This window comes from Parasteatoda tepidariorum, chromosome 5, assembly GCF_982258835.1.
Source record: "Parasteatoda tepidariorum strain Cologne lab strain chromosome 5, Ptep-v5.0, whole genome shotgun sequence".
NCBI lineage: Eukaryota > Metazoa > Arthropoda > Arachnida > Araneae > Theridiidae > Parasteatoda > Parasteatoda tepidariorum.
In genome coordinates, this window is record NC_141759.1 from 31,963,849 (window position 1) to 32,035,937 (window position 72,089).

At 29.2% G+C, this 72,089-nt stretch overlaps 1 protein-coding gene and 3 non-coding genes across 4 annotated transcripts; all 4 read right to left on the minus strand.

The window, feature by feature from the left end:
• Nucleotides 1-7,904: 7,904 nt before the first annotated feature.
• On the minus strand, nt 7,905-48,217 carry LOC107440959 (putative RNA-binding protein 46). Its single transcript, XM_087162728.1, has 9 exons — nt 47,489-48,217; nt 27,989-28,163; nt 25,286-25,391; nt 24,095-24,164; nt 18,554-18,658; nt 14,328-14,454; nt 11,737-11,877; nt 9,771-9,882; nt 7,905-8,852 (listed from the first exon to the last, which is right to left on the minus strand). Exons 1-8 carry the CDS (start codon nt 48,098-48,100, stop codon nt 9,788-9,790), a joined length of 1,431 nt encoding a protein of 476 aa, XP_087018854.1. The 5' UTR covers nt 48,101-48,217; the 3' UTR covers nt 7,905-8,852; nt 9,771-9,787.
• Nucleotides 22,723-23,020, minus strand: LOC147808903 (signal recognition particle RNA). The gene has a single exon (XR_015434443.1).
• TRNAH-GUG (transfer RNA histidin (anticodon GUG)) lies at nt 33,029-33,100 on the minus strand. The gene has a single exon. It is a non-coding gene; the product is annotated as a tRNA-His (tRNA).
• On the minus strand, nt 34,482-34,553 carry TRNAH-GUG (transfer RNA histidin (anticodon GUG)). The gene has a single exon. It is a non-coding gene; the product is annotated as a tRNA-His (tRNA).
• Nucleotides 48,218-72,089: the final 23,872 nt, after the last annotated feature.

The following is a 72,089-nucleotide window of genomic DNA, read 5'->3' on the forward strand; positions in this document are numbered from 1 at the left end:
AGTGTTTACCAAACGTGTTTCAGAATCGTCTTGTTTTAACACCTGCCTGGAATTATGGAAAATGGGCTCAGAATAATTTTTCTCCACCCCCATGGAAAAAGAAAAACCACCTGTGTTTGGTGGTAGACATCTGAATTGCATCTGCATCAGCACCTATGATAACACAGATGATAAATTCAGTTTGTCAAACTTGATGCTATGCATACTTTCATTGATCATCTAATTCTATATAATCGGACTTCTATTTAACGAACTTCCATTTTGCGATTGAATTCGAACATTTTGAAAATTTCTTCGTAAAATAACTTCCAAATAGCGAAATGAATTTTCTATTTAACGAACTTTTCTTTAAGATCCACTTACCCTATTTCCTAAAATACTTCAGAACATTTCGAACTTGTTAACGCATTTTATTGGAGAAATGACCATGAATTGACTTTTGCAGCCACTTTTAGACAAAGCAGTAAAATCCCTTTCCCTTTTTGTTTGCATTTCAAACGAAAAACTCATATAAAATTAACGGATTTTTTCAGCAGCAATTAAACTTAAGAACGCATGTGGTAATGTATGTTTAAAATTACTTCGATAATAAATTTGGTTAAAATTTTTATACATAAAATTAGCTTTTTTTTAGATGAAAATGTATATAGCATGATAGTGTAACACTGGATAATGTTTTGCTCTATTCTTGCTTTCCATGCAAATTTCTTTTATGGTTAAGATTTATAAAATAAATAATAGATACTAGTTTACAAGATGAATGTGTATTAATTTCTATTTTAATTGTGTCTAGTGTTTATGAATTTAAAACCAGTTTGCGTTGTTTAAGTATTTCAAAAGGTGATTTTCTATTTAAGGAATTTTCCATACAACGAACTTATTATCGGGATTTAGCTACTTCGTTAAATAGAGGTTCGGCTGTATGTATATATATATATATATATACATACATTAAATTTTGAGTATTTAAGCTAGGAAATATCACCAAAAATTTCAAGTCAATTAGAAGCTGACACTGTTGTCAGTTATTTACAAAAGAAAAATAAAAAATCGTAGTCATATTGAAAAATATTTAGGTCTCCCGGATCTTATATTTTAAAATTGCATTAAAAATATATAAAGTAAAAGTTTCTTTTCTTCATCTTCAAATTGAACTTAGTATATTAATTAGTTTTTTTAAAAATATATACATATTTTCAAAAAATAAAATACAATTTTAAATAATTATTTAATTGCATTAAATTCTAGTTTAACGGTCTGGTTTAAAGGAAAGTATTACTTAATGAGGTGCTTTTAATCCATTGCTTTTTTACCGTAACTTTAGAAGATATAATTATAATAATAGTAAAAAAAATATCTATGTGATTAAGCAAGAATTTCAATCAAAAACATTATTCCTTTTCTGACATATTTCAACCAACATATAATTGAATTTAAACATACATATTAAAAGAAATTGGGGTTTTTTCATTATAGTTAATGTTGAAGGTAAATGGAAAATTGTTTTGGTACAAGTTTTATAAATATATATTAACAACAAAATGACAATTTTGTGAAAATACAAAAAAATCAAAATTGCATTGGATTTATTAAAGCTTTCGTTCGAAAGTGAATTTTTATACTTGAAGAAGCTTCCTTTAACTATAAGAAATGTAACAGATATTGGAAGAAAGCTGTGATTCAATGATATTTCTTCACTAACAAATGTGACGAGAGTTCCTGAGTTTTTCTCCAAGACTCCAAATTCCCTCCCCTCCAAAAAAAAAATAATAATAATAATTCCTTAAAAGCAAGATTCCTAAAATTTCAATGACATCAAAATCCTGCCTACAATACTGGTCACAATGATCTACGAATTTTATAAGTCAACAAATAATTTAAATAATATTGTAGGGTTAGATCAGGTTAATATCTTAGAAAAACTTTACCTTTTCTAGAGATTTTTTTTTGTTTTGAAGTAACTTTATTTTAAAAAATATAAGGTAACAAAACAGAGTTTGCAGCCTCTATTTATGTAAAACAAACTTGTAAAATTGCATCTACTTATGTAAAACAAAATTGTTATCTAACAAAGTTCTAGATGAAATTATACCGATGCTTTAGGTTTTCGAGATTTTCATAATAAAATATCCAAATTTACTTTTCTCAGTTGATAAACAGTTTAAAATCAAATACAGCAATTTAAACTAAACTTTAAGACGTATGTTTTAGCAATAGTAAGACTTTTTCTTCCACTTACACTTAAAAATAAATAAAATATAAACTAATAATTCACATTTGAAGAAAAAAGTAATCATGTTTAAAGAATCTATGATTAAATAAATTAAGAAAATTATATAATGAATCTTTCAGTGAAGTTATAGACTGTTATGATTTTGATAGAGTTTTTCTATTAAATATTCTTATCATGCACATTTGTCAACATATAATACAGAAATTTTTACTAAATATGTACAAATTTGTCTTATTGTGTTTTTCTTATTTTATTTTCACTCGAAATCTGGACTCTGCGGAAGAGAGCTAACTATAATGAATTAAGAAGAGAATTTCTACGGAAGAAAAAAAAAATACAGAAATTTTCTTAATCTATTAAGTTAAATATAAGGAGATTACAAGGGCACATTGCGACAACTACAGTCCACAACCACGTAAGATATTCGAATACAAATCAATTGGTAGTAGATCTGCAAGACATCAAAAACTTCGGAATTATTTAATACTGAATTTAAAACCATAAGAGTATTGAACTGGCATCAAGGAGAACAATATGGAAAAACGTTCTAGAGAAGTCCAAGGCGCCCACCGAGCTGTCGTGCCAATGATGATCATGTTTTTCTTATTACACAACAAATTAGAAAATACGTCATCGACAACATGGAAAGATGATTAGAGTGAAAAAAATAGTGGCAAAAGATAATGAAACTCATTTTTTTTCCAGATATTAAAAAGTTTAAGATTGTAAATTGCGTTTTAAAAATATTTTAAGTTATGCTCAGGAATACTTGAACTTGGAAATTAAACATTTCCCTGATTTTTTTTTCCACTCAGAAAATGGACTTTTTTTAAACTTTTTCAGGAGCCTGAAATTTTTTTTTAATTAATCGAATTAAAAATGGTGTTTTAAATCGCTTTTAAGGTTACGAGATTTATATAATATTTGTATATTATATAAATCTCGTAACCTTAAAAGCGATTTAAAACACCATTTTTTATTTGATTTAATAAAAAAAAATTTCAGGCTCCTGAAAAAGTTTAAAAAAAGTCCACTTTTGCCACAGCTTGATAATGGCTAAAATTGGAAAAAATTGCAATAAAATTTTTTTTTATTTTCCCCTTCCTCCAAAAAAAAAAAAAAAATGATTCAACAGTAAACGATTGTTAAGTTAGGGTGAGTAGCCAAATTTTTCAACAAAAAATAAGCACCTTTTAAGCACTCGAAAAATATTTTTAAGCACTTTGAAAAATATCATAATTAGACAGGGTTGGCAATTGATGGTTTTATTTACAGTGGCGAAGACGATGGCACGTTACAATCGATGAAATTAACAAGAGAAATGAAATTTTCTATCACTAATAGAGAAAAAAAATTTTTTCTCTATTATGTTTAGTTGGTCCCCGTAATCGGCAAAAATTCGAGAGATTTTTCGATTCTATTACAGAGGGCGAAAATGAAGTCTGAAATTGAGAATCTCTTGTAAAATGCAGCAGGGTTGCACACGAGAGTCAAAAATCCTTACCACAGAATCCAGCTTAGTACACGCAAGTGCGGACCCGCAAGTATTTCATCAAACATGTAAAACAAATGGTACTTTCAGTCACTGCAGACCGGTTGTACGCTGAAATAGATTAGGGTTGAATTAATTGTAAAAACGTTGAATAGGACAATGTCTTTTTGCATAATTTGTGGCGAAAATCAACACGGTAAAGAAAAGTTCAAAAGCACATTTTTATTTTTGGTAGAAAAAATGAAGGCAGTGTTTTCACAGGCATTAACATTAGAAGGCAACAATAGATTTTTGAAATAAAAATGAGAAAGAAAAAAAAACGTAACTGTGGAAGTAAAAACATTCTCTCTTCTTCCTTAAAAAATCGTTTGGTTTTTGTTGTTTTCATTATCTGAATAAATCATTCCGAATAACTTCTGGAAAACAATTTCGGTTTTCCCAAATTTTTTAAAGGTGAAGTCACCAAGACCTCACCCACACTTTTGTTTAAGTTGTATATCTAAAATGTTCGCAGTGTAGTTGATGCCACTCAAATTAAGTCAAGTAGTTGAAAAGATTGACAGGTGGCAACAACAAGGGGCGTTTTCAAAACCCTTGATGTCTCTTTTTAAAAGTAGCAAAATATAAGAAAAACAGGCGAGTTCCATTCTTAAGACTAATATCGAAATCGTTTGCGAAACACCCAAATTCAGTTTGAAACTATATTACTGCATAACATCATTGGTTGCTTGAGGCATCTTCATAAAAATGATGTTCATAATGGGTCCTTAGGAGTTGAAGATTTAATTGTTATCATTATTTTATAAGAAGTAAATGCTGCAAAAATCATCTAAAAATCCGATTTGCAATCTCTCTAATGGTAAATTCCGAATTCCATTTTCAAAAAAAATCTAAAATTTTAATGGAATTTTTTTTACGCAAGTCCCTTTTTAAAACCCCTGATATGCTGTAGCATTTATATTGTGATATTCAGTTTCACGGAAAATTCTGATCATTTGGTAAAACTATATTATTGAAGAAAAGCGGTCCAAGTTGTAAAAAATAATAATTAAATCAGAATTAAATTATGCCGATCAGCCACCTATCTAATGGTGCATTCCGAATTTTATTAAAAAGGGCTAAATTTTCGAATTTTAATTGAATTTTTTCTGACCAAATTTTGAAACCATTTAATGTTAGTCCATCTTTAAAAGCAGTGAAAAGGTATTACAGGGTGCGTAGCCGAATTATTCAAAAAAATATAAGCATCTTTTAAGCACTCAAAAAACATTTTTGAGCACTTTAAAAAATATCATAATTAAGCAGGGTTGGAAAGTTTTTGACAATTAACGGTTTTATCTTGTTTTAACCGTCATGCAGAAAAACAAAACAAATACCTTTTAGCCTTGTTTTCGACAATTGTCAAAAATCATGAAATTTTGAATCATGCAAAACGAATGTTGTTTTCATACGCTACGGACTGACAATACGCCGAAATAAGATTGGGGTTGAATTAATTGTGAAAGCGTTGAATAGAACAATTTGAACTGTATCTTTTAGCATAATTCGACGCGAAAATCAACATAGTAAAGGAAAAATCTCACTTTGAAATTATGGTATTCAGTTAAACGAAAAATTCTGATCATTTGGTAAAATATTTCTATTGTAAAGCGGCCTCAATAATAAAAAATAATAATTCTAGAAGCATTCGTCTTTTCATGATTTTATTTAAACAAGCAACCGAAAACTTAATGACTAGCAAATATAGCTATTAAAATAGCATGTGATATTGGCGATCATTTAATACATAAAATATTATTTCGTTCTAAAATAGAGCAACTATGAGAGTACTGTACCACAAATACAAATATCGTATGAAATATTTGTACTAATCATTGTAAAATTTACAACAAAAATAATTATATGTATTTAAGCTTTTTGTATTGATGCATTAAAATACCATTTGTTGAAATTTATATATTGTTTTCTTCTTATAACTAAGTTATACTGCATTTGAAACAATAGCAAGTATGACTTATTTTTTCATATTTTATTCGATTTACTTACTAGAAATTTAAACATTAGACTAATGTAAGTTCGATTGTACGCATCCTATTCGAATGTTCTTTTTTAAAATAATAAAAAAATTAGCTTTTGAGGAAATCTAATATTACCTCAAATAAAGTCTTAACTTTTTTATTTAATTTAATTAAATGTACATTAATTGCTACTTTATTTTTAAGGAAACCTGATTAAAATTAAACAGTTATCTTATCTGCATGTGCGAAAATATTCGAAAATAAATAAAACAAAAAATGAAATTTCATAGTTTTTTTTTTAAATATTCTGAATTGAAATTTAAATCGTTTTCAATTCAGCAAAACTTTATTATTTAATATTGATGTAAAATACTACGTAAAATTAGAAGTAATTGCTTACTAAAATCCTTTTTAATAACAATTTGAAAATTAGTTTCAAAAATGATAAAAGAAAAGAAAGGAAAAAAAAGGTTTAAAAAAAAAAAAAAAAAAAAAAAAGAGAAAGTAAAGGTAATAAAATAAAAGTTATAAGAAAAAAAGGTAAAAATTTTCATTACTGAAGAAAATTTTTTTTCAAACGTTGCTAGTGCTGTCCTCTGGTATGTGATATTTGAAGAATATCTTTGAAAACATAAAATGCATCTTATCAGTTGAAGATACAAATATTTAAAGAAATATTAAAAGATTTTTAAAAAAAACTTAAAAGTTAGTGATGAAGTAAATTAAAATTAATCATGTCAGTTTTTGGATCAGTATAATAATTTAAAAATTTTACATTATTACCATTAATCAAGAATAAATATTCATGTTCCTCATGCAATAAATTTTTTTTTATATACACATTTAAAAAAAAAATTAATCAAATGGATAATATAAAATATTAAATTAATAATTTATATAAGCTCATTGTTTTATAAATAGATATATAGAGATATAAAAAATGCATACAAATACCAACTTCTTTTCAATAATAAATTTTATTTCAAAAAACATTTTTACAAATTTTTGTTGAAGGTTAACAATTAAGATCCAAGTAGAACTACAATATTAAATACAATAATAAATTCAAATTAAATAATTATTTAATTCCAGAAAGGAAATCAATATTATACTAATAACAATAGAAGATAAATAATTATGAAAAAAAGAATCAAACACAATACATTTTAGACAGTACATGTTAAAAAGTTTTTCATTAAGATTTTTTGCTGAATCATGTAAATTTTAACAATATAAATACTTGTTATTTACTTTCTAAAATATTGGTGAAAATCAACAAGCTTATATTCCATATAAATGAATACAATTAATAGGATAATTGTTTTTTACCATAGTAAAAAAAAATTGATAATAATAATAATAAAAGTAATTAAAGACACACAAGAAATGAGAAACATCAATTAATTGCAATAAAAATATGTAATTAAAATAATCACTAAATTGGTACAAAATACATTTAAAAAAATTTAATGTATTTAATAAATAAAAATTGTTTTATAATATTTGATAATTATTTAATAACATTTTTAGTAATTGTTAGAATGTTTGCCAGATAATAATTTTTAAATTTAAATCCATAAAGTATATCTAGTTTTTAAAATGTAAAAGATAGTGTAAAAACATGAATGCACAAAATCATGTAATGAATAAAATGTTTATAACATTTAGATTTAGATATTAATTTTTATACAGATGTTTATCATCTAAATATTCATTTTTTTTTACCAACAACTTCTAATGAATAATCATCACTTAATTACAGGATTTTTGTTATGTTTATTTTAGTGATTTAATAAAGACATATTAGCCTTTAAAAATAGCTATGTAAAATTATTCGAAATAAGAAAATAGGCAGAATAAAGCACATTAAAATAACTTAATAAAATACTTAAAAATTTTGATGAAATTGATTTGGTATAACTACATTTTGTATTTACTGAAACATCAATTTTCTTTATTTTATTTATAAAGAGTAAAAATATACAATATATTTTTAAATAAGTTACAATTATACTGATTAATTTAATATATTTTTGGAATTTATTATTAAAATATTCTAACGTCTAATAAATAATAAAAAAGTTATACTAAAATGTATTAATACAAAATTTTAGTGATTTTTAATCTTAAAATAAGTTTTAGGATATATTTTTATGGAATATTTTAATTATCACTTTGCAATCAATAAATTATTAAATGGACAATTCTGGTATCAAGAATTAAATTGATTGATTACTGCTTTAAATTAAGAAATTGCCAAAAATTGTAAATGATATTTGAAAATTATTAATGAAATAATAAAACAGACCAATATTAAAACCATGAGAAATCATAATATCATGTGATTAATTTCATGATTTAATTTAATTACAAATAATTTATTGTACTTGAAACATCTAATATGAGCTTCTAATTCATTTAAGTTACATAGTTATCAAATATATTTTTAGTAATTTAAAAAACGATTTAAATTTTACATATGATAAAAATTATTCTAATTTTATGTAATAATAATAATAATTTCATTAAGCAATAGTGATATAACAGATATATCAACTATTAGTAACACTTCAATATAAATAAAGAACAAGATAATTAAATGACACATAAAAATATTTATCAAACAATTCAACAGATTTCTTGTAATTAACAATAAGCAATAAAGAATACATTTTTTTATTTAAGTATTAAATGGGAGTAATAATATTAAAAAATTAAGTGATTCAAGAAAGATTTTAGATTAACAATTAAAAAAAAAAGAAATTCCCTTAAAAAGATTTTTATGTTTACTTACATTAAATTTAAGTTAATTCAATGCATATAAACAAAATTGCCCAAGTTATTGAAATACATAATGATTTACTGATAGTAGCAAATGTTCATCTTAATTCACCCAAATTTGATTCTATTGAAATAGTTTTTTAAACACATAATTTCATTAAATATAATTTGGAATCATAAAATATTTTAGATTAAAAGTTTTACAAAATTTTGCTTAGAGCATGTAAAAATTTGATTTTATGTCACACGAAAATCATTGTTCATAATTCACAAAAACTGTTCTCATCCGGATCTTCATATTATTTTCTGCAGCATTAATCAGTGCAATCTAGATGATTTATATAAGAAAAAAACATTTTCATAAATATTATTATAAACTGAGTACTAGAAAAAAGTTTGTAAATAGCCGATACTTTTTAAAATTATCGATGATATTTTGAAATGTTTATCTCATAATATATATATTTATAATACAAACCATGTGTTATGATAAATGTTGAATGTTTAATATTCATACCCGTATAATATATACGAAAGCGTGAAAGCCTTTTCAGGAAAATTTGTCTGCGCGGATTTTTTTCTGCTATTGCTAAAAATGAAAAAAAAAATTCATTTGTATGTAGTTTTTTCTACCAATGCAAAAGCAATTTAAAATTACCTATCGCGATTCCTATTACAAAGTATTTCGTATTTTTACGATTTATATCAAATATTTCATGAATAATTTAACACTATATAATGCAAAATTTAACATGAATATTTAACAATATATAATATAAAATTTAACACGAATATTTAACAACACATATAATACAAATATTCAATATTTTAATAAATATAAACAAATTAAGGGCAAAAAAGTATATAAGTTTTTTTTTCAACATATAAAATTAGGAAAACTTACAAGGACAAAGTAAAAGGGAGAAAAATAGCAGTATAAGACAAAATATGCTTTTTTTCTAACATTAAAAAATTTAAGAAATTATTTAGTTATGCAAAAATTTAATCTTTTATACACGGATTAAAAATAGTTTCGACTTTAAAATTAAACATATATCTTTTTTCCAGAATTTCCAGTTATCTGAAAAATTTTCCTCACATTATGAGACATTTTTTTCATTTTTCAAGAAGTCTGAAAATTTTTCCCAACTATTTTATGCTATCCAGATTGCTAGACATATATACAACGCTTTTTTAGAATGTTTAATCAATAAACAAATGGTAATAATATTATGACTACTATTACCTTTCCTATGACCCATTTCAATAAAAAATACTGTTATCATTTTTGGATTGAATATTTTCATTCACCAATGAAGCAGCTACAGCAAGTAAATTTAAAGGATCTGCATTAAGTCCTGAAACAAAATGAAGTTATAAAATGGAGAGAAATAAATGTGAAAATAGATTTGCAAAAATTGCTCAGAAATTCATTAAAATATTCGATTAATATTAAACTTATGTGTCTTGGTATATTCAGTCTCTTTAGAAATTGAATTTAAATTATACAGTGTGTGTAGCCAAATCTTTCAACAAAAAATAAGCACCTTTTAAGTACTTTTTAAGCACTCAAAAAATACTTTTAAGCACTATTTACATTAACAAAATGCAAAAAAAAATTTCATACGTGGCGAAAATCGACATGGTAACGGAAAAAAAATCTCATTTTAGAAAAGGGGGAAAAAAACACTGTTTAAAAACATCCAATGAAAAAAGCACCTTTAAAGGCTTTTTAAAAAACGAAAATCGAAAATAAGCACCTTTAAGTACTTTTAAAAAGGCTATGCACCATGTTATGGATTAAAATTTTACTATTTTATTTTACATTTAATTACTATTGATATTAAACATTGAATTTTGACCTCTGGAATAAAATGAAGTCTCTTTAGTCTTTCTGCTCCAACTGCTAAAATAAAATAAAAAATTGAGAAATTCACTAAAAAATTAAATTGATATTACAGAATGAATTTAAACTTATTAAAGTCTCTTTAGTCAAGAAAGACTACAAGTCAAACTGTGAAGAGAAAAAGGAAAAAATCGTTAATAATTTCACTTAACTGATTGATATTGATATCAAATATGGAAATTTAAGATCTTGAACAAAATAAAGTGGAGCCAAAAACACTAAACAAGCTGTAAATAGAAAATATTGGGTTTTGGGACAAAATTAAGTATCTATAACCGAAAATACTACAAGTCAAACAGTAGAAGAAAAAACTAATCATAAATTCACTATAATATTTCCATGATTTAAATATTAAATACATAAAAAAGAAGAAAAAAAAGTTTAGAAATTCACTAAAACTTTTAATATATATATCAATCTTCTTTGAGCCTTGGAATTAACAGTGACATTTTTAATTAATTTTATTTTTAAATCTCGTACTAATTTGCAATGAACATCAAATTTTGAGCCCTAGAAAAAAATAAGCCAAGCACTATCATTTGAAATGTAAAAAAAAAAAAAAAAAAAAATCTCTCGCAGGGTGCATAGGCAAATTATTCAGCTTTCTTTTACACATTGGGACTGAAGAATTTAAATACGAAAAAGAAGATGAAAAATGCTTATTTAACGTTTTGTGAGATTACGCAACTTTAATATCGTTTGCATTAATTAATTAGCATGACGCCTATTCCCTGAATCATAGCATTTCCAGTGTCTGTAAGCACGATAATTGGGCTTTAATAATTCAATTTAATAATTAATTCTTAAGTAATTAGACTTTCTTTATTTTATTTCGAACCTTATACATTAACTCAGGGAAATTTTAATATATGAACGCAATTTATTAACTTGGCATTTCTTTTCCAAACTGTATTCTTTCGACAATTAGTATGAATTCAGCCGGGGTGCCTCAGGGGATAAAGGTGACGCAGCGTGACCCGCGGTGCCAAAGGTGACCTTAGTTGAGGCCAATTCTGTTACCGACTCGCACTGACCATAGTGCTGATGTAAAATATCTTCAGTGCCAGACAAATCATGCGTTAGAATTCCCTTGCTGTCGTGCTAACCGAGAAAGGTTTTCATGTAACGCTTCCTTTTAACGTAATTCGGGTTTGTTTCATGAATAAAGTCCTCCACGACAGCTAGTTTGTCTCAATGCTCGATACAGGAATTTTCTTGTTTTCTGCGTTGCGTTCAAAGTTACGAGGTCACATAGTTTAACATCGATTGTCGTATAATCAGAATGAATTTTAAAAGAAAAACTTACTAAGATTAGAAGTTGATAAAGGTCCTGGGCTCTGCATAAGCGGTAGTGCAGCCTTAACTTTAGCCTCAAAATCATCCTGCGACCATATAGATCGTTTTCTGTCCATTTGTTCAAGAGAATTGTATTTCAGAGCATTACATCCTGTGAAAAATAATAAGTCATAACAAATCAGATAAATATTAGTAAAGATCTGTATACAGACGTTTTGCAAATATTCTTCACATAATTTTATAAATTTCTGAATATAAGAATCTGAATCCTTTTTGAGATGTCGTGTAAAATCAAAATAACTAGAAATCTGTTTTTCTGAAAGATCCCTTTTTGTGAAAAATCTATTCATAATCGTTTGAATCTAAAATTAGCGTCGAATCGGGGTTTTCTTCCATGATTCTGTTTTTACATAAGTTTAGAAAAAAGAGAAATAACCATATCTTACAAAGAATCATAAACTTAAGAACAATAAATACTAGTTGGTAGGGCGTTGGGCTAATGTCCAATAGGTAGTGAGTTTGATCCCCACTGGCCGAAGACACCCCGTGTAGTAAATGGTAACTGGTGTACGTTAAATCTATCGTGTCACGAAGTCCTCTATGTTTCCACAACAAATCATACCTCTGGGGGTACTGAATTGGAGATTGATCGCTCTTTGGTACAGGTCAAAACTACGATTTGAGGCGGAATGAATGGGTCTGCTTCATAAACGGGCGGTGACGTGTGTGTGGCAGAAATCATATTCTTGGCCAGAGATGGCACCAAGGGAAAACAAGAATAGCACCGTCTGCCTTAAGTACGCTTAATTTCACCAAGCAGGCTGCTGAATTGGCAAAGTTGCATTAGAAACAACAATAACAATGAACGTTATAATTACGTTACTTTTTTAAATTACTGAATTTTATTAAGGGTCCATTTGACGAAATGAAAATACCGTGTAAAGTATATTACTCCGATTTTGAGACTTAATAGTAATTTTTTCTAATTCTTAATTAATGAAAATTAAATTAAGTTTCTTGAGACATTTTTACCCCCTTAAACACTTAAAGACATTTACGCCCTTTCATCAAACAAAAGTTAAATTCGATAAATCATAATTTTTATAATAAAATTTGTGAAGGTTAATTCATTACTACGATTACAAATTTGGAGAGAAAGTAGGGCATATCAAAAAGGTTAAGAATTGCACAGCAACCCTAGGCTGAAAATGTTATCATACACCGCAAATGGAGCTTTTATTTTTGGACTGGCTCCTCGTGCGCATTCGAACATGTACTTTTATTTTACTAAATTATCCAAATTTTTAGGTGATTTTATTTTCTAGTTACTATCGTCAAAAATTGTATTTAAAGAAGCACATAAATAGCTTTTCTATCCTTATTTTAATACTTGGCGACGTGACAAGTTAATCGCCAAATCAAATAATGATATAATTAAATATCTGTTTTTGGGATTTTTTTGAATGCTAGCAAAAATGCTTTACTCTTTTCTCCAAGTTTGTAACTGACTTACTTAATCATTCTCTACAGATTATAATAGTACGGAGGAAACATTAAATATTCTGGGACAAAAACGTTGCAATTAATAATGGAGAAGACGCATTTACGTTTAATGGAGAAGAAAACCACGAAAAACCTCCCACGATTAGCCCGATGACTAGGAGATTCCAACCCTCAAACTTCTGTCTACTACTGAGGAGTTTTAGGTCACTACTGTGGTTGATTGAGCCGGAAGCAAAATTCGTATCGACCGACTAACGCTGAGATTTGAACCTGGGTCACTTCATTCCAAACTTAGAATTACTATTTCTAACATTTGTAAAATCTTATTCAGTACCTCACTTACAAACGTGAAAGAAAGGTTGAGTACGTCATACGAATTCTGAATTTCATAGCTACCCATGATCAGATATGTTATACTACGCCGCTAGGGGCGCATCGCTTTGGCTGTCCAAGAAAATTTGTTTCTGGTCATATTTGATAGCAATTTTTTATAATAATTAGTGAAAAGCATAAAATTACGACAGTGTCAACAGTAAAATACTGGTTAAAATGCGCACGAACAACCTCACTTACAAACTTGAAAGAGAGGTTGGGTACGTCATAAGAATTGAGAACTTAATAGCTTCCCATGATCAGATATGTTATCCTACGCCACTAGGGGCGCATCGCCTTTATAACTGGCTGTCCAAGAAAAAAAATTTCTGGTCATATTTGATATTAATTTTTTTTATAATAATTACTGAATAACATAAAATTACGACAATGTCAACAGTAAAATACTGGTTAAAATGCGTACGATAAATGCGTCTAGCGGCGTATGACCTTTCCGACTATGGGTTGCTATGCAACTCTCGATTCGCAACCCTCCCTCAGTTGGCCTCACGGCAAGGGGACTTAAACCTATGACCCGACTTCCAGTAAGGATATTTTACATTAGCACTGTGGTCGGTGCAAGCCAGGTGCAGAATTCGTATCGATCAGTAAAAGCTGGGTTTCGAATCTGGGACAGCTGATTTGGAGGCAAGCGCTCTATCCCCTGCGCCACCGCGACTCTGTAAAGGAGTTTGTATGTAACGTAAGTTAAACATCTTTGCTTACCACTATCGATGAATCCTAATTTCGTCAGAACAAATAAAGCAGAGCAACACTGAGCTTCGCTTGGTGAAAAGAAATATCCAGGAGGTGTAAATTGCTTCTCCACATATGGTATATTTGGTATATACACCTTTTAAAACAAGAACAAATATAAATAATAACAATATAATAGAAGATGTGGGTGAATAAATGATCCAAGTGACATCATCGTGAATTTGAGTTAATTTGCATTAAAATATGTATGATTACAGAGAATGAAAACTAAGCATAGTCATTATTTCTTGATCGCTATTTTCCAATAGCGAAATCTATAAATCATTTATTTAACACGTGTCCCTCACTTTCTTGGTCAGGGGTCTGTCTAGACATTTTGTGAAAGGTGCTGATTTTGTAAAATTGTGAAAAAACTATTCACAATTTGTGAATATAATATAAGCGTTAAGTCACATTCTTTCAACCAAGGTTCTGCTTTTGTGAATTTGTGCAAATAGGGTCCTGTTATTGCAAAGATTGCTAAAAAAAACCTTTTCAAATTGTAAATAGATACGAGATTCTGCTCAATAATTTCTGTTACTAAATTACAGATGCAACATACAAATATTTGATATTTAGCCTATACTGATCAACGCAGAATATTCATTTCGGACGAATAATGGAAACAAAAACACACATTTTTAATAATTTTAATTGACATATTTTAAATAACACAAGTTAGTTATGTATCACTTTTAATGTGTTACGCATTAAGTAAACGTAAACAATTCTTAAATTTATAATATTTCATTTAAAAAATTGCCGGAAATTAATTTTTATTTACATAATATTCTATTAATTAATTTTTTGAATAAATATAAATTGATCAATCATTAATTCACAAAACAAACTATGATTTAATATTAATAAGAACGCGTTTACGATGTTTGTAAAAGTAGAAATATTTTCTTAGAATACTACATTTGGAATTTAAACTTAGGTGTGTTTGGAATTTAAACTTAGGAATTTAAAATTTGTGAAGGGTCCGATAAAAAGATAATTTATTTCGTGAAAGGTCCGTTTTTAAGTTAAAATATTTTGTGAAGGGTCCGTTTTTAAGAAAAGATATTTTGTGAAGGGTTCTTCCCAAATTTCTTCTAAACAGACCCCTGTTGGCGTTTTAATTTGCTGCTAAAAGACAGGTTGTTTTTAATGTAATTCGTCAGCTGCTTCTTGTCAAGTGCACTTGAATCGTTCTTTCACTCAGGGAATGTCACTTAGATCCGTCATCTATTGAGGTCCACGAAACTAAGAGATTTTGCAAATAAAGGGATGTTGTATAGTCTAGTAAAGAAAACTAAAATAAGGACTTTCATGATAAATCTTTATTATTTCAAAAAATGTCACTTTAAACAACTGAGCTCGTTAATTCTTATATCATATTTCAAATATCTATAAACAGTAGTAGAGAAGAAAAAAACTCAAGCGTAGCAGAAAAAAATATACTTTAGTTCTTTAAGTTAGCCATCTAGGAAAATGAATCTATAGTGCCAGTTTAGGAAAATGAATCTATTATATCAGTTTGAAAATTTCACGTAATCCGGAGGTCATAATAGAACATCGAAATAACAGAAAGCTTACTACTTCTAATTATTATCGAACATGCAATATTTGTTGGGTGTATTTTCAGAATCCTAGTGAAAAAATAAACACAAGGGTCGTAAAATAATACAGGGTGCGTAGCCGAATTATTCAATAAGAAATAAGCACTTTCAGGTTGCGTAGCCAAATTATTCAACAAAAAATAAGCACTTTCAGGGTGCGTAACTAAATTATTCAACAAAAAATAAGCACCTTTTGAGCACTTTTCAAGCACTCAAAAAATATTTTTAAGCACTTCAAAAAAATCTAATTAGGCAGAGTTGGAAATTTTTTGACAATCGATGGCTTTATTTTGTTTTAACCGTCATGCAAAAAAAAAAAAATCTTTTGGCATTGTTTTTGACAATTGTCAAAAATCATGAAATTTTGAATCATGTAAAACGAATGGCGTTTTCATACGCTGCGGACTGACTATACGCCGAAATAACATAGTTATAGACAAACTTTCTTACACATCTCTAAAGTAAACAACAATTGAATATTTTTTAAATGAAAGTGCAAAAAGTGTCTATAGAATAAATATGGAATAGTATATAAGGTACGTAAAGAGCATTTTTCTTTATTCTATTATCGATAACATGCGATTTTCGATAATTCGAATTTTCGGTATCTCGAATTTTTTCACCTCTCCCATCAAGTTCGAGATATCGAGGTTTGACTGTAAAAGAAAAATCGCATTTGAAAAAGGGAAAATTAAGCACTTTTTAAAAACACCTAATGAAAAAAAAAGCACCTTTAAGGGCTTTTAAAAAAACGAAAATAAGCACCTTTAAGCACTTTTTAAAAACGCTACGCACCCTGGAATATTTAAGGTTGTTTTTCGAAGGCTCCGTCGTAATATGAAATGGCTTTTTCGCGCGAATAATATGCTATTTTTATTATGCTATTTTTATAACTACTGTGAGTTTGCAACTCTTATTAATGAGACTGTCAGGTCAAGTTTAGCCTATCTAAGGCCAGCTCTGTCAACGCTTATTTTGAAAGTGACGCAAAACGTCAATATAGAGGAAAGGGATATTAATGGTCTTTCCTTAAGGTTATTTTCGACTAAGTCTACGGAAAAAAGTGGTCATAAATAGGGTGGTCGCTACACAGAGGTGGTCTTTCTTGGAGGTTTCACTTCACTACTAAGCAAGAGTCTCAAAACACAATGATCAGGTGTGAGCCAAACGGATTCAAAATACACCGGAAAAAGTAACCCGGAAGTATAGGCAATAAAGAGCTTGCAGTACACCCTAGTGTAGAAAACACCATCTATAAACGAAAAAATATATCGTTCGTCCTGTATTTTTGCAGTCAATCCTAATTCTATAAGAAAACGAATGCTAATTTATGGTATTAATTGGTTATTTTGTGCCAATTCAAAACAACATTGTAAAATTATTTAGGAGTAATTTGTATACATATAAAAATCAACAACAGTTTTATTTTATTTGAAAATGCAATTAGAATTCAATTAAATAAAAAAAAATTCGAATTAGTATTATTAATAATTTAACTAGTTCAAAACAGAAAGAGAAGCCTTCAACAACGGTTTTAAGGACAAAGAAATTGTACTTTGAAAATAGTACTTATTGATAAAAATAAGAATATTATATTTTGTCTAAAGTAAGAACTCCCCTAACCATTAGTCTGGACTTAGCGGTGCCCAGTAACTTTTTTTTTTTTCTTTCCTCCAAGTCCTGGGCATGTACCTAGGTTATGAAATACCCTTAACCATATAGCCCAAGACTTGGCCACTAATCCAGCTCCACTCCAGCCTATATAACATGATATTTAATTTTTTTTTTTTTTTTTACTGAAAGTGTGGAATTTAAAAAGAAATAAGACGAACAAAAAAATATACATGTGAAATAGGAAATTATTGAAAAGAAATGAATCAAATAAATTAATAAGAAGGAAAGAAAAAAAAATAGCGTTAAAAAAAAAAACTAATAGAGATGAAAGTATTACTAGATATAGAGAAATCTTAATAAACAAATGTATATATATCTTTTTAGTAGGGATGTGTATAGACTTGATTGGATTGACGTAGCTCTTTTAGTTCGTGCAAGTAAGTTGTAACTATTTTAACTAGTAAGTACAGTAAACAGTAACTATTTTAAGTAGGGATGTCACTGTTTAGGGCAGCTTTTGGCTCGGATAAACGAGAGGGTGATTTAGGTTTGAAACCACTAGATGGCGCCACGAGATATCAACAAAACTTAAGAATTGAATAAAAAAGAATCTTTCTTCTGTTTAGCTCGGAGTAGAATGTTTTAGAAAGGAACGAAGCTTTTTTTGACGATGCGATTTACTATTATTTCTTTACACTTCATTTTATGTTTATGTTGAGGCATAATTATGTGTTCAAATAAATTTGTTTTATGCCAAGAAAAGTTTAGTGTGAAAATTATTTCACGTTATGGAAATTAAAAGAAAAAAGAACTTGCAAGTTTTACTGGATAGGTATCTTTTTTTCCCGATCTATTGTGTTAGCCCTAGAGTGAATAGAAGCTACCCTATCTGAAATGCGCTATTCTTGTTCCCATAGCAACAGACGGCCTCAGACTTTGTGGCGAGGGGAGTTCTAACCCTAGACAAACTATACTTACTTTCACACTGTGTGTGGCAAATGGATTACTCACAGAAGCTTCGGTAACATGATGATTGTAAACTGGCATTCCCCAGCCGTTAGATAAACAGATATCTGACAACATCTAAATAATAATGAGTAACAGCAACCATAATTATTATTCATATTTCTTTTGCAGAATTAATACTTTTTATTTCGGAATTTGCAGCAATTAGAAATAAGAGCAGTAAATGTTTCTTTTTTTTTTTTAGTTACCTCATTAAAATGCTTCAACCCTTCGCCATTTTGGAATTTATGGTAAATTTTTAATTTACGTTTTCTTGAACTTTTAAAGATGCATTATTAATAGACAGCACATGCTATTTTTTGTACTTAAACTTTTGATGATGCATTATTAATCGACAGCACATATTTCGTGTACTTAAACTGATGCATTATTAATAGACAGCACATGATATTTTCTGTACTTAAACTTTTAATGATGCATTAATAGACAGCACATGATATTTTTTGTACTTAAACTTTTAATGATGCATTATTAATAAACAGCACATGATATTTTTTGTACTTAAACTTTTGATGATGCATTATTAATCGACAGCACATATTTCGTGTACTTAAACTGATGCATTATTAATAGACAGCACATGATATTTTCTGTACTTAAACTTTTAATGATGCATTAATAGACAGCACATGATATTTTTTGTACTTAAACTTTTAATGATGCATTATTAATAAACAGCACATGATATTTTTTGTACTTAAACTTTTAATGATGCATTATTAATAGACAGCACAAACACCTTTTTCAACAGGTAGAAAATAAGGAGGTTAGACGAGGAGAAATAACGTTATATAAATTTCAGAACTTCAATAAAATTTCTTCAAAGCTTAAAAGAAACAAATTAAAGCGATTTGTGGCTTTGGGTAATTTAAAACTAACGTTCCTCAATTTATTTTAAAACCTAATTTTATTGTAGTTTACCGATTTGGATAATCCTGAAAAATTCCTTTTATGTTAATTGCATAAAAACAAAGATAATTATTCAAAATCTAATAGGCAACTGCATACCTCTCAAAATCTGTTAATTGCAGAATTGTTTTGGTATAATTTTGCAAGAAAAAATGAATAGAGAATTTAAAATACCGCATGCTTTCTATCTCTAATTTTTATTGGGTTGTGACAGGGAGCATAGCTAAATCTCTCAACAAAAAATAAGCACCTTTAAAATACTTCTTAAGCACTCAAAAAAATATTTAAGCACTATGTACATTAAGAAAATGCAAAATAATTTTTACATGATCATGATGAAATAACGAGTTTCTGACCAAGAACTCTTTTCTTGATTATATTAGCCACCATGAAAAGATCGACAGATTTTTCGATTTCAGAGGGTGGAAAATGAAGCCTAAAATTGAGAATATTTTGCAAAATGCAGCAGAGGTGCACATGAGAATGCAAGAATCTCACCGAACTGAGCTCAGTATACGCACATGCGGACCCGCAAGTATTTCATTGAACATGTAAAATGATTGGGACACGTACTTTCACATGTACGGACCGACAGTAAGCCGAAATAGATTGATTGTGGTTGAATGAATTGTTAAAACGTTGAATAGAACAATGTGAAAAGCACGCTTTTGCATAATACGTGGCGAAACTCGACATTGTAAAGAAAAGAACTCATTTTCGAAAAGGGAAAATTAAACACTTAAAAACACACTCCCCCTCCCCCAAAAAAAGCGCCTTTAAAGGTTTTTAAAAAACGAAAATAAGCACCTTTAAGCACTTTTTAAAAACGCTATGCTCCATGTGTGACCTTGTGTTCAGCGTGCGAAAAATAGTGTCAAATAGAGTAAATATCCATCAGTTTATTTGTGAAAATTAAATTAAGAAGATTAAAAAAATATTTTGACAGTTGAAATCGGAGAAAAAGGATTATTAAAAACCAAGAATTTCATCTTTTAAATATGCTTATTGAATTAAGCAGGATTTAGTGTGTCTGTATTTCCAATTAAAGCTTTAAAACTGAATAAGTAACAGATTCCAAAACACATAATTGCAGAGATGAAAACCTGGTAACAATAATTTCCAGTTTTTTTTCCCCTCAATTTAGTTGTTATTTTCTTATACATGGAGATTAAAATAACTAGCAGCACTAAAACAAAAAATAAATCATTTTACGCGATTTCATAATTTATTGACAGTTACGAGTTCATTTTCATAAAAGTATAGAAATTAGCTAACATCTGTTTTCTTTTCTTCCTCCCCCCCCTCAATGATAGCTGGTCGAGTAATTTAAACTGGTCGTTTTATGGCTTTACAAAAATCACTCAACTCTGACGTATACCTTATAAAGATATGAAATTCCCCAAATATTGTTTTCCAACTACAGCACTCATTAGAAGACAGTACAGAATCTGTATTGGTACATGAGTTACCTCTCCAAAATATCAAATTTTAATTACTGGAATAATAATGCACAGAATGTATTTATTCAAATGTAAGCCACAAAATAAAATCCCAATGGACTTGTTTTTTTTCCTTCTTTTTTTTCAAATTAACATTTACATAATAGATTACTGTTACTTCACTGTTACTGACACTGTTACTTCTCTGGTTTTCTTTACTCATAAGAGTAATGAGAAGTCTTAAATAGCGACACAAGAATAATTTTGGGAATTATAGACTAGTAGGTTCCAAAAGATGGAGCCATTAAATAAAACTGTTTGACAAATATAAAACTAAGAAGCGCCCATAGATGGCGCCATAAAAATACTTTCAAATTATTTTTTTTATTCTCAAACTAAGCTTTCGTTAACTAAAATTAGAATTTTTCTTATGAAAGTTTACCCGTGTTAAGTCAAATAAAGAAGATATATTCGAGCATTTTTAGCTAGAAATTATTGAAAAAAAGTGTTTTTAAGAAATTTCTAAGAAATATGACGTGCTGCCATCTATTATGTGCTGCCATAATGAATCAAACTCTCTTTAAAAATTTATAATGCACTTGAAATAAATTTGCATTCAAATATGCAGAAATTAAAAGAACAATTAAACAAAACAAAAAAAATATTAACTAAATATTAAACTTACTTAAAACAAAACAAATAGTTAAATCATTTTTCTTTTTAGGTATATGATTTATATTTTAATAGCATATTTTAAAAAAATTAGTAATATCATTTATTTAATATCCAATGCATACTTTTGTTTGAAATATTAATGTATGAACAATAATTTTGTCACTAAAACAATATTTATTGGAGTGTTTGAGAACAACATATTTTTTTTAAAATTAGAAACGATTTATTTTTACACAAATTATTAATTAGTTTTTGTTATTACAATCGAAATTCACAATATAAGATAAAAAAAAAAGAATGAGGAAATTCGTAATGAAAAAATATTGTTAACGATTCCTTTAAAAAACAGAAGAAGTTAAATTTATAAACAATATTTATTATATGAAATTAAAGGGTCTATCCATGTATGCAACATTAATTAATAAAAAAAGGAGTTATAAAATATGGGAGTACATAAGAAAGATAATTTAAGTATGAAATTCGTAACGTATTGTTTGCTATTTCTTTAAAAAATTATGAAATTAAATTAATAAAAAATATTTATCACATGAAATTAAAGTGCCCGACTATAAAAGTTAAATAATAAAAAAAAATAATCTAGTTTGACTGTAATAAAATACAGGAATTTATTCTGATAAGTCTTAATACACCAAATGTCTGAACGAATTTAAGATTAAAGAATACATTTTGGAACTAGTTGTTAAAACATAAGCATAAGGCTAAAGCTTATTGATGTATTCAGAAACATAGAGTTTTCTTTGCAGCGCGATAAAAATACTCTTTAAAATAACTCTCCAGATAAATTGTTAATCAGTACCATCGTACTTGCAATAATATCGCAAGTATTAACGATATTATCGTGTGAATAAATTTATTCTATTTAGGTAATGGAAATATCGGCAAATATAAAAATTATATTAGTCAATTGAAAACATCGATATTTCCTGACAATACAGCGTGATATTAAAATCTTGAATTATAAGAGTGTATCAACTTATTCTAATTTAAATTTTAGAAATGAGAATTTAAATTAATTCAAATAAATAAAACTTTTAAAATAATCAATTAAAAAATAAAGTGGATTTTAAAGAAATTAAAAAAAGACTGTGTCCGACTGTATTGGATGGGCTGCCAACCATTCTCTATTCACAAGCGCTATCCCATTACTGCACGGTGCGGGAGCTTTTGCCTGCTCCGTTTCCGACCTGGGCCGGTTCGCTCCGCCTTAGACGACCTGGTAATTCCGGACTCCTCCGGTTCCACCATATCGACATCGTGCTTAATGCGGACGCCTGATCAACATAGGCGAGCGGAGGACAGAACTCCCAACCTCAAGCCGTCCAACAGCCTAGACCTCCAAGTAGCTGGATTACAAGACCACGCCACCGGTCCCGGTCGACAGTTGAACATTTCGGAAGCTTTAAAAGCTTTGCATCTGAATTTTTGTTCAAGTACTGCCATCTGCTGGTTAGAAATGGAGTTATTATGAAACTATTATATATCTAGAAATTATTACATATAGTAGTGTTCGTGTGCTTCTGGTTTCTTTTCTCTTTATTTGAAATACTGATAGGATCTCATTTTTCGACAAAATTCAATTTTTATTGGAAACTTATAAGTCATATATAATTTTTTTTAGCTTATTACTTAAAGTACAATTTTGATAGACTAACTAATAAAACTTATTTTTTACATCTTTACCTAATTTCAAAAATTATAATTAATAAGGTTAAAATATATACCTCAAGCAATGAAAAAAATATAATAATAATAAGGAAGTATAGGCTAGATATAAAAAAAATTTAATAATGAATACAATTTAAAATAATACTCATCTTGAGACTTAATAGTCATTAATTTTACAACATTAGCTTGGTTTATAAAAACAGTATTTTTTTAAATAATTTTAGGGGAAGGGGAGGAATGCATTCGTCATCTCGCGAAATATGATAAAATCCTAAATTCTGGATATGAAAAAATCCTAAATCCTGAAAAGTACGTCAAAATGATTTTTTTTTTTGTGAACAAATCTTGTTTTCTTTTATAATAAAAAAATAAGCTTGATGTAAAATTTAAAAACTAAAATGATTGCTAAAATAGGGAAATTTAATTTTAATTTTATCTTCATAGATAACCACTTTCTAATGATAGATATAGTATAACCACCTGCACTCGGCAGGCAGTGAACGTAGTACCCCCCGCCCCAAATTTCAATTTAAAAAAAAAACAAAAAAAAAACAATGCAAGTAGTACAAAAACCCATGAAAGAGTCCGTACTGAAATCAATACAAATAACGGAAAAGCTCCAGTTCTGGACATTCTATATTATATTTTTTAACAGATTAATTTAAATCATCTATCAAAATAATAATAAAGTTACAATAACGATTTCAATATTAATTGATTAGTTAAATTAATGATAGTTTTATTATTGTTGTTAATTGTTAATAGTTATTTTTCTTCAACAAACCTGCACAGGATTACTGGTTAACGGGCGAGTTTGTTGAGCTGGAAATTGAAAATCGAACGGTCCAGTGTTCCTAAAAAAAGTAAAATAATATTTCGGTTCAGGAAAAAAATTTATGTATTTAAATTATATCAACAAATGAAAACAAATTCAAAACCGTATTTTAAAAAGAATACATTTTTTTTCCTATTAATTTTGCTTCCAAAATATTTTTAAAAGTGAAAAAAATCTTATTCTGATTATAAGTTGTAAAAAAATTATAACAGAAAATTCTGTTTTTTAAGAGATTAATTGAAATTCGATTTTAACGGAAAAACAGCCAGAATTAACCTGAGCCAAATAACCAATAATTAGCGAACTTTAAAAAATGAAAATAATCGAGATGTGATTCAAATCGCATTAATACAAATCATCATATGTAATTCATTGACATCTTTAAAAATCACCAACAATTCGATTAATAATTCTCATAGAATTAAAGTTCGCTATAATAAGAAGAACAATCACAATATTAGTTTAATAAAAAAAGAAAACAATTTTTCTTTGACAGAAATGTAAAAAGATTGATTTTAAAATTAAAAGCGTTAATTAAATAAAATTTATAAAAAATTTTTTTTAAAAAAAACGGCATTAATTCCGTTATATTGTGAGAACTACGAGTCCTAGAACATAGGACATTCAACCTTCAGTCCTCTTTTTTTATTACAAAAAGTGAATTCCTATTTTTAAAAAAATAAAAATCTCTAATTTATATTTTCAGTCTTCTGCACTCTTACCTAATACCTCCTCAAAAGTGACAGCAATCTCAACTGACATCATCATAATTCTTTAAAATTTACCCTCGCATAGTGTGTTTCTTGCAAAAGAATTTTTCAATTTTTGTTTGATTTCTTTTTGTTTTTCACATTTTATTTATTTTTTCTGTTTAAAGATTAGTTTATTTTTGCCTATTAAAATCTATAGCCCACCCTTTTTTTTATTATCGAAAATTAAGTGTCCCAGAGGACGAAGTTATGGCGGCCTCTGGGACGCGAAATAACTGTTTTTTTTTTTTTTTTTTTTTCCGCGTCTCCTCAACGATTTCTGGCGTAATTCTCGCGCTGCAGCACGTAAGCGAGAGAGAACTAAGTAAGTTTCAGAGCTTAATTAATAATTTTATTAATTTCAGGGTAATATTTTTTGAACTTTTCCTACCTGGTATCATTCGCATTATTTCTATCATACGCTGTTGTTGTTCGCTTATTAAATGGATAAAGCTTGGCCCAAGTAACTTCTACAATCCATCCATTCCACACAAGACCTAAAAAATAATAAAATAAAAATGAAAATTTTATACAAGAATTTATAGTCGACAATTAAGAAAAGGTTTTTACTTCAACTAGTTTTTTTTTAAACATTTGTATTGTTTAATTATGCTTTTGTAATGAAACCTTAAAGGCATATTTTTTGGTACATTATAAAAAATTGTAAGTAAAAATATACGGGGGCAATAAAGTTTGAAATTAATATCAGGGGGCTGTCCAGACATTTTGTGAAAGGTCCGTTTTTGTAAAATTGTGAAAAACTTACTCGTAATTTGTGAATATAAAATAAACGCTAAGTCACATTCTTTCAACCAGGGTCCTGCTTTTGTGAATTTGTGTAAATAGGGTCCTGTTATTGCGAAAAGCTTTTTCAAGTAGTTTTTAATTTGCAAGGATAATCAAGATTATGCTCAACGCTGCAAAATTAATCATTTCGGACGAATAAAGGAAGAAGCGTCTGCGAAGACAAAACTTAGTTCGTTTACATCTGTCTTTCTCTCCCCCCCCCCTGGGAAGGGTTTATTCGATTAACAAAACAATAATTAAAATAAACAAATTTGTAAAGGGTCCGATTAAAAGATAAATTATTTTGTGAAGGGTCCGTTTTTAAGTTAAAATATTTTGTGAAGGGTCCGTTTTTATGAAAAGATATATTGCGAAGGGTCCGTTAACGTACCCAAATTTCTTCTAAACAGACCCCTGGTGCCCGTGATGTGTATTTTTTACCCTTATATTCCCGGCCAAGAATAGAAATATTTAGCGATATCGTCGTAAGAGGTTTTAGATGTCCGACGCACCCCCCCCCCCCCCGACCGTTAAAAAGTACAAAAGTTCGACCGTTGAAAATTTTAAAAAATCATTATATAAAAATAGATCTCTTCGTTTCTCAAGAGGGAGATTGCAACGCATTATTTTGTTGTTGTTGTTGTTGATATAGGCATATTTGTTTAGCTTTAAAAATACTCAGTAATAAATCAAGTTTTTGTTTCAAATATTTGTGGTAATCATTCTTTGACTACAAACGTATTATTTATTTATTTTATTAATATAGGCATATTTGTTTAGCTTTAAAAATACTCAGTAATAAATCAAGTTTTTGTTTCAAATATTTGTGGTAATCATTCTTTGACTACAAACGTATTATTTATTTATTTTATTAATATAGGCATATTTGTTTCGCTTTAAAAATACTCAGTAATAAATCAAGTTTTTGTTTCAAATATTTGTGGTAATCATTCTTTGACTACAAACATATTATTTATTTATTTTATTAATATAGGCATATTTGTTTTGCTTTAAAAATACTCAGTAATAAATCAAGTTTTTGTTTCAAATATTTGTAGTAATTATTCTTTGACTACAAACGTATTGTTTATTTATTTTGTTGATATAGGCATATTTGTTTAGCTTTAAAAATACTCAGTAATAAATCAAGTTTTTGTTTCAAATATTTGTGGTAATCATTCTTTGACTACAAACGTATTATTTATTTATTTTATTGATATAGGCATATTTGTTCAGCTTTAAAAATACTCAGTAATAAATCAAGTTTTTGTTTCAAATATTTGCAGTAATTATTCTTTGACTACAAAAGTATTATTTATTTATTTTGTTGATACAGGCATATTTATTTGTTTAGCTTTAAAAATACTCAGTAATAAATCAAGTTTTTGTTTCAAATATTTGTGTTAATCATTCTTTGACTACAAACGTATTATTTATTTATTTTATTGATATAGGCATATTTGTTTCGCTTTAAAAATACTCAGTAATAAATCAAGTTTTTGTTTCAAATATTTGTGTTAATCATTCTTTGACTACAAACGTATTATTTATTTATTTTGTTGATATAGGCATCTTTGTTTAGCTTTAAAAATACTCACTAATAAATCAAGTTTTTGTTTCAAATATTTGCAGTAATTATTCTTTGACTACAAAAGTATTATTTATTTATTTTGTTGATACAGGCATATTTATTTGTTTAGCTTTAAAAATACTCAGTAATAAATCAAGTTTTTGTTTCAAATATTTGTGTTAATCATTCTTTGACTACAAACGTATTATTTATTTATTTTATTGATATAGGCATATTTGTTTAGCTTTAAAAATACTCAGTAATAAATCAAGTTTTTGTTTCAAATATTTGTGTTAATCATTCTTTGACTACAAACGTATTATTTATTTATTTTGTTGATATAGGCATCTTTGTTTAGCTTTAAAAATACTCACTAATAAATCAAGTTTTTGTTTCAAATATTTGTAGTAATAATTTTTTGACAACAAACGTATTATTTATTTATTTTGTTGATATCGGCATATATGTTTAGCTTTTAAAATATTCAGTAATAAATCAAGTTTTTGTTTCATATATTTTCAGTAATCATTCTATGACTGCAAACGCTAATGTACTAGGAATTTACAAAACTACTACAATCAATGCCTCCATAAAACTTGGAAACCTTGCTTCTTCTATAAAACTGGTACCGTGACCAGCATGCGAACCAGGGTTATTGTGAACACAACGCAATGTACTAACCACAGCTATTATTTAATATGAAAATTAATTAACTGAAGTTGACGCCAGTAGACTTACCGTTTACTTTTGCTAAAACACATTCGGCATCCCTACGAATGAAATAATGAATGAAGGCGGAATTTTTTATCCTTCTGATTCGTTCAATACCAAAGACACCATTTGCCGAAAATATTTCAAACAAAACTTCATTTTTAACCTTAGCAGGGATGCTTTTAACATACAGAATCTGAAAGCAAAACACAATTATCAGACATACAGTATTAATAAGTTTCACATTATTAATGCAGAAAAAACATAAGTTTATAGAAGTATTTCAGTTCACGTGATCTACCCATATATTTTATCCCAGAAGCCATCCCTTCTAAATTTTTTTTTCGACGTCAGAACGTAGCCTTAAAGAAAAATTAAACGGACTTTTCACAAAATACTTTACCTTAAAAACCAGGGTTGGCAGGTTTTTGACATGTGACAGTTTTTGACGGTTTAAACCGTCACGTCAAAAACCTCAGTGTCAAAAATGTCAAAAACCTATATTCATATGCGAAATTTAATTAATACATAAAATTTATATATTTTTTATAAAGGATAGTGTTTCTAAATATGTTCTAGAAAAAATAAATTTAAAATTTGAAGAAACACTTATATTTTGAATAGTAACCAAAATCTTGTACTTTTGAAAGCTCACATCTTTTGCAATATTATGTATTCATTTTCATGTGTTATTGAAAATCTGCAGTGATATTATTAAGAAATTTATTTATAACCAAATTTAGTGTATAGTATAGATTATACTAAAAATTAGACATTTTTAAAGATAAACATTAGCAGTTTTGTACATTAGACATCTTTTTAACATAAGACAATACAAATTTAGGTGCTTTCTGTTAAATACACAGAGTAGTTAGTGTCGATTTACAGTATATTCAGCCTATTCATTTACTATGCTGAAAATTTAGTTTATCCAAATACTTGTGAATTTCATTTTGCTGAATACTATATAGTTTTGTTGAATATCTAAATATTCAGCTGTTGAATAATTACTTCTTGCTTTCAAGATATGCATTATTTGTATTCTTAATACAAGTGGAGAGAAAAAAATTAAGAGGTAAAAATTGTTTTAAAATGATAAGTGTAATAATTATAAATAAATATAATAAACAATATGAATTATATTTATCATTATTCACAAATATAACTACTTTTAAATTCAAATTAACATACTGGATAATAAAGATATTCGGTATAACATTAAAAAAATTTTTTATACACTTGTATCAAGTTTGTATTTATACAACATAACTTGTAAGTTCCTTATAAATATTAGTTATATGTTCCTTATATGTCAAAAATGCATAGTAATAAACTTTTAATTTTCTTAAGTATCAAAAAAAAAAAAATTTTTTTTCAAAATATAAATATTTAAAAAAAAATTTTGGAAAATTTTTCTGCACATGCATTTGAATATAAATTTCTGAGATTTTAAATCTGTTATTTTACCTTAATTTTAATTAAAATATATTTTAAAACCTGCTGATTACCTATAGTATAATTAAATTTCAATATAATGCATGGCAACTGTTGGTAGTTTTGAAGTTTATATATTTTCTCGGCAAACTTCAGTTTTTGACGGTTTAAACCAGTATTATACCCTTGTCATGTCAAAAACCACTTTTTGACGTCAAAAACCCAACCCTGTTAAAAACAGAGCCATTTTCATTTAAAAAATGAACGTTTCTCAATCTTCTTAATAAATAATTAATTATAAAAACTCCATTAAAATCATTAATTTATAATTTCAAAACTCTCCAACTCCTTGAAAGACATGGTATTAATGCTGTTTTCCCGCATAAAAACGGGACCCTAGCAGACAGTCTGATTCTTAACTCATTTTAGATTCAGAAAATTATGCATACAGGTTGCGCAGCCAAATTATTCAACAAAAAATAAGCACCTTCTAAGCACTTTTCAAGCACTCAAAAAATATTTTTAAGCAAAAATGTCATAATTAGGCAGGGTTGGAAAGTTTTCGGCAATTAACGGTTTTATCTTGTTTTAATCGTCTCATGTATAAAAAAAAAAAAAAAAAAAAAAAAAAAAAAAACCATTTGGCAGTGTTTGTGACAATTGTCAAAAATCATGAAATTTTGAATGTAAAACGAATGTTGTTTTGAAACGCTACGGACTGACAATACGCCGAAATAGATTGTGGTTGAATGAATTGTGAAAATGTTGAATGGAACACTGCGAAAAGCTTGCTTTTTTTCTAAAGGACGATCCAGCCTTTTTTACAGGGTTCTTAGCGTTTTTAAAAAGTGCTTAAAGTTGCTTATTTTCGATTTTCGTTTTTTAAAAGCCAAGGTGCTTTTTTCATTGGGTGTTTTTAAAAATTGCTTAATTTTCCCTAAAGGGAAAATTAAGCACTTTTTGGGAAAATTAAGCACTTCCCAAAAAGTGCTTAATTTTCCCAATTTGTTTTTAAAAATTGCTTAATTTTCCCTAAAGGGAAAATTAAGCACTTTTTGGGAAAATTAAGCACTTTTTAAAAACACCCAATGAAAAAAGCACCTTGGCTTTTAAAAAACGAAAATCGAAAATAAGCAACTTTAAGCACTTTTTAAAAACGCTAAGAACCCTGTAAAAAAGGCTGGATCGTCCTTCAGAAAAATATTTAATTATCTCTTTCATTAATTTTAAACAAACGTTAGGTTCAATTGTTAAATATTAAGAAAAAGTAAAATTTATAAGCCATAAACAATTACAGCGATCTGCTACTTTTGTTCGATGCTTTTGCTTTGTGATTGTGAACTCAAAAATTAACTTTTAATCAATTAGCATTGGACAGACTCCGGCTGCTCTAAGTAACTCAAAAATCTTGGGATCAGATCTTAATCATAACTTAGATCTTAATCAGATCAGATCGTAACCAACCACAAAATCTTAACAACAGGACCCCATTTAAATAAATTTAGAAAATTAAAAGTAACTTTGTTACACTAAAAAAAAAAAAAAAAAAAAAAAACTAGATCGTAACTGAAATAAGTAGATGATAAATAATTAGCAGTAACAAAAAATTGTAACTGACCGACAATGGTCCAAATTGTAATTAACTACCACTGGGCAATAAAGAATATTTATTTATTAGACAATAAACAAAGAATAATTATTTATTAGACATTAAACAAGTAAAAATTTCTTTTAGCTCTAATTTAAAATGGTTCTAATAAAAAATCTCGATTTAAATCTCGAACAAATAATCTTTAGATAAAAAATAAAATAATAAAACTTAAAATAATAATAAATCCATTAATTTATAATGGAGCTAAAATAAATATTATGATCCAACCGAATTCATAACTACAAAGACACTAGTATAAAAAACAATTTCCGCAACTACAAGGGTACTAACTAATACTAATAAAAAAGTTCCATAGCTACAGGTAGCAAAAGGCTAATATCAACAAAAAAAATTACATTTATAAATTTCTTGAATTAACTTCTAAATAAATTTATTGAATTAACTGCTTACACTAACAAAAATATACAGCTACTAAGTGGCTAAAGAATGTTTTTTTTTTTAAAGGTTCCTAATTTAAAAAAAAGTATCTAATTTACATTACAAGATAAAATTTAAAAAATTTCGGCTAAACATTAAACATTCCTAAGAGAGAGCTAGAATGAAGTTCCATGGCTATAAGTTTGCTAATTTAAAAAGAAGTCCCACTGATATGAAAGATGCTGATACCAAAAAAAAGTTGCACAACTGCAAGAGTGCTTAGATTAAATACAAGATAGTTACACAGCAACGAAGGGGCTAATTAATATTATAAAAAGTTCCAATCCATATTAGAAAGGTGCTAATATTAAGATAAATTACAAAGCTACAATACAAGGATGCTAAAATTAAAAAATAGTTCCACCATTACAAAAATTCTATAACTGAAACTTGCTATGAAATTTGAAAATGCTATAACTTGCTCCACAGCCATAAAAAAGCTATAAATAAAAATAAGTTTTACAGCTCCAAGGGTACTAATATTATTATCAATAAAATCACAGCTACAAGGATTCTAATATTAAAAAAATAATTCCTCAGTTCGAAGCGCTGTAGCTACAAAGGAGTTAAAGCTGTACAGCTTATGGTATTACAGAAAGTTCCATAGCTGCAAGGTTGCTAATCTTTAACAGAAATAGAGTTATAAAAGAGAATTTAAAAAACTATAATTTGATGACTTCTATTAATTAAAGTAACAATTATTTCTGACATTTTACACTTTTGATTTAACACACCAATATGTTTCAGGGGGGGGGGATCGATTTTTCATTATTATCTAATTTTTGAATACGTGTTTTAGGCAATGTAACAGCTAAAATTAATGAAACAAAAAAAATTGAATTACTTTTAAAAACGTCTTATGTTAATATCCCGAATTAGGTCGTTTCGGATTCCCAAAAATAATGGTTACTAAAACATATTACCAGGGGTCTGCTTAGAAGTAATTTGGGTCCGTTAATGGACCCTTCACAAAATATCTTCTCATAAAAACGGACACTTCACAAAATATTTTAACTTAAAAACGGACCCTTCACAAAATGATTTGTCTTTTAATCGGACCCTTCACAAATTTGTTTATCTTCATATTTATTTTGTTAATCGAATAAACCCTTTCCAGGGCAGAAAATAAGAAAGATGGATGTAAACGAATTAAGTTTTGTCTTCGGCAGACGATTCTTCCATTATTCGTCCGAAATTAATATTCTGCGTTCAGCAATATAGGTTAAATACCAAATATTTGTATGTTGCATCTCTAATTAAGAAGCAGCAATTGTTGGTTATTTTTTAAAATTTAATTTTTTTAATTATAATTTTACAGTGTTGAGCATAATCTTGTATGTCTTTACAATTTAAAAACTCCTTGAAAAAAATTTTTTTTGCAATAACGGACCCTATTTGCACAAATTCATAAAAGCGGACCCTGGTTGAAAGAATGTGAGTAATTTTTTCACAATTTCACGAAAAACGGACCTTTCACAAAATGTCTGGACAGACTCCTGATTACGTAATAAAAAGAAAAGTCGCAATTATAATTTAAAAAAAATTGCCGTGACCAGGATTCGAACCTGGGTTATTGCGGCCACAACGCAATGTACTAACCACTATACGATCACGGCTCATGATTCGAACCATTCTAATTACTATTAGCAGGATTTGATTAAGAAGCAAAATAAAATAATTGGAGCGAGACTTGTTCAAGGGTTCTTCCAATAGTTGTGATTTTAATTCAGAGATGGCAGCACTAAAAAAAACTCAAACATTTTATGGCATAAACTGGGGGAAGAAGAAAAAAAACTTCAAATTTTCACGTTTGAAACTTCAAGTAATGGAATTTTTAAATTAAGTTAAAGTATGGTGCGTTTGCTATGAAACATTCGGAAGTACGAATGCATTTGAAAATGTGAAACTTTCGTTGCAATTCTTCGAAGGATTTATTTAACGATTTAAAATAAAGCGTTATGATGAATATTTTGTAAAAAATTTTAAACCTACCATTTTTATAATCATCAACTTTAATAACTGCTACGGCTGTGTTAAAGCTTCACTTTGAGTTTAATTAGGGGTGGTGTTCTTCAAGAAAGAAAAATAATTAACATTGAGTTTTTTTTCTATTAAAAAAGAGCTATAGTTTAATCAAATCAAAGATTTAATTTTAAACCCGGGTTTTTGAGCAGAATTATATCTTATGTTTTGTAATAACACCTATTTTAATTACACATCTTCTGCGAATATCAACAAAACACCTATTTTAATTACACATCTTCTGCGAATATCAACAATCTATATAAACAATTATCACCATTAAAATTATTAGGATATTTTAAAATAATGGTGAATAATTTAATTTTGAAAACTAAAAATTCCTCAATCAGCTGCTACCTCACATTTTGGATAATTTCGTCAAAACGGTCAAAAGTGCGAAAAAACACATTTTTGACCACTTCCAACTTTAGGGACCAATGATTCCTAGCAGACTTCTAGAGAAAAGTCCTTTTTTTATGAAATATTTATGCCTAATTTTGTGATTTTGAGAAAATTGGTTCTTAATTTTGTGAAAAAGCAGGAAATTCAATAGTTCGAACCTTGCGTTTAGTGTCCGTTTTTGTGAAAAATGAAATAAAGTCCTGTTCTTCTCGAAAAAATAAAAAATAAATTATAACTTTAAAACTAAGAATCATAGACATCATTGGCAACGTTTGCCAAAAGAACAATTTTTCAAGATAAAATGCTATGTGAAGTCTGTTTAATCTTCCAAAATGAAACCAAATTTCCAAAATGAAACAAATAAAAAAAAATCACATTTTAGTGGTAGAATCACAGCAACATAGTCGTAGAAAGTTCCATGTTTCTTGCAGAAACGTTCTCCATTGAGAAACAAAAATGTTATTATTTTTACAAGCTAAAGTTAATGTGCTTAGCGTTTCAGATTCCTATAAATAATGGCTACTAAAAACACTTTCTTAGCAAAAAGTCACAATTATATCCATTAAAAAGAATTGCCGTGACCAGGATTCGAACCTGGGTTATTGCGGCCACAACGCAATGTACTAACCACTATACGATCACGGCTCATGATCATAAATCATTCTAATTTTCATTAGCTGTATTGATTAAGAAACAAAACGAAGTAATTGGAGCGGAACTTGTTCCAAGTGTTTATAAATAATTATGAATTTAATTCAAAGATGGCAGCACTAAAAAATTTTATTGAGAAATTAAATATAAACGTTAATAGTTTTGTCCTGTAAATTTTAAGTGAACGAAGGTTCTGTTGTTATACAAAACGCGTTTATCCGAATAACTTTTTTCGCAATAACCGCAAAAATTTTTTATAATTGCCATTTTTATAAGCATATAATTTTAAAACTGCCGTGGCTGTTTTAAATCTTCACTTTGAGTTAAAGAGGGCTTTTCAAAATTCTTTCATTTTCTTTAAAAATAAAATAAAACAAAGTAAAAAAAAAAGCCATAGTTTAAGTATAAACTACTGAAAGTTTTATTTTCAAACCAGTGGCCAAGGAACAGAATTTTATTTTATTTTTTGTAATAAGACTTGCGTTAATGACACACGTTCTGCGAACATCAACAAAGTAAACGAACAACTGTCACCCATTAAATTATAACAATTTTTCAAAATGGCGAATAATTTTATTTCAAAAACTAAAGGAGCTCTAATTGGCTAATATCAAATTACATGCATCTGTCTAAATAGTTTTAAAAAAATTGCCCGCATACATTATAACGTGAATATACATTCTTTGACAGGAAGTGGATTTAAATAATTCTGCAATAAACATGAACTATTTTTTTTATAAGGTCAAAAGTACGAAACGTCGCAATTTTTACCACTTCTGCTTTAGGGATCAAGGGTTCCTAGCAGACTTATTGAGAAAAGTTCATATTTGAAAAAAATCTACTCGCAACTTAGTGGATTTGAAAAAATTGGATTAAAAGATAAATTATTTTGAGAAGGGTCCGTTTTTAAGTTAAAATATTTTGTGAAGGGTCCATTTTAATTAAAAGATATTTTGTGAAGTGTTCGTTAACGGATCCAAATTTCTTCTAAACAGACCCCTGGCAGCATAGGCTAAATACCAAATATTTGTATGTTGCATCTCTAATCTAGTAGCAGCAATAGCTGTTTATTTTTGAAATTTTTTCTTAATTAAACTTTTACAATGTTGAGCATAATCTTGAATCCATTTACAATTTAAAAACTCATTGAAAAGGTTTTTTGCAATAACAGGACCCTATTTGCACGAATTCGCAAAACAGGACCCTGGTTGAAAGAATGCGACTTAAAGCTTATTTTATATTCACAAATTACGAGTAATTTTTTCACAATATTACAAAAGCGGACCTTTCACAAAATGTCTGGACTGACCCCTGCTATAATTCACTATTTACTTAATTTTTCGGTTGCCTTTATGAAATTATTTCAATTAAAATCAAAAGAAAATGGCACTTTTTAAAGGAAAACACAATATTTCTGAAAACTATTCTTCTATAAATTGAACAAATTCTGAATATTAAATATTGTATTGCCTACCTCGTTTTTCAAAACAAAATAAAATAATTCTTCAGAGATTAATTTCGCTAATAACAATTTTTAACAGCTGTTACCTTTATAAACTTTATTTATAAAGTCCGGGTTCCGCTGAAAGAAGATTGATTATTTAAGAGTTCCGTAACCGGAAAAAAAAATTATAAATCGCTGATGTAGAAAATTTGACGCACAAAGAAAACCTGTATAAATTCATAATACAGATGTAAATGACGAACGGCGCACTTATAAATTAATAAAATCTGTAATCCAATACTTTTTTTAAACAAATGATTTAAAAAAAGGCTCAAATAATTTTGAAATTAAAAGATAAAGAATATTGCAGCTAAACATTTTTGTCAGAAGTTAATTTATTCGTTACACTTGAAAAATCTGTGATAATTGAATTGCTAATTTCAAATGCTTTTAAAACAAATGATAAAGACTTGATTTAAATTTTTCTGTATGACACATTTGAATCACTTAAGATTTCTTACTGAATTTGCTAAATATTAAATAAGTGAAAGGATCCTCAATTTAAACTTGTTTTTTTACATCTTGTCTCTTAATATAGCGTTTTTTTAGCTTTAGTTTTTTTAGCGTTTAGCTTCATAAAATAACTCAAGTTTATTCAGATAAAAAATTTTAATAACAAATCAAGTCAAAAATAGACTATACTAAAAAGTCTAATGCAGTTAGTGGATGGTTCTTCATATACGAACTCTTATTTTCTAAAAATCGTTTTTTTTTGTTTGTTATTAAATCATATAAATAAAAAGGAGAGAGAATTTCGAGTTGATAAAGTTCTGTGATTATTGACTGCTCTGGACCCACATGAAAATATGCAATCAGTGAACGATCCCCCAAGTCAAGCTGAAGGATTGTAATACTGATCTAATAATAGAACAGGTCAAGAAGATAACATAACGCGACGTAAACAATGGCACTTCATCAGGGAAGAAATTATGAAGAAATAAAATTTAATTTTCAATTAGACAGTACATTTGATAATGTATACAGTTACTAAATTAGCGATGCAACATATAAATATTTGGTATTTAGCCTATACTGCTGGCTTAACGCAGAATATTCATTTCGGACGAATAAAGGAAGAAGCGTCTGCCGAAGACAAAATTTAGTTCGTTTACATCTGTCTTTCTTCCCCCCTTTTCCTGGGAAGGGTTAATTCGATTAATAAAACAATAATGAAGATAAACAAATTTGTGAAAGGTCCGATTAAAAGATAAATTATTTTGTGAAGGGTCCGTTTTTAAGTTAAAAAATTTTGTGAAGGGTCCATTTTTATGAAAATATATTTTGTGAAGGTTTCGTTAACAGACCCAAATTTCTTCTAAACAGACCCCTGAGAATTATTTAACTTTAATCTCAATAACCGATTATTGTTACTTGCAATTCTAAAACTGGTTATTTTCCAGTTATGGTATAAAAAATTTCCAGTTTTTTTTTTCGTAAAAAAAATTGCACTATTCCCTGCTTTTCTGAGTTAAAATAAAATTCCCTGATAATTTACATTTTCCCAGTTTTCCTTGACACGTGGAAGCCCTGTGTATAGTTGTTGATCAACAAAAGTTCCGAGAGATATTCGGTTCGATTTCTGACGACGGGGCGGGAAGCCTGAAATCAGGAGTATTTGGTAGAATGCAGCGAATTGCATGTGTGAGTGCAGGAATTCTTTCAAAGAACCTGGCTCAGTGTACGTTCATGCAAGTAGTTCATCCAACATGTCGATTGGTGCTTTCATACGATACGGATGTCGGTACTCGGTAGGCCATAACGGATTAAATGATACCATCGTGAAAACCAAGCTTTCTGTATGATTCATAGCTGTTATCAACAGTGCAATGAAAAAAAAATTCTTTTATAAAAATGGTAAATAAAGTACTTTTTACAAAAACTCCACCTATAACAGGGGTTTCCAACTTACACGAGGCCGGGGGCCACAATTAAAAACACAAATCAAATGGCGGGCCACAACTTTGTCAAAATTTCATGTAGGACTCTTTTATGTTTGAAGGAACATTAAATATTACTGTCAGATTTTTACCAAGTTGTACAAAATAAAAGTATTGAATTACAAATTAAAATAAGAAGTTGATTTTTAAAAATATCTATATTAATAATATTTAAAAAAATATTAAATAAGTAATAAAAATTCGGGCTACAATAACTTTAATGTGCACCTATGTATTGCAACAGATATCTAATTGTTAAGATATAAAACTTTAAAAAGGTTAATATTAAAACTTACATAGTAGCACACAAAATGTTCAATGAGAAAATTGAGGTCTGTCTGCTGCAACCATCAGAGAATAGATCAAATTAGTGGTTTCACTTAAACTTTACAAATGTGTGTGTCAATATTTTCGTCCTAAATTAGTGGTTTCAAAAAGTCAAATCGGAAAATTTCTTCGAGAAAATTTCTGATACACACATGCTAAATTATATTCACAAAATACAAAAAAATGAAATAAAAAAAGAGCAACATACACGATTATTTTTGTATTTGAATAAATATTTTCTTGGATGCAAAACCTGAGAAATAAATTTTTTTGCACCGTTGGTATGTTAAATTTCACAGAAACGAAGAAATTAGGTTTTTATTAACGAGAAAAATATTTAAAACCCATATAGATTTTTTTACGAAAATTGTCAGCAAAAAATAACAACTAATACATTTTAATTCGCGGGCCACAAAAAAAGGCTCCCCGGATGCGGCCCCCGGGCCGCCAGTTGCGAACCCCTGACCTATAAGGAACTTTAACTCCACACTTGAAGCACCCATAAGGTACCAAAAATAAGCACCTCAGCACTTTTTCAAAACTCTACGCATTAGTACGATTTCGAAAAATTTGCTAATTTGAGAAGAAAAAATCATTAATAACTTGTGGAATTTCGAGCCGCAAAAAAACATGCTATCTTTTCCGTGGTTCAATTCCTTAAAAACTTACAAGCGTCAAAAGCTTGCCGAATCCTGATCCTTTTAGTTTTTTTCTTTCTCCTTTTATTTTGCACTCAAAATTATTACTTATTACCAGGGGTCTGTCCAGACATTTTGTGAAAGGTCCGTTTTTCGTGAAATTGTGAAAAAAATTACTCACATTCTTTCAACCAGGGTCCGCTTTTATGAATTTGTGCAAATAGGGTCCGTTATTGCAAAAGAAAAACTTTTTAAAGGAGTTCTTAAATTGTTAAGGCATACAAGATTATGCTCAACACTGTAAAATTATAATTAAAAAAAATTGAATTTTAAAAAATAAACAATTGCTGCTTCTAAATTAGAGATGCAACATACAAATATTTGGTATTTAGCCTATACTGCTGAACGCAGGATATTCATTTCGGACGAATAATGGAAGAATCGTCTGCCGAAGACAAAACTTAATTCGTTTACATCCATCTTTCTTGTTTTCTGCCCTGGAAAGGGTTTATTCGACTAACAAAATAATAATGTAGATAAACAAATTTGTGAAGGGTCCAATTAAAAGAAAAATCGCTTTGTGAAGGGTCCGTTTTTAAGTTAAAATATTTTGTGAAGGGTCCGTTTTTATGAAAAGATATTTTGTGAAGGGTCCGTTAACGGACCCAAATTTCTTCTAAACAGACCCCTGATTACATTGGTTTTCTTTCTGACATAAAGAATTTATTTATGTTTACCTTTCAGGGGTCTGTTTAAAAGAAATTTGGGTCCGTTAACGGACCCTTCACATAATATTTTTTCATAAAAACGGACCCTTCACAAAATATTTTTAACTAAAAACGGACCCTTCACAAATTTATTTATCTTCATTATTATTTTGTTAATCAAATAAACCCTTTCCAGGGCAGAAAACAAGAAAGATGGATGTAAACGAATTAAGTTTTGTCTTCGGCAGACGATTCTTCCATTATTCGTCCGAAATGAATATTCTGCGTTCGCAGTATAGGCTAAATACCAAATATTTGTATATTGCATCTCTAATTTGAATGCAGCAATTGTTGTTTATTTTTTAAAATTTATTTTTTTAATTATAATTTTACAGTGTTGAGCATAATCTTGTATGTCTTTACAATTTAAAAACTCCTTGAAAAAGTTTTTTTTTTTGCAATAACGGACCCTATTTGCAAAATTCATAAAAGCGGACCCTGGTTGAAAGAATGTGAGTAATTTTTTCACAATTTCACGAAAAACGGACCTTTCACAAAATGTCTGGACAGACCCCTGCCTTTGAAGCATATTTTAGAACAACAAATATCGTTGGTGCCGAAGTAACGGCTGTGTCTCGATTAAGTACAGTGAGCAAAAAAATAAACAAATCACGTTGTTTAACTTAAAATATAATGATCGGATCTTCACGTTCTAGGACTCAATCTTAATGCTTCGATGGGCTGAATGTAAATATGCTAATTAATTAATTCATGCGGATGATATTACGAAATCAGAAACAAAAATATACTTTCTCTGAATAAACATTCATTTTTTTTTTTTTGACAAATCGAATTTGTGACCATCAAATTAGCCGCAATCTGGAAAAATAATTAAAGTAGTTTGACCAAGAGAGCTGTAAATAGTGAAATTTTTTCTTTTTGGGTATTTCTCTGTATCTCGAGAATTTTTTAGGTGAATTGAAAAATTTTGACACAAGATTTTAAAATCCATTTATCCGAAGATCATGTTAAAAAGTAACTTTTATTAAATAGTTATTAATTTTTGCTGTTTCGTTTAATACTAATCGAAAAATGTTAAATTGTAAGGTATACAATTTATTACATCATTCTATACATTCAAAGTTTGAGCGCAATTGGTCGAATAGTTTATGAGAAAGCAAATTTTACTAAAATCGTATATTTAAAATTCGATTTCTCGAGAACTATTTTCGACCGATTTCGCACGAATTTTGCATTATGCCATTAAATTCTTTAAAACGATGCAAAAAAAAATTTTTTTTTAGAATTATTAAATAAAATAAGAAGTTATTTTTTTCATGGAATTATCGTGGGATAAACCAGAGGTATGTCCAGACATTTTGTGAAAGGTCCGTTTTTCAGGAAATTGTGAAAAAATTACTCACATTCCTTCAACCAGGGTCCGCTTTTATGAATTTGTGCAAATAGGGTCCGTTATTGCAAAAAAAAAACTCTTTCAAGGAGTTTTTAAATTGTAAAGGCATACAAGATTATGCTCAACACTAAAATTATAATTAAAAAAATTTAATTTTAAAAATTAAACAATAATTGATGCTTCTAAATTAGAGATGCAACATACAAATATTTGATATTTAGCCTATACTGCTAAACGCAGAATATTAATTTCGGACGAATAATGGAAGAATCGTCTGCCAAAGACAAAACTTAATTCGTTTACATCCATCTTTCTTGTTTTTTGCCCTGGAACGGGTTTATTCGATTAACAAAATAATAATGAAGATAAACAAATTTGTGAAGGGTTCGATTAAAAGAAAAATCATTTTGTGAAGGTTCCGTTTTCAAGTTAAAATATTTTGTGAAGGGTCCGTTAACGGACCCAAATTTCTTCTAAACAGACCCCTGGATAAACGAATTATACAATTGTGTGCAAAATATTTTCAATTCACTTAAAAAGTTCTTGAGATATGGTGAAATACACAAAAAGTAAAATTAACATTAAAGGGTCTAAACTTTGGACAGCTTTACTAATTTAACTATTGAAACCAGATTTCCCAGATAGTGGCTACCACCTATATTTTGGGGTCAGAAATCAGAACCGGTAAAAATTGGTATGTTTGTCCGATCATTTGATCAATTAATTCAGGGTGGTTCATTTATTTTTCATGTTCACTGTACAATAACGTGGTAATAGTAATTCCATGCATCAGATCAATGTTTCAATCCTCAGATTTAAATAGCCTTAAAAATTGAAAATCATTCATCAACTGGAAGCTTAAGCTGTTTTATCACAGTAAAACAACTTAGGTATAATTTTGAGTAATAAAAAAAACATTGTTCATAAAATTTGTTAAAATTTTAACAGAATTAACTATTATACATTAAGAATCCTCCTTATATTTAAACCAACGTCAAAGTTGTATTTAAATCAATCCTTATACTTAAATCAACTAAGAACTGATTTTAATAATCTTATTATGCTTCTCAACACAAAAACAAACAACATAATTATTCTTATTTGTAAATAGAAAAAAGAAGTAGAAAAAAAAGGATTGCCTTAAACACCCGCAATAATTAAAACAGAAATTGATTTCTTGAAATTTTGATAATCTAAATCGCGAAAAGTTCCTTAGCCAGAAAACAAAAGTAATAATGCAGTAATTGGTCAAAGGATTGCTACATTTTACTTATGAAAAGAAACTTTAAACATGAGTTAAATTATAAGAAATTTCTTTCTTCACATTTAAAAATAAAATCCTCCATTTTACCGATTTTCTTACATTTTGATAATTAAAAGAAGTTTATTAACCCGAAAACAAGATTTATGATGCAATAATCGAACAAAAAAATCACAATTACTTACATACAAATGAAAGAAAACTTAAAACACACGTGAAATTTTAAGAGACTTACTTCTTCCCATTTTTTTATTAAAAAAATATAGTTTTTGCCGATTTCCAGACTATTATTTCCTAATTAAAATAGTTCAGTTAGTTAATCTGAAAACAAAAGTGATAATACAGTACAGTGATTCCGCTAAAATTATTATATTCTTAGGATCTAGGACCCTTGTTAAAAATTATATAAATCATTTAAAACATATTATATATTTTCATAATTCTGCGTGAAATAATATAAATTTGCACTACTAATATTACTAATAAAAAAAAAATCTAAAGAATAGACGGGAATGGCGCTCAATAAAATTAAATAAATAAATGAAACATAAAATTGATTTGTGATATTGTTGAGTTGAGATGTATGGGAGCAGACGATTAATTCTCTACTCATTTATAGATCGCTTTTGAAAGTATTCTCACCCATTAAATGGTAAAGAATTTCAAAACAAAGAAAGAATTATTGAAGTCAATGTTTTGTTTCGATTTGATTGTAATTTGATATCATTATTATTTTCAATTTCTCCAGCTGTAATTAATACAGAAAAAGAAATAAATAATATTTTGTTCTTTTAAAGTTTGTTTTAATTCTACGGACATAAATCTGTTGGCGCAATTTTTCCCCTCAATGGGGAATTTGACACGCTATAGCGCGTAAGAAAGCGCCAACATAAGATCCTTAAAACTTTATGCATTTGAATAAAAAGAAAGCTGAAACATTTGTATGCATTAATATAGGTTAGCCATATTTAGTTATAAAAAAAACCTGACCTTTAGTTTTTTTAGATTGATTTTGCTGAATTTCCCTCACTTATGTAACCTGTGCATAAAATTTTATTAATAATTTTTAAGTAAAGCTTCTTTCTTAGACATGAAATGCATCTAAACACTTATTCTTGCCATTAAGTTTGAAAAAACATTTTTTTTTAATTTATAATAAATTGGAATAAGACAAATTTTTCTGAAAAAAAAGCTTTGGAAAAGGTGGAAATATAGGTAATCAATAAAGTTTATTTATTTATTTTTTTAAATAAATATATAAAACATAAAATTGATCTGTGGTACTATTTACATGACGATAAATTCTCAACCAATTTATAGATCGGTCAGACTTGTAAGTATAGTACAGTACATGTAAATTTATTCATTTTTCCTGCCCTATAGGGAATTTTGGTTATATTCCATAGTTTTCCCGATTTTTCCAGTTTATTAATATTTCTTGAATTTTACCTCGTTTTTTAAAGTATGAAAAAGTCATTTTTAAAATACGACTTTTTGAAATTCAATTTCTCAGGAACTATTCGATCGATTTCGCTCAGATTTTGTATTTAAACTTACATTAAATTATATACTTTACAATTCAAATTTTTCGACTAGTATTAAATAAAATAGCTTTAAGAAATACAGGATATGTCCATTTTAAAAAGATAGATAATAAAACGATAGACGGTGCAGGTGAAATTAATCGTCATTTTAACAGCTATTGAAATTTTTACTACACTTTAAGTCATAAACTTTAATTGATTTATGAGCAGTGCAGGTAAAATCAATAGCCATTTAATCGCTACCACTTTAAACAACCACACACTAACCTCAAACTAACAGACTCTAATTTAATATTAGGTAAATAATGAAAATTATAAGAAATTTTACTTTTTCAATAAGACTAAAAAGAAGAAAGGAGATATTCTCGAATCGTGATCTGTTTAGTCGACTATAACTGCCAAGGCGCTAAGTAAATTTTTAAATTTCAAATTATTATTATTTTTTTTTTAAGTTGGTCCCTTCTGAGAATTTTTATTTAATTATTTATTTTTTTATTTGAGGAACAATTATTCTGCTCGCAACGATACGATTCAACCAGGGTTGGCAAGGTTTAGGACAGAATGGAGTAATCCAAGGTTTAAACCGTCCTGTCCAAAACCATTTTACTCAAATTATATCACAATTTTATCTGAACAATATTTAAGAGGTAAAATAAACATAGAACTAATAACATATTGATAATTAAATCTACTACAAAATATTTGTTTTTAAAAGTATAATGTTTTATAACCATTGCTTGACTCTTCAATTTTAACATTAAACAAAGGAAGATTAATCAGTGATCAAGTTCAATTGGTCCTCTCATTCAATAGTACATAACTGAAGTTCGGCCTTGCCATACAGGTTAAGCTATTAGGGACTAAGTGTGCTTGGTTTGTCATAAACAGGTTTATTTACCTATAGTACTATTCAAGAATACTGTTATTTTATTCATGTTCAATTCTTTTAGCATAGTGGTGATACATCACCAGTGTCAGTAACTGAAACTGATGTTATGCCCTTCAAAACTGTTAATACAATTTTCAGTTATTTTGTATTTCCAATTTAAACTAATATATTTATATTTAAACACAATTTTTTTGAAAAATAGATGGCTTTTTTATCATTCTGTGATGCAGAAATTATAAAATTTTCCTTAAAAAAATATTGTGAAAAACAAAAGGTTAATTTTAAAACAAATTTAGTATTTTTTTTTAAAAAATTATTATTTTTTAATATTGCATTATTTATCCTTATGCAAAAATATTATTTATCAGTATTGTTGTTGTTGTTGTTAATTTTACGTCACACTAGAGCTGCACAATGGGCTATTGGCGACGGTCGGGAAACATCCCGGAGGATGATCCGAAGACATGCCATCACAATTTTGATCCTCTGCGGAGGGGATGGCACCCGCCGCTTCGGTAGCCCGACGACTGTCGCGCGAAGTCGAGCACTTTACGGTAGCACAGTTTAACGAGGACCAATACCGCACACCCTCGGTCCCTACGCAGACTGATCCAAGTGGTCACCCACCCGCACACTGACCGTAGCCAGTGATGCTTGACTTCAGTGATTTATCAGTATTAAAAGCATATTTATATTTAAAGGATTAGGTATTCACTTTTGTTGTTCAATGAATTATGGAGCTTCAAAAATTATAAACCTTTTCCATTTATATTATATTATTTTCTTTTGTTAAGTTAAAGTAAATTGTATAAAAAATATCAAATATTTATTGAAACATGTAATTACTATGTGTACAATGGTTACACCTATAGAATTTTTACCTTTTACCAAAGTACAAGGTTTTGGACAGTTTTACCCAGTTTAAGACAGTAAAATCCATGTGTCCTGTCCAAAACCAGTTAAGGACGTCCAAAACCCCAACCCCTGGTTTCAACACATCACGATACAGAAATCATCCAGGATAAATAATTTAATTTTGTAAAACGGAATTATCTTTCTGTGATGAGCAAACTTTTAAGGTCTCATAGAATTAAACTAACCTTTCCCTTTGTAATCAAGTAAAAAAACACAAACTTAAGGGTACACATAGGTCAGTGTTTCCCAAAGTGTGGTACGCGTACCCCCAGGGGTACGGGAACATTTTAACCGGGGTACGCGTTCTCTTGCAACAGACGAAAATTTCAAAAAATTTTACTTAAAAACAAAGCTAGCCATGAAAATTTACGATGACGTATTTTCCTATTGGCTATTTTTTGCAGAGTTAACAGTTAATAATTAGTGGTGTCAACAACCAGTTGTGATTTTTAACTTTGGAGCAATTTTTTCATAGTAAAAATAAAGATATTTTTAAAAAAATATATTCATTTTTTATGAGTGGGGTATACAAAAGTCATAAGTTTGGGAAACACTGACATAGGTAATAAAAACCATAACGGAATCAGGGGTCTGTTTAGAAGAAATTTGGGTCCGTTAACGGACCCTTCACAAAATATCTTTTCATAAAAACGGACCCTTCACAAAATATTTTAACTTAAAAACGGACCCTTCACAAAATAATTTTTCTTTTAATCGGACACTTCACAAATTTGTTTATCTTCATTAATATTTTGTTAATCGAATAAACCCTTTCCAGGGCAGTAAACAAGAAAAGTGGATATAAACGAATTAAGTTTTGTCTTCGGCAGACGATTCTTCCATTATTTGTCAGAAATGAATATTCTGCGTTCAGCAGTATAGGCTAAATACCAAATATTTGTATGTTGCATCTCTAATTAAGAAGCAGCAATTGTTGGTTATTTTTTAAAATTTAATTTTTTTAATTATAATTTTACAGTGTTGAGCATAATCTTGTGTGTCTTTACAATTTAAAAACTCCTTGAAAAAGTTTTTTTTTGCAATAACGGACCCTATTTGCACAAATTCATAAAAGCGGACCCTGGTTGAAAGAATGTGAGTAATTTTTTCACAATTTCACGAAAAACGGACCTTTCACAAAATGTCTGGACAGACCCCTGGGAATATATTATATATAGGAATATACTTAGGAACTACAGCGTTAATCACTGGCTATCGATAATACGGGCTATACATAAGTTGAACAAATAAGACATTATCACAACCATTAACAATAAATATCGAATACATTAATACCGAGTTCATCATTGATTACTATAACTATCGAATACGATATAATTGCGATTAGTCGATAACATAACATATCAAAATGATAGTATCGCGATTAATGGTATTATACCTAGAGATAGTTATTCAATACGATATTGTGAGAGTTGATGAATTTTGATTGCGTAGCGAAATAATTGACGAATGTCAACAAATCTATATAAAATAATAGCCTTTGAAAAATATCACGCTATATTTCCGATTGTTAAATATCGATATACATCACGATATTAAAATTCATATTGATATCGATATACATCACGATATTAAAATTCATACTATAGGGTACGATGTTCATGTTTGGCAACACCTCTAAAGCGCAGTCCCTATAAATTAATTGTATTAATTAACAGTTATTAATTGTGTACAATCAATAACTGTTAATTAATACAATTAATTAACTGTACACAATTATGAAATTGTAAAAAAAATCTATTGAATGACAAAACTCTTAACAATGTACTCACTTTCAATGTATTATAATCCACTAAATCTGATGTCCTATCTTCCCATTCGACATTTACTTTTCTTCCGAAGACTAAGCAATCGTCTGAAAACAAAATTCTTCTCGCTTTAGAAGCCGCACGATGCGTTTCATACTCCACAAAAACAAAACCACGGTTTTTTCCAGGTTCCATTGCATTTTGATTCATTTCGACACCAACAACCCCCTCAGTCAATTGTTTAAATTCTTTCAACGCCATATCACGAGTGACCGTATGTGGTATGCCACCGACAAAGATCCTGGTATTATCTATAGATGGAACAACACCAATAAATCGATTGCATCTTATTGGATAGTTATTGAGAGCTCTGACAGCTTTGGCGGCGTCTTCTTTATTGGTGTAAGTCGCAAAGGCAAAACCTCGGGTGGATGTGCTAAAGTCAACCATTAATCGAAATTCATAAATGCGGCCTACTGTCGAAAATAAACGCATCAGTTCTTCTTCGAAAACATAACGGGGTAATTTTCCGATGAAAACTTCGCAGCCCTTTGGTGGCGGAGGGCCGTACCAGTCAGGAGGAGGCCCATATTTTTTCTGGCCTTTTTCTTGCACAAATACGTATTTTTCAGCCATTACTAAGCCGAATTGTGATTTCCAAACATTCGACACGAAAAAAAATTTCGAATGAAAATTGAAAATATAATTCGAAAATGAACACTTGTACTCAAGGACAATAAAAGGCGCCGGAGCCTTTACCCCTCAAACCCTATACATCTGCGCGAGGTTGAGGTGCCATTGGAATTGGAGCTACATATAAACAAAACTCTTCATTGGCCACGTTCATTAGCCCCACCCTTATTAGAACGTTATACTTTTGGTTTTGTTCGCGACTGACAGAATTTTCCAAACGATAATTGGAAATATACAGCGTATATGAAAACGATTGTTAAAAAATTATGAAAAATTGAAAAGCGAACAAGGTATCGTTTGCTTCTGAGATGACGAATTAATAGAGAAATAAAAGAACTTAATCAAATTCCATATTACTTTTATAAATGTTTTTTTTTAAAAAAACAAATAAGATTAGTATTTTTTTTTACTACATTTACATCTTTTACTACATTATCTAAATTTTTTTACTTAACGTTTCATTCATAAACAATGAGCATTCCATCAGAAATTGTAAATATTAAGCTATAACTTTAAATTATTTATTTTTATTTTTTTTTTCAGTTATTACTATCTTCGCATTTTAATATTTATAATACAATCGATAAACATGATTCAATTTGATTTCGATTAGCACGACTTATTAATAAATAAAGTATATAGATATATAAAAAATGGTGGAGTACTAATCTTATCTGATTTTAAATGCTAGTGAAATTAGGCTAATCTCTGTGAAATTAATAAAATTAAAATTGTTTTAAAATGCAATTTGTGACTTCAAATGATTTTTTATTTATTATTCAATTTTTGTCAAGGATTCTAAATATTTATTGGGTGTGCAAATTAGTTCGGTCCGTTTTTTTTTTGTTTTCAAAAATGCATTTATTTCAGAATAAAATGAATGAACAGATTAATCAAAGTATTGTCCATCGCTGACTACTACTTTTCCCCACCTCTCAGGCAATTTTCGAATTCCATTTCGAAAAAATGTCCCGTCTTTTGAGGCGATCCAAGTTAGGAGCCAATTTTCGATTTCTGCGAAAGAAGTGAACTGGTGACCTGCCAAATCGTGCTCCATCCGTCGGAACAACCAGTAATCAGAAGGATCAATGTCCAGCGTATACAGCGGATGGGGTAAAATATCCCACTTGAGCGTTTCCAAATAATTTTTTTCGAAGTCAGACTGACCGTTATTAGGCAGAAAAATAACTTTGTCATGTCTTTGCTCGTATTCCGGCCGTTTTTCTCGTAATGCACGGCTCAAACGAATCAATTGTAGCCTGTACCGATCACTAGGTTGTAGCAGCTCATAGTATACAACACCATTCACCATTCTTGAAACGTCGAAACCATTCCCTACATGATTTATCAGTTGGAGCATTGTCAACATAAACTTCTACAAGAATTCGATACGCTTCAGCTGTGCTTTTCTTCCAATTAAAGCAGAAACATGAAACCTCCCACAAATGGTGCTTCGTTACCACAAAACTTGACATACTCAACAAAGTAAAAAATAGGGTTTTTGTATGAAACTCAAAGCGATATAAACTGAATATTATTGACAGATGTTTAACCTCTCTGAAACCACCGAAACCAGCTGTCAATATGAAACATTCATAACAGCAGAGCCATCTCTTAAAAACGGACCGAACTAATTTGTACTCCCAATATATTAAAGGCGGTTACCGTAAAACGCTGAATGATAGATCATATGACACAGTCGTATTATATCTATAAAAATAAAGTTGAGATTAATTTGCAAAAAGTGAACAATAATTTTTTTTTCTTCAAATCTTTATTGCATTTTTCTCAAGTGTCTATACAGATTTTACGATTGATATTTTTCATTAATATTTGATGTGAGAATACTTTTAAATTAGACTATAGTTCATTTAATTTATTTCTTTTGCTTTATTATTATTTTGATTTGAAATGCAATTTGTGACTTCGATTGCGCAATGTTTTTTTCCATTCTTTTTTACTCAATTTTTGTCAAGGATTCTAAATATATATTGGGTGTGCAAATTAGTTCGGATTACTTATCTACACTCTATAACAAAAAATCGACACACCAAGAACGCACTAGGACGCGCAAAATCGACGCTCGATCAGGCTGGAATGATGCCGACTGGGGACGTATAGTCTTTAGCGACGAATCCCGCTTCCAACTGTGTCCTGACGATCATCGAAGATGTGTTTGGAGACGCACAGGGCAGAGGGGGATCCTGCCTTCACTATTGCACACCACACCGGCCCTCAACAAGGCATTATGGTCTGGGGTGCCATTTCCTTTGACAGCCGGACCTCTTTGGTCGTCATTAGAGGTACACTTACTGCACAGCGGTACGTCGACGACATCCTAAGACCTGTTTTACTACCGTTCCTTTCGCAGCGCCCTGGGCTGGTTTTTCAGCAGGACAATGCCAGACCACATACGGCACGTGTTGCTATGAACTGTCTGCAAGCCTGTCAAACTCTTCCTTGGCCTGCCAGAACACCAGATCTCTCTCCCATCGAGCATGTCTGGGATATGATGGGAAGGCGATTGCATCTGGCACGGAATGTTGATGACCTCGTTCGACAATTGGATCGAATTTGGTAGGAAATACCGCAAGAGACCATCCGGAAGCTTTATCGGTCTATGCCACGCCGTGTGGCAGCTTGTATCCTGACTAGAGGCGGTTCAACACCTTATTGAACGTGTTACTGTAACTCTGCAATAAATTATTCATTTGTTCTGAAATTTTAATCATTTACTATTCTGTACATTGTCTTCCTATCCACCAATTTTCGTTTCAATCGGACTACTCCTTCTTGGTGCGTCGATTTTTTTGTTATAGAGTGTATATTATAAGTCCATAATTTTTTTTTTTTTTAATTTAATGATAAACATTATCAGATAAAAGATTTATAAAACGAATTTCGTTTCAAATAAAAATTATTTGAACAGTATTTTGCAGATTGCGAATATCCGCCATGGTTTGAAGGTCAAAATTTCTAATTCGTTTAATAAGGTAGCCGTTTCCAATTTGTTTCCGCTATGGAACCATAAATTATCGATCTCCTTTTTGGTGGAAATCCGACACTTAATGAATAATTTTCTTTAGCATTTGTGAATATATTAATAAAAGAAGAACTATTAGTTATTTTAAAAATATTTAATGATTGAAATTTTATTAATTATTCTGAAAATATTTAATGAATGTATAAAGCATGATTTTTTTTGTATCATATCGTTTTATCAATATTTGTCTTAAAATTAGATTTTATGTCAGAAGGTTAAAATTACAGGTTTGGACGAGCATCTCGTCTAGTTTATAATTAGATTTTAGTGTGTGCATAAACTGAAAACGAATAAGCTGAAATATGGTTTTCGTTGAAATAAAAAACGAAAAATGGAGAAAATAACTATCGATAAGGTTATACTACTTCATTGCTACTTTTATTTGATTCGAAATACTGATGAAATTTTTGATAAATGCATTGCCTTTTCATTATTCATATAATATGGTGTTATTAGAATTTAATTCTACTTTTTACATTTTTTAATTCTACTTTTCTTTTCATTTTTATTTATTAATTTCTTAAAAATAATGTAAATGTTAAATAAACAATGGATAATTAATTAAACATAAATTTAATAATAGTTTTCGAAAATCATAACTGATTAAAAATGTCCTAACTCTCGGAACCCCCGTGACCCTTCCACGGTACCCTAGGGCTCGCGGAACCATTTAATTCTACTACGTTGATTTTTTAATTCTACTTTTCTTTTCATTTTTATTTATTAATTTCTTAAAAATAATGGAAATGTTAAATAAGCAATGGATAATTAATTAAACATAAATTTAATAATAGTTTTCGAAAATCATAACTGATTAAAAATGTCCTAACTCTCGGAACCCCCGTGACCCTTCCACGGTACCCTAGGGCTCACGGAACCATTTAATTCTACTACGTTGATTTTTTAATTCTACTTTTCTTTTCATTTTTATTTATTAATTTCTTAAAAATAATGGAAATGTTAAATAAGCAATGGATAATTAATTAAACATAAATTTAATAATAGTTTTCGAAAATCATAACTGATTAAAAATGTCCTAACTCTCGGAACCCCCGTGACCCTTCCACGGTACCCTAGGGCTCACGGAACCATTTATTTCTACTACGTTGATTTTTTAATTCTACTTTTCTTTTCATTTTTATTTATTAATTTCTTAAAAATAATGTAAATGTTAAATAAACAATGGATAATTAATTAAACATAAATTTCATAATAGTTTTCGAAAATCATAACTGATTAAAAATGTCCTAACTCTCGGAACCCCCGTGACCCTTCCACGGTACCCTAGGGCTCGCGGAACCATTTAATTCTACTACGTTGATTTTTTAATTCTACTTTTCTTTTCATTTTTATTTATTAATTTCTTAAAAATAATGGAAATGTTAAATAAACAATGGATAGTTAATTAAACATAATTTTAATAATAGTTTTCGAAAATCATAACTGATTAAAAATGTCCTAACTCTCGGAACCCCCGTGACCCTTCCACGGTACCCTAGGGCTCGCGGAACTATTTAATTTTACTACGTTGATTTTTTAATTCTACTTTTCTTTTCATTTTTATTTATTAATTTCTTAAAAATAATGGAAATGTTAAATAAACAATGGATAATTAATTAAACATAAATTTAATAATAGTTTTCGAAAATCAGAACTGATTAAAAATGTCCTAACTCTCGGAACCCCCGTGACCCTTCCACGGTACCTTAGGGCTCGCGGAACCATTTAATTCTACTACGTTGATTTTTTAATTCTACTTTTCTTTTCATTTTTATTTATTGTTTTCTTAAAAATAATGGAAATGTTAAATAAACAATGGATAGTTAATCAACATAATTTTAATAATAGTTTTCGAAAATCATAACTGATTAAAAATGTCCTAACTCTCGGAACCCCCGTGACCCTTCCACGGTACCGTAGGGCTCGCGGAACCATTTAATTATACTACGTTGATTTTTTAATTCTACTTTTCTTTTCATTTTTATTTATTAATTTCTTAAAAATAATGGAAATGTTAAATTAACAATGGATAACAATATAAATTTAACGATAGGTTTCGAAAATTGTAACTGATTAAAAACGTCTTAACTCTCGGAACCCCCGTGATCCTTCCACGGTACCCTAGGGCTCGCGGAACCATTTAATTCTACTACGTTGATTTTTTAATTCTACTTTTCTTTTCATTTTTATTTATTAATTTCTTAAAAATAATGGAAATGTTAAATAAACAATGGATAGTTAATTAAACATAATTTTAATAATAGTTTTCGAAAATCATAACTGATTAAAAATGTCCTAACTCTCGGAACCCCCGTGACCCTTCCACGGTACCCTAGGGCTCGCGGAACCATTTAATTCTACTACGTTGATTTTTTAATTCGACTTTTCTTTTCATTTTTATTTATTAATTTCTTAAAAATGATGGAAATGTTAAATTAACAATGGATAACAATATAAATTTAACGATAGGTTTCGAAAATTGTAACTGATTAAAAACGTCTTAACTCTCGGAACCCCCGTGATCCTTCCACGGTATCCTAGGGCTCGCGGAACCATTTAATTCTACTACGTTGATTTTTTAATTCTACTTTTCTTTTCATTTTTATTTATTAATTTCTTAAAAATAATGGAAATGTTAAATAAGCAATGGATAATTAATTAAACATAAATTTAATAATAGTTTTCGAAAATCATAACTGATTAAAAATGTCCTAACTCTCGGAACCCCCGTGACCCTTCCACGGTACCCTAGGGCTCACGGAACCATTTAATTCTACTACGTTGATTTTTTAATTCTACTTTTCTTTTCATTTTTATTTATTAATTTCTTAAAAATAATGGAAATGTTAAATAAACAATGGATAGTTAATTAAACATAATTTTAATAATAGTTTTCGAAAATCATAACTGATTAAAAATGTCCTAACTCTCGGAACCCCCGTGACCCTTCCACGGTACCCTAGGGCTCGCGGAATCATTTAATTCTACTACGTTGATTTTTTTAATTCTACTTTTCTTTTCATTTTTATTTATTAATTTCTTAAAAATAATGTAAATGTTGAATAAACAATGGATAATTAATTAAACATAAATTCAATAATAGTTTTCGAAAATCATAACTGATTAAAAATGTCCTAACTCTCGGAACCCCCGTGACCCTTCCACGGTACCCTAGGGCTCGCGGAACCATTTAATTCTACTACGTTGATTTTTTAATTCTACTTTTCTTTTCATTTTTATTTATTAATTTCTTAAAAATAATGTAAATGTTAAATAAACAATGGATAATTAATTAAACATAAATTTAATAATAGTTTTCGAAAATCATAACTGATTAAAAATGTCCTAACTCTCGGAACCCCCGTGACTCTTCCACGGTACCCTAGGGCTCGCGGAACCATTTAATTCTACTACGTTGATTTTTTAATTCTACTTTTCTTTTCATTTTTATTTATTAATTTCTTAAAAATAATGGAAATGTTAAATAAGCAATGGATAATTAATTAAACATAAATTTAATAATAGTTTTCGAAAATCATAACTGATTAAAAATGTCCTAACTCTCGGAACCCCCGTGACCCTTCCACGGTACCCTAGGGCTCACGGAACCATTTAATTCTACTACGTTGATTTTTTAATTCTACTTTTCTTTTCATTTTTATTTATTAATTTCTTAAAAATAATGTAAATGTTAAATAAACAATGGATAATTAATTAAACATAAATTTCATAATAGTTTTCGAAAATCAGAACTGATTAAAAATGTCCTAACTCTCGGAACCCCCGTGACCCTTCCACGGTACCTTAGGGCTCGCGGAACCATTTAATTCTACTACGTTGATTTTTTAATTCTACTTTTCTTTTCATTTTTATTTATTAATTTCTTAAAAATAATGGAAATGTTAAATAAACAATGGATAGTTAATCAACATAATTTTAATAATAGTTTTCGAAAATCATAACTGATTAAAAATGTCCTAACTCTCGGAACCCCCGTGACCCTTCCACGGTACCGTAGGGCTCGCGGAACCGTTTAATTATACTACGTTGATTTTTTAATTCTACTTTTCTTTTCATTTTTATTTATTAATTTCTTAAAAATAATGGAAATGTTAAATTAACAATGGATAACAATATAAATTTAACGATAGGTTTCGAAAATTGTAACTGATTAAAAACGTCTTAACTCTCGGAACCCCCGTGATCCTTCCACGGTACCCTAGGGCTCGCGGAACCATTTAATTCTACTACGTTGATTTTTTAATTCTACTTTTCTTTTCATTTTTATTTATTAATTTCTTAAAAATAATGGAAATGTTAAATAAACAATGGATAGTTAATTAAACATAATTTTAATAATAGTTTTCGAAAATCATAACTGATTAAAAATGTCCTAACTCTCGGAACCCCCGTGACCCTTCCACGGTACCCTAGGGCTCGCGGAACCATTTAATTCTACTACGTTGATTTTTTAATTCGACTTTTCTTTTCATTTTTATTTATTAATTTCTTAAAAATGATGGAAATGTTAAATTAACAATGGATAACAATATAAATTTAACGATAGGTTTCGAAAATTGTAACTGATTAAAAACGTCTTAACTCTCGGAACCCCCGTGATCCTTCCACGGTACCCTAGGGCTCGCGGAACCATTTAATTCTACTACGTTGATTTTTTAATTCTACTTTTCTTTTCATTTTTATTTATTAATTTCTTAAAAATAATGGAAATGTTAAATAAGCAATGGATAATTAATTAAACATAAATTTAATAATAGTTTTCGAAAATCATAACTGATTAAAAATGTCCTAACTCTCGGAACCCCCGTGACCCTTCCACGGTACCCTAGGGCTCACGGAACCATTTAATTCTACTACGTTGATTTTTTAATTCTACTTTTCTTTTCATTTTTATTTATTAATTTCTTAAAAATAATGGAAATGTTAAATAAACAATGGATAGTAAATTAAACATAATTTTAATAATAGTTTTCGAAAATCATAACTGATTAAAAATGTCCTAACTCTCGGAACCCCCGTGACCCTTCCACGGTACCCTAGGGCTCGCGGAATCATTTAATTCTACTACGTTGATTTTTTTAATTCTACTTTTCTTTTCATTTTTATTTATTAATTTCTTAAAAATAATGTAAATGTTGAATAAACAATGGATAATTAATTAAACATAAATTCAATAATAGTTTTCGAAAATCATAACTGATTAAAAATGTCCTAACTCTCGGAACCCCCGTGACCCTTCCACGGTACCCTAGGGCTCGCGGAACCATTTAATTCTACTACGTTGATTTTTTAATTCTACTTTTCTTTTCATTTTTATTTATTAATTTCTTAAAAATAATGGAAATGTTAAATAAACAATGGATAGTTAATTAAACATAATTTTAATAATAGTTTTCGAAAATCATAACTGATTAAAAATGTCCTAACTCTCGGAACCCCCGTGACCCTTCCACGGTACCCTAGGGCTAGCGGAACTATTTAATTTTACTACGTTGATTTTTTAATTCTACTTTTCTTTTCATTTTTATTTATTAATTTCTTAAAAATAATGGAAATGTTAAATAAACAATGGATAATTAATTAAACATAAATTTAATAATAGTTTTCGAAAATCAGAACTGATTAAAAATGTCCTAACTCTTGGAACCCCCGTGACCCTTCCACGGTACCTTAGGGCTCGCGGAACCATTTAATTCTACTACGTTGATTTTTTAATTCTACTTTTCTTTTCATTTTTATTTATTAATTTCTTAAAAATAATGGAAATGTTAAATAAACAATGGATAGTTAATTAAACATAATTTTAATAATAGTTTTCGAAAATCATAACTGATTAAAAATGTCCTAACTCTCGGAACCCCCGTGACCCTTCCACGGTACCCTAGGGCTCGCGGAACCATTTAATTATACTACGTTGATTTTTTAATTCTACTTTTCTTTTCATTTTTATTTATTAATTTCTTAAAAATAATGGAAATGTTAAATTAACAATGGATAACAATATAAATTTAACGATAGGTTTCGAAAATTGTAACTGATTAAAAACGTCTTAACTCTCGGAACCCCCGTGATCCTTCCACGGTACCCTAGGGCTCGCGGAACCATTTAATTCTACTACGTTGATTTTTTAATTCTACTTTTCTTTTCATTTTTATTTATTAATTTCTTAAAAATAATGGAAATGTTAAATAAACAATGGATAGTTAATTAAACATAATTTTAATAATAATTTTCGAAAATCATAACTGATTAAAAATGTCCTAACTCTCGGAACCCCCGTGACCCTTCCACGGTACCCTAGGGCTCGCGGAACCATTTAATTCTACTACGTTGATTTTTTAATTCGACTTTTCTTTTCATTTTTATTTATTAATTTCTTAAAAATAATGGAAATGTTAAATTAACAATGGATAACAATATAAATTTAACGATAGGTTTCGAAAATTGTAACTGATTAAAAACGTCTTAACTCTCGGAACCCCCGTGATCCTTCCACGGTACCCTAGGGCTCGCGGAACCATTTAATTCTACTACGTTGATTTTTTAATTCTACTTTTCTTTTCATTTTTATTTATTAATTTCTTAAAAATGATGGAAATGTTAAATTAACAATGGATAACAATATAAATTTAACGATAGGTTTCGAAAATTGTAACTGATTAAAAACGTCTTAACTCTCGGAACCACCGTGATCCTTCCACGGTACCCTAGGGCTCGCGGAACCATTTAATTCTACTACGTTGATTTTTTAATTCTACTTTTCTTTTCATTTTTATTTATTAATTTCTTAAAAATAATGGAAATGTTAAATTAACAATGGATAACAATATAAATTTAACGATAAGTTTCGAAAATTGTAACTGATTAAAAACGTCTTAACTCTCGGAACCCCCGTGATCCTTCACGGTACCCTAGGGCTCGCGGAACCATTTGGGAACCGCTGAAATAAGGAATAATCATTCAGAAAAAGTGTTTTTTTAAAATTATTATTACGTAACTTGAAATGATCATCGACATAGATAATTAGCATAGAAGTAGGTTTGCCCCTAGAACCAAAAATAGTGCATTTTTGTTTGTGAAAATTCGATCATAAGTTGTTTTTTATAGTTATTTTTTTCATTTTTCCCACTTCGTCATTTCCGTTCTGGAAAATCTTGCCCAATTCGTTGATCCAACCTCCAATAAAAAACTTCACTTTAAAATATTGTCAAGGGTAGCCTGGATTTTAAATGGCATTGCATAGAATAAAACATCCTTAGATGGATAATAAAATCGTACAAAAACGGAAAACAAATTCATGGGAAAATGTGATTTAGTCCGTAACTGAAGTTTTATTGGATAGCAAATAATAAAAATGATGTTTATTAAAAGTATTTGAAAAGCTCACGATTCCAAACCTTGAAATTATGTCTCTATTTAAAGCTCTCATATATTATTTATAAATTATAAATCATTTCATAACTATAAATTCGTGCTTGTGACTGATGGTCGCAATGAAATTATCTTTGGCATCCAGTTAATTTATTGCTATGAAATAGGATCGAATAAAAAAAAATTACTTTTGTTATGAAAAAATCCATATTGGTGTGAATGGTTGAAAAAGTTGAACTTTCTACTACAGACGTAGATCTCGTGCCGAACTAGATCGGCAAACAAAATAAACAATTGACCGATTATTTTGTTTGCTATGCTTCTTTTTTTGGAAAAGAGAAGATTAACAAATCTTAAATGACGGGATTTCTTTTTTTTTTATTTTAGTTAATAGTTTAGTTTCTTCCAGTCTTCAAAAAAATAATAATAATAATAATAGTAATAACATTTAGCATGAATAAAAGTGGTCCACTTTCAAAACTTTTACTGGAGATTAAAAAAGGAATCCTTTGTACAGACAAAATTGTTGAAAATAAAATTGTTCAAATATTTTACAGGATTCGTATAGTCCTTGGAAAAAAAATAAAAGAATAGTTTAAATCAATTTGTACAATCCTTAGTAAATTTATTATTAAAGGAGTAAGTATACCGAATAAATATTGCTTCAGTAATAAAACAGCATGATGATATAAATTAAATTGTAACTTATTATGCATTTTTATTAATGTTGTGGCAATAACAAATGCCTTACTCCTTTTGGTCTAAAAGTTGATTGGAAGAAACGTCAGTTCCTCAATAATTTTTCAAGGACAATAATTATCATTTTTTGAAAAAAGAAGAAAGAAGAAATTGAGCTCCATGAATGTTTAAACATGGCTGTAGTTTTATAAACACTTTAGTTTTTATGCAAATTAGAAAAAAGTTTCTTTTTTTTTTGGTGAAGTTTATTAAGTTTCTGACTGAGTGTTATTTTTCTTTAAAAACAAAACGTTTTATTTAGAATTTCAACTGTGTATTTATATTTAATTTTCGAATTAAGGAAAAAAAAATACAGTGGTTAAATTATTATTGACCGAGTAAGAAATTTGAGTGTTATGCAAACATTGGGGGGGGGGGAGCCTCCTAGTATAAAAATATTGTGCTTATCACTATAATGTTAGAAGTTCGGGATGAATGGGCCTTGAGGGGTACCCGTATGAAAGATCAGGATAACAACTACAATGTATTTTTTGTTTCTAATATAAAGCATTAAAATTGTAACGGAATGAATGTTATGAAGACGGGGTTAAAATACTTTAGAAGCCTGCCACTTTTGCCTAATTTTCTAATAAAAGTTGCTGTACTGAATCCGTTAAACTACGCGGTTTTTTTCAACCAGTTTAAATTCTGAAAAATATATGCATAAAGTAGAGCTCCTCATTTTGAGCGAGCATACATTTTGTAGAACATCGCATGGCAAATTCTTTGAAAAATCCTTAACCCTTTGCAGGGAATTTATATTTTTTTAGATGCAGAATCGTAGCCATAAGAACTGTAGTCATTGAATGCAATGCCAATATAATGATCATAGTTATATGGTTGTTCTAGGCCTTTCCTATAGGGCTTTTTAGATTTCCATCGTGTGTTTCTTTATCTTGAAGTTCTTTAATCATGAATTATTTAGAAAAAAGTAAAAGAAAATAAAAGAGATAAAAATTAACTTGTAAAATCATAAAATGGATGCTTGGATATAATTGGTAAATATTCTGCGTCACTAAGTGCGACTACAGCTCCAATAAATCATTAGAGTTTTAATTTACTATTTAAATTCGACTGCAGAACTACTGAGCACGATTACTGCTTCAATAAAGTTGTAATAAAAATCAACTGCAGTAGAATAATAAAGTAAATTGATTCGAATTTTTTTTAATGAAATTTCGATTAATTTGAGTAAATATTGTTTTAAGACAATTGCGTCGTTTGTGAAAAAAGTGAGCAAGGGTGCAGTTTTTTAGTCTTCTTTACCATCAAAGATTGTGTTGTAATGCCTTATAATGATCATGATGATTTAAATATGTTTATAGCTTTCCCAATAAAAAGTGGTGAATTAAAACCCGCGTTAAGAGATAAAAATTCCTACTATTTTAGGGATTTAAATTATTGTTTAAAATAAATTAAACAATTTTCATCATTTGGCTCTGAAAGAGTTAAATTGTGGTACTGCAAAATTTAATGACATTTTTACATATGGAAACTTGATAGAAGGTATTAATATATAAAGCTCTGGCCAACAGTTGCTTGCTTTTGTAGCGACGCATATTTATTTAGAACAAAAAATATTAATTTATTTATTTTTACACCATTTCGCATTTCAGTCACTAGAAAGTACTTCCTCAATGCCAATGTCAACAAGATCGTTGTCAAAAAGGGCAGTAGACAGCCTCAAGGTCTTAGATAAATATTAATGATGATGAAGTAAGAACATAAAATAACCACAATGTTTTTTTTTTTAAATGAAAGTTTTAGTTCAAATTTTTCGACAGGCAGCTACAAAATCCAAAAGATTAAAAATTTCATTTATTAATTGAAACTTTAAATGTATTAAAAGTAGATGCGGTAACACCGTATTATCCTTCGCAACTATGCAGCAACTCCAAATTAAATATTGTGCAACAGATTTAAAAATTTCTGGTTTTAACGAAACAACGAAGGGTAGATCATTAGAAGTTATGGAATTTTTATAGCAACTACAAAAGTAAATCCACAGATTGAAAGTAATCGAATATCTATTCGAAAATTCTATGTATTAAATGAAAACAGCAACGTTTTGCGAGAAATGTAGAATTTGTTAATAAATAATAAAAATTTCTACAGCAACAACAACAAAAAAATCACTGCATCAAAAAATATTCGTAAATTTGAAAATTTCTGATACTTAACTGATAACCGAAACATTTTACAAAAAAGAAAAAAAATCGTCAAATAGCGATTTTGAATCATAGTGACCGCAAAAGAAATCCACTGTATCAAAATTATTCTATAAATTCGAAACTTTCTGGAACTAAATTGATAACAGAAACATTTTACGAGCAGAGTAAGTGAATAAACGATTTTGAATATCCATAGTAACCACGAAAGAAATCCACTGTATCAAAAATTATCCTATAAATTCGAAACTTTCTGGAACTGAATTGATAACAGAAACATTTTACGAGAAGAGTAAGCGAATAAACTATTTTGAATTTCCATAGCAACCACAAAAGAAATCCACTGTATCAAAAATTATCCAATAAATTCGAACATTTCTGGTACTAATTGAAAACAGAAATATTTTACGAGAAGAGAAAATTCACAAATGATTTTAAATTTCAATAGAAACTAATGAAGAAGTTCAATGTATCAGAAATCAATGAATTAAAAAAATTTAAGTAAAAAATGTTAGCAAAAACTTTTTGACGAACAGATTAACAGGTGAATAAACGGGTTTCTTTCCCATGAAAAAGCAAAGGAAAACTAACCAGAACCCTAAAACAAAGCATTTAAAAGTTACTATTCAATACATGAAGTAATACAAGATCAAGCGAAAGGGAGCTTCAAGCACTGATCCACATCATGGAAATAAAAAGTGCAAGTATTAATTTGCTTTCGGATTAACTTTCCTTTCAATCTTATAAAAAAGTGCTCCAAGGGGGGTGGGGAAAGAAGCTGAAAGTTCCATTTTCTTGAAGGTCAAAAGTAGGTAAATGGTTCAAGAGGTGAGTTTATGAATTCTTACACCTCAATTTCTACGAAACATCCCCAAATTAATGTTTCTGTTTTAATGAAAGGGTCTCTTTGACAGTTAGTGCGTAATCCCTTGGGCGACCTATTTAGAAGGGAACCTTCTCTTATCGAGTTCAAAGGACCCGAGAAACTCATTAGACCTAAATTTCCCTTAAAATATTTATTATTTTCAGTTTAATACCGACGATGTAGATAATTTTTTGTTTCGTGTTCTATTCAGGTACTGTATAGATATATAATGAGTAATAGTATTTATCCGGTACACATGTAGCGTTTCTTAAGTATTCTAAATTTAACATGGAGGCTCTTAAGACAGGGTTCACGCGGATCTAGAAAAACTTAGAAAGTGGTAGCGAAAATAAAACAATCGTTGATATTTTAATTTCTGTGTAACCATCACTAAAAATGTTTTCCAAAAAAAGCATATAGGCATGAAAATTCCAGCTTCTAAGCCACTTAACGATAAAGTGGTATAATAAAATAAGAAATATCTTCGACAGGGAGCAAAAATTCTAAATATTTTTCCCCCCAATGCCCACCTGGGAAATGACATTTCGCCAATACAGGCATGTATTCGTGTATACATTTTATAGCATCCCTGGAAAAAGAAGGGTTGAGTTTATTAAGTACAATTTGAGTTTTGCTAAGGACTCCCCAGGCTGGGCAAACATAGCAGAGTATATGTCTGATACACATGATAAAAGTGTGCTTTCTTGTTCTTGAGAGCCATTTTAGAGTCCCTTTTTAAAAGGGGTCTAAGGGTGTGATATGCGGCCTCAGCGTTCTTGAGTCATCCTGATATATTTTATTTCCAGTTTAGTGAATAGTTGAGGATTATACCAAGGTATTTTGCTTACGAAACTCTTGGGATGTCTTCGTCGAATAAAGTAATTTTACTGTTGTCGTTGAATTTTCTTTTGTAATGTTTTGTGATAATCAAGAGGTTAGATTTTGAGGTATTGATCTTGATTTCCCATTTTTTTGCACCATGTTTCTATGTCGTTGATATTGTTTGCAGTTTATTGAGTGATCGATTTGGGCACATTGATCTATTTAAAATAACTATATCGTCGGCATAGCAGATGTTCATTGGTTATGGGCATCTATGTTCACGGGGAAATTGTACAGTAATTTAGAAAGAGGATGGGTCCAAAGATGGAACCGTGGAGTACACCAGCTTTGATTCTTCTAATTGAGAAGCAATTGTTAACTTTAATTGAAAAGGTCCTATTGTTTAGATAACTGTCGATGAGTTGAATAATCAGTCCAATATGTCTAAATACGATTTTAATGTAATCTATTTAGCTTTCGCAAATAAACTGGTGGTGGATTTTTTCTCTCTTCGGCAGGGGTGAAAGCGAGACGAAAAAGAAGAAAGGCTGGTTGTAAAATCATTTCAGTTATAGCTAGTTTTCGGGAGGAGTTTATTTATTCTTTTTTTTTAAGCTATTCAACAATATATACTTTATCTTGTTTCCTTTCTTTATTTAAACAAAACTGAGTGGCTATGCCACGCAGTGGCCCCTATCCCATTCATCATGAAAATTATATACAGTGTATAAAACATTTCGAATTATGTAACAATGTGGTAACATTATAATAAAGTAACCATGATTAGAAGCATGTACAAACTTGATCGGAGATCTTTATCTTGGAAAAGTAGCAGTTTCATATATATGCTTAAATTATAAAATAAATCTTGATAGTTACAAATATTTTATTTTTCTCGAAAAAAATGCTAGAATGAAATGTTTTTCGTACCAGTTTTTGTTCTTTTCCGTCTAGCTATATAAGGGCTTTCAGCCATGCTCTTCGGTAGTATCTTTCGATACATGTAAAAGCATAGCTGCCAACTCTTCCGGTTTTCCCGGAAGATTTTATTTTCATATTTAAAGTGCTAGCGAAATTCATGATATTTCACTAAACTTTTTTAATTATAATATAAATCAGTTTGACCACCACTACATATAAATAATTACAACAAATATATAAAAGCATATTAGTCATTACGATAGCGAATTTCAACCAGACTAAAATATAAATATAATTTTGAGGAAGATAGTTTTTCGGTAATTGTTTTACTACCACTTGGAAAATCCTTTCTCGAAAAGAGTGAATGTTGGCAGGTATCTAAAAAGCAATCAACTAATCAGGGTTTAAGATATAAAAGCTTAAGGTAATATAGATTATCTTTTAATTTTTTTTACAAAATTTCAAAGTCTTACAAATACAATTCAGAAATTTGAAAAGTAGTTAAATCGTATACATTTCCTTGTTCTTAGATATTTGATGCGTACCTTATCTTTGTTTTTGGGGTATTGACACTATAAGAATATTTTAGCATCATCCAAATCTGTTTTTATCAGTTAAAACTATAATAAAACAAAATTTAAAAAATCTGTAGGTTTAAATTTGATTTAAAACCATAAATTTCATATTTTTATTACTTTAAAATGTTGAGAGAAATTTTATAAATGCGAATAAAAATGTCCTTATTTGAAAGTATTGCGTTGTCGCACAATGCTGTATCATCAAAAGTAATATCAAGATCAAGAAAACTCATCAAAAAAACATCAAGAAAACTAAAATAAAAAATTTAACCTAAAAACCAAGATAGCGTGGATAGAGGCCTTTTAAGAATTCTCGATTTTAAAATCGTTTCTTAGAAACATTTGAAAAAGTCACAGTTAAAGATCGAATTTCATAATTGATAGTACTTTCATTTTGTGGTAAAAATTCTGTATTGAATGATTCGTATATTCTTTTTTGATTCAATAAATTTCAATTGATGTCGAAGAAATCTTTAGATTTGATATCATTAATCACGGACGGCAGTTTTTTTTCCTTCGATTTGACATAGTTGATAATTTAATGAAGAATGTCTGTTTGACATTGGGCAATCTATTTCAATTTTACATCATGAGTGCAAAAGACATAGGAAACTCATTAGACTTAAATTCTCATTGAATTATTTATTATTTACAGTATTATTAATTAAATTTTGTTTTGGGCTGTATTCAGGTATTGTAGAGACAGATAGATAAACAGTAATAATCTTCAGCCAATGCGCAAGTAGCGATTCTTAAACCCTCCTAAGTTCAGCTCGCAGGCTCGTAAAGATTTTCCGATTTAAAAATAATAAATCTTTTAAAAGCACAAATCTTTTGAAAAATAAAACACGTAAGATGTTGAACTCAGAAATCTTTAAAATTAAAAACACTATCATTATCTTGTGTTATAGTATCCGTAATTAATTCATTCGTAAATTCTTAGCATCAATTCAAATGTATGTCGATGAAGTTCGTATCGTTGATAATTTAATTAAGGGTCTCTTTGACAGTTGGTGTGTATCCCTTGGGTGACCTATTTAAAACGGAATTATTCGAAAATTTTTTTTTCTGGTGAGCTCAAAGGACCCGGAATACTCGTTAGATCCAAATTTCCTTTAAAATTGCAATTTTTTTTCAGTATTATTGTAGCCGCTAGAGTGTAGAAATTATTTATCCATCAGTTTAGCTAATAAATGTGCAGATCAACTAGGATGATCCTTAACACTAGGTTTACGGACGTTTCTTATGCTCCTGTCTCTACGAACACGAGTCAATTTGACGCATGAACGAATACATATAACAGCACTTACAGAGATGCCAACTTTCTCCGGACAGCAAATATATATTTTAAAGTGGTAGTTTATCAATTGTGGTTCTTGGTTTAATAAATTCAATTTATTAGATTTTAATCCACCACTATTTCTAAACAATTCGTAGGCATATATATTTCACCACTTTCTAGTTGCACAATTTACTTAGTAGTTATTTACCGTTTTTTTTTTTATTTGCTTGGGCGTGTTCGGAGCAGTTGGCATCTCTGCACTTAGAAAGGCTTGTAATTAATAAGCAAAAAAATGAAAATATGAGTTATACATTTATGAAATATTCTAGTATTTTATTTTTCAATACTCGAACTAAGCAACTGAAACCTTCAAAATCTGACACCAATTGACATTCTGCGTTTGTTCTTTCTATTATTGCTTATCGGCAACAGTTGTTTATCGCTTGCTTCATTTGAGATTACGATATCAGATAAAGGATCGAAGTATTGTCGGTACATTCCTATTTATTATTGATATGATGTTTGCCTGTTTACTCAAAATTTTGTCTAGATTATGATGGCGTCAAATTGACGCATATCCTAAGAGACAGGTATACCACAAAGAGAATTTCAGTATTTCAACGCTTTTGAAGAAAATAGACTTCAATATATATTTACCTCGATCAATGGTTTAAAGTCTTTACAAGAGATAAAATAAAAATGCAAACGGGTTTTGTAATTTTCCTTATAAAATTCGAAATGCATCAAAATCACGCGTCCCGTAAACCTAGTGTTAAAAATGCCAAAACTTGTTTCATTTTGTAAACTACCTAAGTAATTTGCAAATTACTAGATAATCTGTACATAACCTGGCAAGCTCTCGTTAAAGTGAAAATAAGATCTTTGCAACAATGCACACAGCGCTTCAACAGGACAACAGGAACGTTTCTGTACGCTTAAAATAACATAATGTAAATAGAATGCAAATGAAATAAAATAGAGGCATTTTTCCACAATATACATAAGTGCAGTTTTCTCCCTTTCTTGTATCTTGCAGAGGGATGGACCACTACTAAGGAGACCAGATTTATAAACCATGATTTGAGGACAAAACAGAGGGGCGTCCTCGGAAAATGTTACGGTTTGAGAACACCCATATATTTATGGAAAACATTAATTTATGTGTACAATAAATATTCTTTTTTAACCCCTTGGGGATGGGTGATTCATGAAAGCATTCGTACAAAATCAGGATCAGGATGTAATTAAATAAAAAGCGGTAACTTAAATGTAGTCGTTTCTAATTTGACAGACTTACTTTGCTGTTACTTTAATTATTGTTAGTTTAATCATATATATAATCAATGTTAATTCAAAGTATAACTAAATACTTTTATTTTGAACAAAGTAATGGTGAATTAAATAAATCAAACAATTATAACTCCGCCCACAAATAAACTGCTAAAGAAATACTTTGATTACCAGTTTTATATTTTTACCCTGGTTGATACGGTTTTATGGTGTCACGTATTTGTGACAGTCGGCGCGAAAGGGTTAAATAACTAATATCAGATGCAGAATCAATTTCCTCAAACTTGATTTCATTGCTGGGAAGTTTTGAAGTATCATATAATATTCTGGTTTTGAAATCATGTAAAATGAATAAGTATTATGATTATTAAACTTTGTTAATTTTTTTTTTAAAGAAATTATTTTAAAAAGAGTATGGCGTTCTCATCTGTTAGTTTTTGCATGGTGCGGTTTTGCTTTTCGTTTATATTCTCTATAAGACGAAACTATCTTGCTTAAAAAAATTGAGCTTTTCTGATTTTTCAAAATATTTCCCGGCATATAAAAAAAAAAGTATGTTTTCCGAGAAATTCGACGATACATACAGGGTTATTCATAATTCCCACCACCTGTAAACGTCATTTTTCTTTACTACAACTGGCTTCAGTGGTACATGTTACTGCCATCTACCGGCAACTGCTTAAATTAAAACTTGAATACTTTCGGAATAATTTCATATGTTCTTTTTTGCCATATTCGTCTTCGTTTTTTCACTATAACGCTTCGAAACCCCGGAGGGAATCATGAATAACCTTGTATTAAAATGATATTCTCTGTGTCTCTAAGAGAGTTAGAAAGTTTTTGAGGATAATCAATGAAATTCGAGAATTGTTCTCAAGATTCGAGGAAGTCTGGTCATCGTAATCACTACAGAAGAAGACTGCTGTGAGTCGAATTCTGGTTGCTGGTTAACTTGACTTAGCTGCATTGTTGGACCTTGTAGAAGAAGTTTAAATTTAATTTTATTATATGTTGATGAAGATAATAAACTCTTAGATCGCGATGTATGTCATCGTTGCGCATGAATTATTTGACTTATTTATTATCCGTAGAATCTTATTTTGGCATCTTGGTAACTTTTCAAGCAGAGCAAGTGATATATTACACCAGGCAGGTGAAGCGTATGTTAAGATTAATCTCTATCGGTAGGGTTTTCATCCCACCTCCCTTGAAAGAATAAATCCCGTAATTTGTGTAAAACTTTCCGGTCTTCAATTAAGGCTAAAAATTCCTGAATTTGTCGGACAATTTTTAATCTACTTGATTTATTCGGTAGTTGATAGTGAAAGTCCGTAGTAGTTGTAAATTATGAACTAATGCCAATTTATATAATCAAGAGAGCACCAGGATAACATTTTTCAGAAATTCCAGGATTTGTTCATATAAAATGACTCGAACTTGGAGGGCGAGTCGTGGGTCACAGGCTGAGTATTACGAGGAAATATAGTAAAAAGCCATATTTTTTCTAAGAGTGACAATTTTACAAATTGTTCTTTATTATTTCTCCTAGATAGGTTCAGCACGTTTTCAGAATTTTAACTAAATTACACAATGCTCAGAAATATAGCATTGCCTTCATCAGGGGCATCTAAAATTATTTTACAACACCTTATAATATTTAGCTAAGATATAATATATATTACATAGATAATGTGCATTTATGTATAAGACTATGTAAAAGAAACTATGGTATTAAATAGTGAGAACATAAACATAATCGATACAATTCATATCTCAAAAATATTAAACAACTTTAATTGTTGATAATAATAAAGCATTAATAAAATAAATTCTATTAACTTGGCATGTAAATTCAACTAGCATATCAAACTATATTTTTGGAAATCATGAGGGCTCGTCAAAGATAAATTATTAAGTAAACTCTAAGAGAATTATACAAATCTAAAATCACTAGTTAAATAAATAGAAAAGATACAGATTGTGCATAATTAAATTAAGCAGCTGCTAAAGCATAGCTCAATGTAACTCGATATTCATTTTCGAGATGTATTTGCTTTTTTTCGAACAACCACTGCTCGATAAGTCAGCTTCTAACAAATATGAAATAGCAATGTGACTCAGAGCCCTCTTAGCTCTTACACTTACGGCAGGATACCTATTTCCTATTTATTACATCCATAACTCAATCATTATACTTTGATCTCTCTTTCGAACAGCAACTGCTGAAAACCCATCATTTCACAAGTATGAAATGGCAATGGGACTCAGAGCCCTCTAAGCTGTTACATTTAAGACTCATTTCCCACTTGTACTTCTTATAACTCAATCATTCTACTTTGAAATTTTGTCCGCTCTTTCGAACAGCAACTGCTGAAAACCTAGCATTTCACATGTACGAAATGGCAGTGAGACTCAGAGCCCTCTAAGCTGTTACATTTAAGATAGGATACTCATTTCCTACTAGTATTTATAACTCAATCATTCTACTTTGAAACTTTGTACTCTCTTTCGAACAGCAACTGCTGAAAACCTGACATTTCACATGTACGAAATGGCAGTGGGACTCAGAGCCATCTTAGCTATTACATTTAGGACAGAATACTCATTTTTTGTCTTATCAAGCTGAATTTTGTTAATCAAGCTGAACCACCCTACCTTGAAACTTATTTTTTTGAATAGCTATTAGAAAACTATTAAAAGAGTTATATTAGTTTTAAAGTCACTGGCAACTCTGGCCTCATGCGAAATTAACTGAACCTCCAACATAAAATTTGGAAGCTGACTGTTGTACTTTGGTGGATGGTGAAATTTAATGAAAAATCTATTAAAATATGAAATGTTGTAAAGAGTCAATTAATAAAAATTTTATTTACGAATTATATTTATGTTAAAAACTGTTAGATAATTGTGTGCTTTGTCTCAACTGTTAGATAACGGTGTGCTAATCTCAGGATGACCATATTAAAAAAAAAAAATGTAAAAACTGGTAAAAAAAATCATTTAAACAAATTGTTTAGACTAATTACTATCGATCGAAAATATTGGAAAATTAAGTATCTGTGTTACAACTGATCAACTGAATTCCTTAAAATGGTGTGAAGTTAAAGCTCATAAAATAAACGATTACCTCATAAAAAATTTGCCCCCACTTTTTAAATTTTTCCACTCTGTGGTCAGCCTGATACATAGGGTGCATACATACCCTCAAACATTTGAGGTTTGAGTGAAATATTTTTTCCCATGATAGCGAACTAAAGCGGATAAAAAACTGAAATCGGGAAAGGTAAAATCTGGGAATAACCGACAAATTACTCCTCCTGAACGGAATTAACAATATTAAAAGCACTATTTACCATCCAGTGGTTCCTCAAAATTGTTATAGTGGTACTTACTATCAAAGCTGGAAAAATTCCCTAGTTCAGCAACCACTTAAATGCTGTAAATTTTCCCTCGATTCATAGCATAACTCTCTTACTCTACAACTCTTAATAAACTGAGTTATAGAGTTAATATTTTAACTCGATAACGCTTAATGTGTGTTTGAGTCATCGAATTATTTTGGTGATCAGGAATGTTTCATGTTAACTTTTAAAAAATATAAAATGCATTTTATGACAATAATTAATACACCGCTGTAATGATTTTGGGGGATGATTGGGCGCAATGATTTCAGTAATTTTTGGAATCACTAGTAAATGAAAATATTATCGTAATAAAAAAACTGGACACTTTCAAACAGTTTAAAAAGTTTGCTCTATATCTCACATTGTAGCAAAAAATATACTTCTGTCATACCTGCCGGAAGATAAATCATTGCCACGCAAGAGTTCATAATCTCAATTATCTGCTATCATAGAATTCTTTATTTAAAAAAAAAGAATTTGAAAAAAAAGAAAGAAAACGTTGACATTGAGCTTAAAACCCTGACCGATACAGTTCTTATCTGAAATTTCAGTCAAGCAGAGCAAGATATATCCCTTATGAAAATTTAAGGTATATTTAAGGTTGATTTGAGGTATTTTTGAGGTATTAAGGTTGTTTTGAGGTATATTTGAGGTGTATTTAAGGTTGCAGAGAAAACAGCAATAAAAATTATACCTCGTAGAGGTTGTAATTAAGGTGTACGAGGTTGATTTATATATACTTCAGCTTGTTTTGAGGTTGTTTAAAATTCACTTCAAATCAACCAGACTGATAAGGTGATTTTTAAGGTACACCAGGTTTATTTTCTTACACTTGTAACAAAAGAGGTATTTTTGAGGTATAAAAATTTTTACCTTATTTCAACTAACGATAAAAAGGTATTTATTGAGGTATATGAAGTCATTTTATTTATACCTAAGCTTATTTTGAGGTTGTTTTAAATTCACTTCAAATCATCCAGACTGATAAGATGATTTTTAAGGTATACGAGGTTGTTTTTCTTACACTTGTAACAAAAGAGGTATTTATGAGGTATAAAAAAATCAACCTTATTTCAACTAACGAGAATGAGGTATTTACGAGGTATAAAAAATATACCTTTTTTCTACTAACGATATTGAGGTATTTATGAGGTATAAAAAAATATACCTTATTTCAACTAAAGAGAGTGAGGTATTTATTGAGGTGTTGAAGTCATTTTATTTATACCTAAGCTTGTTTTAAGGTTGCTTAAAGTACACTTCATATTAACTAGCTCACTTCCCAGAGTTCCATGCGAGCCGGCAAATGGCGTGTGTGTTGACAATCGAAAGTCTATTCGAAATTCGGTAAGTGTGCTTGACATTTATTAATTGAGTTTAATCACTTTTAATCAAATATGCTTCAATTTTGAAACTTAAATTTTATTAT

Coding starts and splice junctions, on each gene's coding strand:
- LOC107440959 (XM_087162728.1), bottom strand. CDS start 48,100: ATGGCTGAAAAATACGTATTTGTGCAAGAAAAAGGCCAGAAAAAATAT. Junction 28,164..47,488: donor TGGATTATAATACATTGAAA/GTGAGTACATTG, acceptor ATTGTGTTTTGC/TTTCAGATTCTGTATGTTAA. Junction 14,455..18,553: donor TTGCCACACACAGTGTGAAA/GTAAGTATAGTT, acceptor TTGTTTTAAAAG/GTGTATATACCAAATATACC.